This window comes from Zingiber officinale, chromosome 6B (genome assembly GCF_018446385.1).
Source record: "Zingiber officinale cultivar Zhangliang chromosome 6B, Zo_v1.1, whole genome shotgun sequence".
NCBI classification, from domain to species: domain Eukaryota; kingdom Viridiplantae; phylum Streptophyta; class Magnoliopsida; order Zingiberales; family Zingiberaceae; genus Zingiber; species Zingiber officinale.
The window spans coordinates 54,812,266-54,884,354 of NC_055996.1; the positions used below are offsets into that span (position 1 = coordinate 54,812,266).

Below are 72,089 nucleotides of genomic sequence, written 5' to 3' on the forward strand. Positions count from 1 at the left end.
CCTAGCATTCGATCAACCTTGACCTGTTGGGACTTCATCACCAAGTGTCCGGTCAATTTTTTCACTCACTTAGACTTTCCTTCTTGTGCAAGTGTCTAGTCAACCTTTACCCACTTGAACTTACCGTCTCATGTCATGTGTCCAGTCCTCCATGACCTACTTGGACTTCCAAATACTAGTTGTCCAATCAGCTTTGACCTGCTTGGATTTCCATATACCTGGCTTCACTCACTAGGGATTTTCACCACCTAACTTCACTCACCAAGATTTTCTTCTTTCTAGCTTCACTCACTAGGGATTTTCACCTGCCTTCACTTATTAGGACTTTTCCCACTGCCTAACTTCATTTGTTAGGGCTTTTCACCTAGCTTCACTCACTAGGACTTTTCTCACAGTCTAGCTTCATTCACTAGGACTTTCTAACTACCTGACTTCATTCACCAAGACTTTCTAGCTGCCTAGCTTCACTAACCAGAACTTTCCAATCTTCCTGGCTTCACTCACCAGGCCTTCCACACCAAATGTCCAATCAACACTAATCCACTTAGATTTTCTTCTTCTTCCAAACTTCCCGTTGGTTTTTTACTTGGTTAACCTCCAGTTAGGACTTCCCAGTCAAGTATCTAGTCAATTTTGACCTACCTGACTCTTCTGATCAAACTTTGACCGTCAATATCCCATATAGAAAATTGCACCTGTAATCTCCATACATTGTCCAACATCAAAACTCAAACATCAAGACTCAAGCTTGAGCCAACTCAAGCTTAGTCAACCTAGTTACTCTTGACCCAAGGGAATTTACACTAACAATCTCCCCCTTTTTGATGTTTGATAATACATTTAAATTAGGCTCACAGTAGCCTCAACTTCTTCTCCATGTCGAAGCATGAATGAGGGTTTTCTTCATTCTCCTCCGTAACAAGAGGGTAATCTCCCAATTTCGATAATGAGGGTTTCCTAGCTTAAACCCTACATTCTCCCCCTTTGGCACACATCAAAATTCTCCCCTGAAGAGTTATCCATATGTTATTTACAACCTCACTTGTTGTTCACAATATCACAATAAAGGTCTCATATGATTCATTGTCTCCAAATACTCACCATTGAGCATCAACTCATCATCCATGCTCATCCTAGAGCATTCTGTCATGCCGCGGGGAAGTCCCTACCAGAAGAAATTTCGACAGTAACTCCCCTGTACGGGTGACAATCTGAAACTTATCTACATAGTCCTCAGGGCTCACACTCATCAGCCAACACGGCTGGAATATATATGACATACAAAAACAAACAATCCACGTAGTTATAATATATCAGCCTTCGGCTGTCATCACAATATGAAAAGAGATCAAAAACAACATCCAAACTTACCTCTATTGTTGACCGGCAAGCACGTAGCTAAACATACCAAATGAAAAAAGCATCGAGCAAGCAAAAGTTCAACCATTACAATGCCTTAAGACAAAACACACAAAATCCAGAGTGCAAAACCAGTACAAGTCTGAAACATATCTCTAAGCAAATAAACAGAAAACCAAAAGACCAAAGCAAAAAATCCTTGTAGCAAGAGGACTAGCAGCTAGAACCTCCTGACGGCTTCAACCTAAAATAAGAATATTCAACGGGGTGAGTTCAAGAATTCAACGGATACCGGATAAACATGCATAATCAGATATAACTAATAGTAATAATTCTGCTGTACAGTTTTCTGAACAATAAAAGAAAATGCAAACTGAAAAGGCTGAAAAAAAAACTATACTCATCAGGACCTCCTATCTGAATATAAGAGTCGTAAGACCATATACAAAATGTCACCTGTATGCATGTCAAACATATGCAACCCAAATAAATGCAGCATCCAAAATGCAACAATCACAAACAATAAATGCAATCCATGCATATGATGCAAAAATGGCATGTGTCACCCTTGACGCCAGTCAACCATCTCACATGTGATGGTGAGACTGAGTGGGTAGGGCTATGACAAATGTGCACTCTGCCATTACTGCTCTTGAGTGACCGAGTGGACAGGATACTATCCGAGTACACCTATCCTCCTACACCAAACAGAGTGGGGGAGCCCAATGCTCTCATCTCCCTGTATCATAGTTAAGGGGAGGGATTCCAACCCGCTACACGTTGTAGTCACCGCTACCCATGAGCGGACCAGCGTAGTCCTGACAGAGCAAACTGCACACACCCTACTTGATGTATCACGAACCCATGAGTGGTTGTGTGTGCAGATCATGTAACTGGCAATGTGCTCAACAATATTGGAGCCGACAATCGCTCAGCATGCAATCATGCAAGATGGTGCATGACACTAAACATGTAGACACTGACAATATACACCTCCATATAAAATGCCCCAAAAAGGAAATAAATCATATAATGATCTAGGAATCATAAATCTATGTACACAAATCAGATATGACAAATAACAAGTCTACTACACAGTAGGTCAATGTATGTCACTATTTCAATGAACAGGAGTAAACATGGCAACAAATAAGAGAATATAAGTGTGACTGCATATCAGATAGGAATATAGGTAGACTACAAGAACCAAGAAATGGCATACCAAAGTAGAAGTAAACACAATCGTTACTATTTGCTATAAACTACTATGCATATTAAAAATGACCATATCAAGGAGATAAGTAAGAGGTACCCGACTCAAAAATAGAGATCGTATCCAAAATAGATCCCACGTCGAGACGCCGTCTCGAATCAAAGTCCTATAATACATGATATATAGATTTAGCTAATTATTTATAAATTAATTAGTTAAATCAAATCCCCAACTAAATCTAATCCATCGATCAACTAGGGTTAGCTCCATTAATGCTAATCATTCCTTCATTCGGATTAAACCCAACTATCCTTTAATCAATTAACATCGTTATGACAAAATGATGAATTGATCTTAAACAAACCATAAATTTCTGAAAGGTTACCTTCTTATTCATTGTCGGAGCGCGATCACTACCGATATGGTGGCCGAACTAGTGCGATATCCTTGTCCAGCATGAATAGATGCCTGAAACTTAGCAACCCATCATTGCATCTCCTAGATTAGAGACTAGGGTTTGCACTTACCTCAGATTTTGGCCAAAACCGACTGGTGTTGTTGTCCTCTAACCTAAAACACCTCAGTTCTGTACCGAGCAAAGGTCTGGCACATCCCCGAGTGTAGATCTATTACAACGGAAAGAATGATGGCACACAGTGAGGAGGTTCTGGTTGACACCAGTGAAAGGGATGAAGGGAGGTTGTGAGCAGTAGACCTAGGGTATGGTAGGACGCCAGCTTCGATGTCGCGGAAGCAAAAGGGGAAGAAGAAGTGCGAGGCGTCGAGAGGCAGCGCCGGTTGGGGAAGCCAAGAAGGTGGTCGGCGTCGGGTTGGGACGGCAGTGGCGAGCTCGGGAGAGAAGAAGAGGTGGCAGCTCGGGGAAGAGGAGAAAGCGTCGACGCTAGGGCAGAGGAGGAGGCGGAGACGGCGTCGGGTGAGGGACAGCGGTGGCTCCGGAAAAATTGAGAGAGAAGAAATAATTAGGGCATGGGCACAGTAATAGGTTTTATAACTTTAACTTAGGTTTAAGTAAATCAAAACCTAAGTTTATTCATCAATCAACTCCCACTTTAATTGGGATATTCAAACAGACTTTCCCTTGGCCCAATAATTGATCCCCTTAAACTCGTCATACGAGTTCCGAAAAAATCCCAGAAAAATTCTACAAATTCTGTTAAGGTTATTGCTCGAATAATCTTATTATTTTATTATTATTTGGGTGTCGTATTTTATACTCTCCTCCACTAATAAAAATTTGGTCCCCAAATTTTATTATTTACCATCAGCAAGTGTTAACAATAAATAGATAGTATAAATGCTGAACGGAAATTAACCCACATACCTCATGTAAAAAAGATGGGGGTATTGAGCTCGGATCGTATCCTTGAGCTCCCAAATAGCTTTCTCGTCAGAATGATACTGCCATCCGACTTTAACCAGCCGGATAGTCTTGTTCCTTAGCTGACGCTCTTTGTGGTCTAGAATTCGTACCGGAACCTCCTCGTAGGTAACATCAGGCTGAATGGGAACTGATATATCTGACAGAACAGGTGCGGGGTCGGATACATATCTCCTCAGCATAGACACATAGAACACATCATGCATGCCTGCCAGAGTCGGTGGTAGCGCCAGATGATAAGTTACAGCTCCAATCCTCTCCAAGATCTGAAAAGGTCCAATGTATCATGGAGCTAGCTTACCTCGGAAGCCAAATCTCTTCACCTCTTTCGTGGGTGAGACTCTCAAAAATACATGGTCGCTAGTCTTGAACTCCAAGGGTCTACGTCTCCGATCAATTAACTCTTCTGACAGTCCTGCACCTCCGACATCCTCCGTCTAATAGTGTGAATCAACTCTGCCCCCTGCTGAGCTCTCTGCGGTCCTAGCAACTGGGCCTCCCCGACCTCCTCCCAGAGGGTGGGTGTCCAACAAGGTCTACCATACAGCGCTTCAAACGGTACCATCTGAATAGCCGAATGATAGCTGTTGTTGTAGGTGAACTCTACTAATGGCAGGTGGTTCTCCCAGCTACCTACGAAATCCATAACACAAGACTTCGGCAAATCCTATAAAGTCTGGATGGTCCGCTCTAACTGTCCATCTATCTATGGATGGAATGCTGTATTGAATCGGAGTTGTGTGCCCAAGGCCTGCTACAGACTCTGCCAGAATCGGGATGTGAACCGTGGGTTTCTATCCGATATAATACTCAAAGGAACACCATGCAACCTGATGATTTCCCGACAATACAACTCTGCCAATCGATCCAGATAATAGGTCTTTCAGATCGCTAAGAAGTGTGCAGATTTGGTTAATCGGTCAACGATCACCCAAATCGCGTCATGGCCTAGTCGTGTCCTAGGCAATCCCACCACAAAATCCATAGTGATGTGCTCCCATTTCCACTCTGGAATTGGAATCCTCTGAAGTAATTCGGCAGGTCTCTGGTGCTCGACCTTCACCTGCTAATAGACTAGACATCTAGCTACAAACTCCGCAATGTCTTTCTTCATGTCGTTCCACCAATAGGAACGCTTCAAATCTCGATACATGCGTGTTCCGCTTCGGTGGATCGTAAATCGGGAGCGATGAGCCTCCTAAAGTAGCTCCTTCAAGACCGAGTGAGACTGATGTACGCATAACCTGCCTCGGAAATAAATGACACCCTCATCATCTCGGGTGAACTCCATCTGCTGCCCGAAAGCTATCTGGCTACCAATGGACTATAAGCGCTGATCACCGGCCTGGGCCTCTCAGATTCTCATCCTGATCGATGACTGAGCAACCATGGTAACCAGAATACCCTGCTCTGTCTGTCTCTGCTCCTGAAGGCCCAACTCAGAGAAACCCTGAATCAAGTTTGTGACTAACGCTCGGTGGCAAGCTAAAGTCCCTCTGGACTTCTGGCTAAGTGCATTGGCAACCACATTAGCTTTCCCCGGATAGTAGCTAATGGTACGATCATAATCCTTCAAGAACTTCATCCATCTCCTCTATCGAAGATTGAGTTCCTTCTGAGTGAAAAGATATTTGAGACTCTTATGATTAGTTAGAATCTCAAATGTAATATCATATAGATGATGTCGCCAAATCTTCAAAGCAAAGATAATAGCGACTAGCTCCAAATCATGTACTCGGTAGTTCTTCTCATGCTTCTTCAACTAACGAGAGGCATAAGAGACTACCCTACCGTGTTGCATCAAAATAGTACCCAAATATTGTAGAGAAGCGTCGGTGTAGAGCACGAATCCGTCCTCTCCGGAGGGTAAAACCAGAGCTGGTGTCGACACTAATCTCCTCTTCAGCTCCTGGAAGCTAGTCTCGCAGGCTTCTGACCATGTGAACTTCACGCCTTTTCTGGTCAGGCATGTCAGCAGCATAACAATGCGAGAGAAACCCTCAATGAACCGTCTGTAATATCTGACCAATCCCAAGAAACTACGGATCTCTTGAACTGATTTCGACTGCTCCCAACTGGTGATATCCTCGATCTTCTGAGGGTCTACAGAAATACCTCGGTTGGAAACCACGTGTCCCAGAAAATTGACTGAGGATAGCCAGAAAGTACACTTGCTGAACTTCGCATATAGACGATGTTGTCGAATAGTCTCCAAGACTATGTGAAGATGTTGTGCATGCTCCTCCTCAGAATATGAGTAGATCAAAATGTCATCGATGAAAATGATAACAAACTGATCTAGATATTCCAAAAAGATATAGTTCATCAAATCCATAAACACCGCTAGAGCATTGGTAAGCCCAAATGGCATTACCAAGAACTCATAATGTCCATATCTGGTGTGGAATGTTGTCTTTTGAATATAAGAATCTTTGACTCTCAACTGATGATATCCGGGCCGCAGATCAATCTTAGAATACATTGATGTACCTTTGAGTTGATCAAACAAATCTTTGATCTGTGGTAAGGGATACTTATTTCGGACGGTCACGACATTCAGCTGTCTATAATCGATGCACAACCTCAAAGTACCATCCTTTTTCTTGACGAACAATACCGAAGAACCCCATGGAGATACTCTAGGGAGAATAAATCCCCTGTCCAATAACTCCTGGAATTGGACCTTTAGCTCATCCAACTCTTTCGGTGCCATACGGTAAGCTACTTTCGATGCCGGCGCGGTCCCCAAAATTAGCTCAATAGCAAACTCCACTTGCATTCAAGGAGGCAAGCCTGGTAGCTCATCTGGAAATACATCCGAATACTCTCGAACCATTAGAATGTCTAAGAGCTGAGATCTACTACTGTCGTGAGCATTAATTAACGATAATAGAAATCCCTGATAGCCATGTGACAGCAGCCTCTAAGCCTGAATCACAGAAATGGTCGATATACCGTCATCCCTGATGCTAGTGAAATCCCACGAGGGTTGGTTCGGAGGTCGGAATGTGACCACCCTCGTTTGGCAATCAACTGTGACATGGTATGCTGATAGCCAATCCATGCCAAGAATAATGTTGAACTCGACCATTTCCATACCAATAAGTCTACAGTGAGTATATGGTTGCCGAAATCCAATGGGCATCCTCTGACCTCTTGAGTGACGTTCAATGTATTACCATATGGTAGGGAGATGGTCAGTCGTTGCAGTCTAAGAATAGGTAGTCTATCAATCTCCCTCATAAATACTCGAGAAATAAAGGAATACGAACTACCAATATCAATTAACATATCAACAGAAAATGCATAAAGAAAAATCGTACCACGAAAAATGGATATGTTGGCCCGCTGTGCATCCTCTTTGGTAACCACGTGAATTCGTCCAGTCTCTGGCGATGGTGGAGGTGGCAGCACTGCCAGAGGTTGTTGCGCATGTGCCAGAGTCTGAGCCTACCACTGAGGCGGTGCTGGATACTGACCCAGAACTGAATATGAGGGCTGCGACTAATACTGGACAGGTGGCTGGGGTTGCGACTGGTACTGAACTGGTGGCTGGGGCTACGACTGGTACTGAACTGGTGGCTGGGGCTACAACTGGTACTGAACTAGTGATTGTGGCTGGAGCTAATACTGGACTAGTGGTTGAGACTGCGACTGGTATTAGACTAATGGTTGGGGATGCAGCTGATACTGTACCAATGGCTGAGGCTACGACTGATACTGAGGTCCCGAACAGAACCCTGTGATACCGTGTGATCACTAGAAGGCTCCTGTCTGTGCATGTCATATGCAGCTACTGCCGGAGGGGTTGTCCTCTACGGACGATGCGAAAATTGGGCTTTCTACCCCCCTCGCTGAGTCTTGATCTGACAGAACTGTCCTCCTTGAACAGAAATTCCGGAAGTCACATGCTGAGCCTTCAGTGAGCAATCTCGGCTCATGTGCCCAGGCAGTTTGCAATAATAGCAAACTGACTGTCCCAGGGAGCAGGCTGATGTGATGTGATCTCTGGATCCACATCGGGTGCAGTGCATGTCACTGGAGAACTTTTTCTGGTTCTGATGAGAAGACCGGAAACGTCCTGAGGAAGTCCGCCTTGATTTCTAAGGCCTACCAGATGCCCCAGAAGTACCCTGACCCGACTGATTGTGACCACTCTGCTGCTGTCTGGTAGCCTGTGGCTGCTGGGTATGTCCTAAAGTCCGATCTGTCTGCTTCCTTTTCTTGTCCGCATTCGCTCTCTGCTGAGCCACCTCAATCATAAGGGCTCTATCCAATGCCTCTATATACGATGAATTACCAAAACCTGCAATCTTTACTTGAATATGTCCATCCAGCCCCTGGACAAATTGAAGCATACGAGACTTGTCCTCAGCAACTAACTCTAGACAAAATCTGGCAAACCGATTAAATTTGACATTATATTCTGTCACCGTGCGGTTGTTCTGCTGAAGACTCAGAAAATCTTGTCGGCATGTCATCTGATATGACCGTGGAAAGTACTAGCTCTCAAAAGCCTCTCTAAATTTTGTCCAAGTGATGTGTTTCTCACCTATAATCGAGCGTTGTGTATCCCACCAGATGTTAGCCTCATCTCGTAAATGATAAGCAGCCAGCTCTGCCTTCTCCCACTCGGAGCAAGTCATATAGAAGAAATTCTGCTCCAAAGTCTCTATCCAAGACTGAGCTACGCTCGGATCAGTCTTCCCGTGAAATAGTGTGAATCTGCTCTTCATCGACTCTGCCAAAGCTGGGATCCGAACTCATACTGCAACCATATCAATAGGGTGAGTAGGGATCATCATGGGGAACTGGCTGAACCACTGGAGCTGATAATACAAGTGATACCGCTGGATAGGCTGGAGGAGGTACCCCTGGTGCTACTTCATAAGCCGGAGCAGGTACCACTGGTGGCACTACAAGATCAATATATGCAAGAGCGGCTGGGGGAACGGTAGGTGGTGGTACCGGATAAGGAGCAACTGGTACTACTGGTGTGGGTGCCGAGTATGCAGTAGGCATAGGTGTAACTGGTGCTTCTGGTGACGGATACGCCGTAGCAGGCACAAGTCACGGTGGTGTCGGGTATATAGTAGCAGGCACTGCTGGTGGAGGGGCCGAGTATGTTGCAGATGGTACTACTGGTGGTACATTGGATACTGTAGGTGTGGGCAACTCTGGAGAAAGAACCATCGGGATCCGAGAGCCTGACGTGCCCACAGTACCATGAGGAGTTTGTCCCTGATTGACAGGCTCAATCCCATCAAACCTCTCTGGTGACTCCGTCGCCGAAGATTCTAACGCCCTCTTACGTGGCCGTCCTGCACCATGTCTCGACACGGGAACACGTGTACCTCGCCACATATCTATTTAAATTTATTCCCCCGATATTAATACAAGTACCAAAATATAAAATTAATTATCATACCTATTTATCATCTGGAGATGTTCCGTCGCTACCAAGTCCCCAAATATAACCTTGTCTAAAAATACCTCGGAATTCCGAAACATAAAAATCGATGAAAATCCGTATAAATAAAAAAAAATACCCAGATTGACTCGTAAAACCGGGCTCTGATAACAAATAAATTGGTATCATATTAACTCGAAAATCTAGAATACGAAAAATAGGCATCGTAAACTCGACTTTGAAACCAAATAAATTGTCATGCCCCGGGGAAATCCTTGCTAGAAGAAATTTCGGTAACATCTCTCTTGTACGAGTGACAATCTAAAACTTATCTACATAACCCTCAGGGCTCACACTCATCAGCCAACACGGTTGGAATATATATAACATACAAAAATAAACAATCCACACAGTTATAATATATCAGCCTCCGACTGTCATCACAATATGAAAAGAAATCGAAAACAACATTCAAACTTACCTCTTCTGCCGATCGGCAGGCACGTAGCTAAACATACCAAATGGAAAATCCACTGAGCAAGCAAAAGTTCAACCATTACAATGCCTTAAGACAAAACACACAAAATCCAGAGTGCAAAACCAGTACAAGTTTGAAACATAGCTCTAAGCAAATAAATAGAAAACCAAAAGACCAAAGCAAAAAATCCTTATGGCAAGAGGACTAGCAACTGTAACCTCCTAACGGCTTCAACCTGAAATAAGAATATTCAATGGGGTGAGTTCAAGAACTCAGCGAATACTGGATAGACATGCATAATAAGATATAACTAATAGTAATAATCATGTGGTACAGTTTTCTGAAAAATAAAAGGAAATGCAAACTGATAAGGCTGGAAAAAACTATACTAACCAGGACCTCCTATCTGAATATAAGGGTCGTAAGACCAGATACAAAATGTCACCTGTATGCATGTCAAACATATGCAACCCAAACAAATGCAGCATCCAAAATGTAGCAATCACAAACAATAAATGCAATCCATGCATATGATGCAAAAATGACATATGTCACCCCTAATGCCAGTCAGCCATCTCACACGCGATGGTGAGACCGAGTGGATAGGGCTATGATAACTGTGCACTCTGTCATCACTGCTCCTGAGTGACCGAGTAGACAGGATGCTATCAGAGTACACCGATCCTCCTACCCCAAACAGAGTGGGGGAGCCTAATGCTCTCATCTCCCTGTATCATAGTCAAGGGGAGGGTCTCTACCCGCAACATGCTACAGTCATTACTACCCATGAGCGGACCATCGAAGCCTTGACAGAGCAAACTGCACACACCCTACCTGATGTACCAGTAACTCATGAATGGTTGTGTGTGCAGATCATGTAACTGGTGATGTGCTCAACAATACTGGAGCCGATAATCGCTCAGCATGCAATCATGCAAGATGGTGCATGACACTAAACATGTATACACTGACAATATACACCCCTATATAAAATGCACCAAAAAGGAAATAAATCATACAATGATTTAGGAATCATAAATCTATGTACACAAATAAGATATGACAAATAACAAGTTTACTACACAGTAGGTCAATGTATGTCACTATTTCTATGAACAAGAGTAAACATGGCAACAAACAAGAGAATATAAGTGTGACTGCATAACAGATAGGAATATAGGCAGACTACAAGAACCAAGAAGTGACATACCAAAGCAGAAGTAAAAACAATCATTACTACTAGCTATAAACTACTATAAATATCAAAAATGGCCATATCAAGGAGATAAGTTAGAGGTACCCGTCTCAAAAATGGAGATCGTATCTAAAATAGATCCCATGTCGAGACACCGTCTCAAATCAAAGTCCTGTAATACATGATATATAGATTTAGCTAATTACTTATAAATTAATTAGTTAAATCAAATCCCTAACTAAATCTAATTCATTGATTAACTAGGATTAGCTCCATTAACGCTAATCATTCCTTCATTCGGATTAAACCCAACTATCCTTTAATCAATTAACATCGTTACTACAAAACGATGAATTGATCTCTAACAAACCATAAATTTCTGAAAGGTTACCATCTTATTCACTGTCAGAGCGCGATCACTGCCGATATGGTGGCTGAACTAGTGTGATATCCCTGTCCAGCATGAATAGATGCCTGAAACTTAGCAATCCATCATTGCATCTCCTAGATTAGAGACTAGGGTTAGCACTTACCTCAGATTTTGGCTGAAATAGACTGGTGTTGTTGTCCTCCAACCTAAAACACCTCAGTTTTGTATCGAGCAAAGGTCTGGCACATCCCTGAGTGTAAATCTAGCACAAGGGAAAGAATGATGACACACGGTGAGGAGGTTCTGGTTGACACAACTGAAAGGGATGAAGGGAGGTTGTGAGCAGTAGACCTAGGGCACGAGAGGACACCGACTTTGGCGTCGTGGAAGCAAAAGGGGAAGAAGAAGCATGAAACGTCGGGAGGCGGTGCCGGTTGGGGAAGCCAAGAAGGTGGTCGACGTCAGGTTGGGACGACGGTGGCGAGCTTGGGAGAGAAGAAGAAGCAGCGGCTCCGCGAAGCGGAGAAAGCATCGACGCTAGGGCAGAGGAGGAGGTGGAGACGATGACAGGTGAGGGACGGCGGTGGCTCGGGAAAAATTGGGAGAGAAGAAATAATTAGGGCACGGGCACAGTAATAGGTTTTATAACTTGAACTTAGGTTTAAGTAAATCAAAACCTAAGTTTATTCGTCAATCAACTCCCACTTTAATTGGGATATTCAAATAGGTTTTTCCTTGGCCCAATAATTGATCCCCTTAAACTTGGCATACGAGTTCCGAAAAATTTCTACAAATTCCGTTAAGGTTATTGCTCGAATAACCTTATTAATTTATTATTATTTGGGTGTCATATTGTATTTTATAGATTCACACACCACAATGAAGATTTCTAATTTTTCATTGTTCTCCAATGCTCAACCTTGAGCATTCACTACAATGAAAGTTTATAACCTTCTATTGTTTCATTGTCAAATAAATCTAATACATGTTTTTAAGGATTAGCTCCCCCTCAAAACATGCTCCAATCTTCTGCTATTGCACCAACAATGGCTTAGAATTTCTAAACTTTTAGGAAATCCAAAATTTAAAATTTTGAGGTTCAAAATTAAACTTTGAAACTAAACCTCATCCTAAACTTCAACTTAGTCTTCTTTAACCATTCCATTCTTGTTTTCATCAAGAAAAATTACCCTTAAATGTTCATAAATGAATTTATTAGGGTTAGGGATGGTTAGCATGACTAAATGTGGCCTAATGGACTGAAATCATAATATTTCAGCCAAAAGAAGCTTTTTCAATTAATTGAAGTTGAGATTCAATCAATTGAAGTCGGGATTCAATCGATTAACTGATCGATTCTGTGAGCTTCTGTTCACAGAAAAAACACTTGAATCAATCAACTTATTGGGATTCAATCAAAGTCTCACATTGGAAAGATATAGAAAATATCATGGGTTTAAAAAGATATATGATATCTCCATTGGCATGAGGTCTTTTGGATAGAGCCTAAAAGTAAAACCATGAGAGCTTAGGCCTAAAGTGGATAATATCATGTCATTGTAGAGATGTGTGAGCATCCTTTAGATACAATAAATGGTAAAGAGCTATAGTACAGACCAGATGCCATGTGGGTGCCTTAAATGAAGTTACGGGGAGGCCCAAAATAGGTCAAGGTGATCGAATACTCACAGAAAGGCCGTGAAGTAGGTCAGGGTGATCAAATACTTATGGGGAGGCTAAGAGAAGGTCGGGGTAATCAGATACTTATGGGAAAGCTCGAAACATGTTAGGGTGATCAAATTCTTACAGGGAGACCTGTAGTAAGGTCAAGATGACTAGATACTTGTGGGTAAGACCCGAAGTAGGTTAAGATGACCAGATACTCGTGGAGAGGCCCGGAGTAGTTCAAGATGATCGAATGCTCTGAGGAGACCCGAAGTAGGTTAGGGTGACTGAGTGTTCGTGGGGAGGCCCGAAGTAGATCAGGATTATCGAATGCTCATGGAGAGGCCCGGAGCAGGTCAAGAGTGACCGGATGCTCACGGAGAGGCTCAGACCATAAGAGTAATGATGGTCTTTTATTTGAGGGGAGTATTATTGGGATTCAATTAAAGTCTGACATTGGAAAGATATAGAAAAAATCATGTGTTTAAAAGGATGTATGATATCTTCATTGGTATGAGGTTATTTGGGTAGAACCTAAAAGAAAATTCATGAGGGTTTATACCCAAAGTGAACAATATCATGTCACTGTGGAGATATGTGAACATGCTTTAGACACAACACTTTTCCCATGATTAGACTTCACATAATCTGTAGTTTTGATTAGTGTTCAAAAAATCCCTGCCGGCCTAGGCGGTCGGTGGCAGGCCACTGCCCCGCCTTTTGTCAAGGTGGCAATGTAAGCGGTGAGGCATTAATAGGCCACCTAGGCAGCGCATGCCATTGGGCACCGCCTCCTTGATGGTGCCTGATTTTTTTTATCATGAAAAACTAGTCGAATCGATCAAATGATTGATTCAGTCAATTTTTTGCAACAAACTTCTCCCCCTTGAATCGATCAACTGATCGATTCAACACTACCAATCAATTAGATGATCTATTCAAGGGGAAGAAAAAAAAGCAGAAAACATGGATTTATAAATTATAGGGTTATGTTTTAAACTTTTAATCAGGATTTTCAACAGCCTTAAACCCTAAACCTCATCATCTTCTCCCTCCCCTTCTTCTTCATCCCATTTTCTTCTCTAACCTGCCCTAGTTGCTGCTTCTTCTCCCTCCCCTTCTTCTGAAAAATCAACGAGCAACAAGGAGCTTGCTGCCCTAGCCTCTTCCTCCTTCAGTCTTAATCAAGGAGCTTGCTATCGCCGAGGTTGCTAAGTGCCAACAACGAAAGGAAAGCAACACTTATTCCTTTATTTCTACCATGTTAGTAAAATTGTATGTTTGATAAATGATAACCATCGCTTGTATGTTCTTCATTTCCAGCTGTTGGTTAATACTTAATAAAATTCAATTGTATGTTATTATTTAAATCTTGTATGTTATTGCTTGCATTGAATTGAGAATTGTCATCTATGGGTTTTTTGAATACTTGATAACCATTGCTTGTATATTCTTTATCAATAATTTTTTAAATGCTTGACTTGTAGTAAAATGTTAGGTACTATTTCTTCTCAAGCATCTAATTCAATGTCGTCAATTGCTACCCCTTTGAGGCGTAATTTAAATGATGTTGGATAGGAATTTATTGAGATGGGGATTCTACAAATTTGGATAAGTTGAAATATAATTTGTGTCAAAAAAATACTAGTGGTAGAATTTATAGGCTCAAACAACATGTTGTCAAAATTAAAGGAAATGTTGCCCCGTAAATTGAAGTGTAAGAATGCAATTGGAGAAGTAAGGAAAAAAATAAAAGAATATCAATGAAATGGAGGTGAGAGAAGAAGTTGTTCTTGAAAAACATGAGAAAAATGAAGGGACTTTAGGGACAAGCAGGAACCCGCTTACTCTTGGCCCTATGGACAGATTTATATCCGTTATTAATACTGAATCTTCATTGAATGGAAGTAAGAAGATAAAACAACAAAAAAAATATTATTGATACACTTTGGAAGCAAAGGGCACATAGTGTGCACCAATATTTAGCTTGATGGGTGCATGAGTCTGGTATTCCTTTTCATGCCATTGACAATGGTAACTTCAAGAGATTTGTGGAAGTGGTTTGTCAATTTGGCACGAGTTGTCATCCTCCAACTCAATACTTATTAAGGGAGCCCTTGTTGAAGGAAGAGGTAGATAGAACTAAAAGCCTATTAAAAATCAAGAAGAAGAATGGTCTTTGAATGGTTGCTCAATTTTGACCGATGCTTGGACTAGCTGGAAAAGAAGAAGTATCATGAATTTGTGTGTCAATTGTAAAGAAGGCACAACTTTCCTTTCTTCTAGGGAAGCATCAAATGAAACACACATCAGAAATTATATATTTGAATATGTGGATAAGTGCATTGAAGAAGTTGGGCCCTAAAGCGGCAAAAGATTTGTTGAAGGAGAAGAGGCCACATATATTTTGGACTTCATGTGCAACTCACACCGTGAATCTATACTTCAAGGAATTGGGAACCAACCAAAATTAAAAGGGGTGATTGACAAGGCAAATAACTTGGCAATCTTTATTTATGCACATCACAAGACAATGTCAATGATGAGAAAGTTTACCAAAAAAGGGACATAGTGAGACCGAGAGTAATACGATTTGCAACTACTTTTCTAAGTTTGCAAAGCTTGATGGAGAAGAAAAGTGAACTAAGATCTATGGTTGCTAGTGAAGAATGGAATGCATGCAAACATTCAAAAAGTGTAAAGGGGAAGATGACACATAATACCGCTATGACTACATATTTTTGGAATGGAGTAAATTTTTGCTTGAAGGTCTTTATGTTGGTTAGTCCTAGGAAAACGTACCAGTTCTACTGTACAAAAATTTTTGTACAAGTGTCGAACCTTTCCTTAAATAACCTATTGTGTTCTTTAGAAGTTAAATTAGGAATCGCAGACAGAACTTAACATCATTGATTCCAAATTTAACTTATCTGTTCTTAATGGTTTAGATTTGAATCACAAGCGGAACTTAACACTATTGATTCAAATCCACCTATGTTATTAATTCCATTAAATATTAATTTCTAAAATTAGCTTCTAGGACTGCATGGCGAGGCATATGACCTTCTTGGATATGGGAGCAACCACCACCGCCTAGACAAAGCCTTTTAAGGAAAGCTAATATTTAATTTCCTTAAATAACTCTAGGTTAACCAAAAAGAAACAATCGAATCACAAATTCAAAAAAGAAGAAAACACAAACTCGGAAAACTAATTCGAAAAACTAGATCTAATGCCTCTTGTGTTTGGAATTCTTACAAAAAGAAATAACTAGCATGATGCAGAAAATAATTGCTAATTATACCTTCTCTTTGTAAACTAATGACCTCGAGATCTTCTGCCGTATTCCTTGCCTCGCCTTGGATGTCGTGTGGGTGACGATCCTCCAAGATGGACACCACCCAAAAGCTATCTTCCTCTTCCTCTAAAATCCGGCCACTGCCACCACCAAGGAGAAGAGAGCAAAGGGAAAGGGAGAAGAGAGAGGGCTGGCCACCTAGAGAGACTCCACCAAGAGAATAAGAATTGTTGTGTCTTATGAAGCCTCCTCACCCCTTCTTTTATAATACTTGCCCAAGGCAAATAAGGGAAGAATTTTTACAAAAATTAAAATCTTCCAAGAGTTTTTCCTTTTCCCTTTTAATTTTTCCTTTTCTTTCCTCTTGATTGAATCAAACACCAAAAATAAATTTGATGATTTTATTTTTTTAAACATGGTCGGCCACCTTGCTTGGGCACCAAGCAAGGATGGTCGACCCCCATAAGAGGAAAGGAATTTTAATTTTTATAAAATTTTACAAGGAGAAAAACTCTTATAAAAGTTTACAAGCTCTCTTTCCTAAAGTAGGAGTTAAAAAGGGAAAGTTCTAAAAATTAAAATCATGTTTTAAAATTTAAAACTTCTCTTATAAAATTTTCTTTTTTAACATGCTGATAGAAAATTTAAATTTTAAAACTTATCTTCCTTTTTTTTCTTAACCCATGAGAATGGTTAAAAAAGGAAAGTTTTAAAACTTTTAAAACTCTCTATTAAAACATGTGGCCTAATTCAAATAAGGAAAGTTTTAAAAATTAAAATCTCTCTTTTAAAACTTATAGTTTTCTACAAAGAGAAGATTTTAAAAATTCAAAACAACCCTCATTGTTTGAATTATTGTGGACGACCCCTACTAGCTTGGTCACCAAGCAATAGGGTCGGCTCCTATAGAAGAGGATGTGGCCGGCCCTTGCTTGGTCACCAAGCATTGGACCGGCCCCCTTCTTGGACACCAAGATGTGTTTATATTTGGATGGACTTGAGGCTATAATGAAGCTATGACAGGGACCTAGAGGAGAAATTGATTTTGACCTTCCGATGAGCTTGAGTATCTCGTGTTCGCCCCGAACACACAACTCAAGTTCATCGATAATAACTCATTCCACTAGAGAGTTATTACCGCACTACCGCACCAATCCCAAATTACATTATGGGCTCCTTCTTATCATGAGTGTGTTAGTCTCCCTGTGTTTAAGATAACGAATGTCCACTAATTAAGTAAGTTACTGACAACTCACTTAATTAATATCTAGCTCCAAGAGTAGTACCACTCAACTTTATTGTCATGTCGGACTAAGTCCACCTGCAGGGTTTAACATAGCAATCCTTATGAGCTCCTCTTGGGGGCATTCTCAACCTAGATAACTAGGACACAGATTCCTTCTATAATCAACAACACACACTATAAGTAATATCATTTCCCAACTTATCAGGCATATTGATTTATCGAGCTAAAACCTCATCCTTTGATAAGTCAAAGAAATAAATATTAAACATATATGCTTGTTATTATATTAGGATTAAGAGCACACACTTCCATAATAACTAAGGTCTAGTTCTTTTATTAAGTCAGTACAAAAAGAACTTACCTAAATGGTCCTACTCAATACACTTAGAGTGTATTAGTGTAATTTATTAATCAAGATAAACTAATACTTAATTACACTACGACTATTCCGATGGTTTGTTCCTTTCCATCTTAATCGTGAGCAACTATTTATAATTTATAAAGAACCGACAACATAATCTTTTGACTGTGACACCACACTCCATGTTATCTACTATATAAATTAATTGAACAATTACATTTAACAAATAAATGCAGATATTGACCAATGTGATTCTTTTATTTCAAAAATAAATGTTTACAAAAGCTAGGCTTTTAGTATACACTCCAACACTTTTTCCCTTTAGTTAAGTTGCTTCATCTTGTTGATGGAGATAAGAAGCCATCTATGGGTTTTGTATATGGAGAATTACTTAGAGTGAGAGAGGAGATTAAAGTGACATTCAAAAATCAAGAGCTTCACTATTGTCCGATTATTGATATTATTGATGAGAAAAGTAATCGTCTTGATAGTCCACTACATTTGGTGGCTTACCTCTTGAATCCTTATTACTCCTTCAATGACCAAAGCATAGAAAGTGAAGAAGTTGTCACGAATGACTTATTCACTTGTGTTGAAACATTATTTCCCAATGATATTGATAACCACAGTGAGGTAGTAAATGTGGAGTTGCTAAAGTACATGAACAAAGCGGGGGGATTTGAAAGATCATTGGCTATAATTGGATGCACAAAAAATAATGAGAAATACAATCCAGGTAAGAATTAAGTACTTACTTTATTTTTGTTATTTTTTTTGCTTTTTGTTGTTTCTTGATTTTGCTTATTGTTATTATTTGATTTGTTTTTATTTAGTTGGATGGTGGCATCTTTTTGGATATGGTGCACCTAAATTATAAAAGATGGCTAAAAGAATCCTTTCATTAACTACAAGTTCTTTTGGTTGTGAGAGAAATTAGAGTATTTTTTAGGGGGTAAGTACTTAATTAGTAATTGCTTGTTGGCTTATTGCTTATTGACTTAATAATTAATATATTTAATTAATGTAGATACATACAAAGAAAAGAAGTAGACTAGATACCGGAAGGTTGAATAATTTAGTCTATGATCAATTTAATGCCAAGATCATAATCAAAAAGAGAAGACAAGAAGAAAAAGGAGTAGATGTGCTACTTTCTAGTAATGCAACTATGGCACAAGGATGGATTGTTGATGGTGGAGATGAAGATGTTGAGATAAATATTGAAGATGTCATAGAACTTTACGAAGAAGAATTTGTATCAAATAAAGAAGAGAAAGATGTCATGGATTTTGAGCTTGAATTTGATATAAAGGAAATGTTCAAGAAATATGGAGATGAACTAGAAGAAGAATTAGGGATATAGGAGATTATATGAGTTATTTTTGACTTGTGAGAAAACTTTTGTTATTTTGTATGTCTTGTCAGTTTGAGACTTTCAGTTTGAAGTTTGTACTTTGGTCTTTTAGTTTGTATACTTTTGCTATTTCGGTATTTATATTTCAATTTATCTACTGGGATCAAATTATGTATTTCATTATTAATATTTCGGTATTTCTATTTTGTATGCTATCCCTTGTCAATTTTAGGATTCTTCCTTGTCATAGAATCCTGCTGAATCAATCAACTGATCGATTCAGTAGGATTCTATGATAAACAAAACCCTACTGAATCGATCAATTGATCGATTCGGTGTATTGAATCGATTAATTGATCGCTTCAGAAGGATTCTATGACAAACAGAACCCTGCCGAATCGATTAGTTGATCGATTCAATGTGTGGAATCGATCAACTGATCGATTCAACATGATTTTGGATCGATTAGCTTATTGATCCGGTAGGATTTTCTTGAAAATAAATTCTACCTAGGCGGCCGCTTAGGCGCCCAAACTCTAGGCAGTGGGCAACCATTCGCCTACCACCTAGCACCTTTTTTAACACTGATTTTGATGATACTAAAACTCCAAAAAGATGTACTAACTCAACATCTTAAGTTTTTTCCATCTTCCTAACATCTTACTTGTATCACATGTGTCTTAAAAACACACACAAGTCAAACCTATGGTCTTGTGAGATGTAAATAGGTTTTCTCCAAATCTAAGGGACCATGCATATCTAATTATGCATTTAAACTTTGATCATCTAACTTATGATGTCAATTGATGTCATTTTTCTTAATTTTAAGAAATTAAAATAATGCATGAAAATGATTATGACATACATCAAAATGAATATTTTTAAAAGGAAAAAATTATTATAAATAATGATGCATGTATGACATGACATATGATATTTTTCATAACAAATATGAATGTAAAATATGATGTCATTGCATATAATAGGGCATGTAGAATATGGTAATTTTAGCATAAATTCACATTTGTCTCCTCAAGGTCAACTCTAGGAATAACTTCTCTTATGACCTTGGCTTGACTTCTAGACCTAGGCTTAGTTCCATAATCATGCACATTCTTCTTGGCTTTTGATTTGTATCTCAAACTTCTCTTGCCATTGAATGACTCTTGTTCTTCTAAACCAAGGTTTTTCTTCTTTGACCCTAAGATTTCATTTGTCATTTTCTTAAGGATCTTCTCTAATTTATCAAGTCTTGACCTCAAGACTTGATTTTCTATCATTAAATCCTTAAATTTAGATTTTCTATTATTTCCTTGGACATTTTCTTTTTAGGCACATATTTAACTTGTTTCGGTTTCTTGCCTAAACCGCTATATACCTTCCTAATCTTAAGAACGGTAGTTCAAGCATTAAATGATTTGTAATTATCCTTAGGTTTTTCATGCTTTCTATTTTCATAATAAATAGCATTAAAATGATAGAAACTATTTCTAGTATGCTTTTTATCATTATTTAGATAAGTATCATTAACTGATAGTACCTTAGTTTTATCCTTGGAAGTTCCCCTATGACTTGAGCTTCCTCCTATCTTTTTGGTCAGATTTCTCCCCTTTGGACATTGACTTCGATAATGTCTTCTTTGATTGCAAGAAAAATACACAATGTGTTCCTTGTCTTTTCATATTACTGGGTCGACCTCCTTTGACTTCTCTTTCATCTTGGGTGTCACTTGAGTCTTCTTCTTCCTCAATTTAGGGCGCTTGCTCTTATAGTGTCATTTTTCTCTATACTCAATGCAAATAATGTGATTTTATTTTTGCAACTTGAAATTGATATACCATCACAATTTATGCCTTGTTGACTTATGGTGGTGACACCATCTTCTTTCTCATTGACCCCTGATGATGAGACTTCTTGTTGTCCCGATGTTAATGATCTCTTCGCCTCAATCCGTGAGGTGGATGTCTCTTCAACTTCATCCTCCGATGTTGAGCACCTCTCAACCTCTGAATTCTCATACACATGAAACAAAGAGTTTCTGTATTTCCCTTTGTCATTGTGTTCGGTTTAGGATGGATCTTCATGAAGTTTTGCCAGTTTACTTCATAGTTCCTTGGCATCTTGATATTCTCCAATCTTACACAAGATGGTGTTCGACAATAAATTAACCAATAATTTGATTACTTTCTCATTTTCCTCGTATATCTTGATTTGCTCCTCATTCCATTTCTTCTACTTGAGGAGTTTTCCCTTTGAATCCCTCGGAGCTTCAAACCCTCTATTAGAGCAAACCATTACAAAAAAATTTGACCTTTGATTTCTAAAGATCGAAGCTTCCAATTCTGAATGATGGAGGTGCTCGAATATCATATCTGAATCCATCTTAATGCTCCATTTTTGAACTTGATCTCTTGAATAATAATTTCTGGACTTGTTGAAATTAGGGCTTCAAATTTCATCTTCTTCCTCTAGAGTGTTACTCTCTCAACGATTAGTCCAATAAAGAGTGACCTCACTTTGATACCACTTGTTAGGACACTCCGGGAGCTAGAAGGGGTGATTAGCTCCAATAGCTTCATCTTCTTGATTTGTTAAAGTGGAAAAACTTGAAGCAATACTAACACCCAGATTTACTTGGTATCCACCTCCTTGAGGTGACTAATCTAAGGATCCACACAGTGCACACACTTCACTATGAAAATCACTCATTCTCGGAAATAATCTGGAGGTGGAGAAACCTCATACAAGATCGCAGCAAGAAAAAGACAACAAGAATAAGGAAATGAATACACAAATGCAATGAGAACCTTGCTTATTTTCTTCTTGCTTGCTTTTTTCTTGCTTGGAAACACCTCTTGTAGACTTGGAAGTGCAGCAACACTACATCCTGAATCGTCCAAGAATCAGCGGTGAAGAGTGGAAAAGAAGAAGAGATCATGATTTGAATCTTTGAACGCCTTTATATCTCATGGATTAGGGTTCCCAATCGACTATCACATTAGATCCAAGCAAATTTTGTCATCAAAACCTCACAATGGCTATTTTCTTCTTCTCTCAATCGATTAACTAATTGATTATGAGACTTCTTAATCGATCACCCAATCGATTTAGAAGCACACTATTCTCGCTTGCAAACTTCTTCCAATCGATCACCTGATTGATTATGCTCTCATGAGGAAGCTACTGTGCTTCGTAAAAAAAACCCCTTAATCTATCAGCTGATCGATCAAGAACCCACTATTTATCGCGAGCTTATTCTCCCAATCGATTACCTAATCAATTGGGGTTGGCCTTGGTCGATTGCCCAATCAATCCAACCTCTTTCTGTTTTGCAAAGAAAAGCTCTCAATCGATCACCTGATCGATTGGTGCAACTTTTGATCGATTACCCAATCGATCTGACACCTTCTGCTTCATGAAGAAAGGCTCCCAATCGAGCACCGATCGATTGGCTTTAGCCCAATCGATTACCCAATCAATTGCCCAATCCTAATTTGCTTAACACAAGTATAGGATTCCCTTGCCCAACTTTTGATCAACCGTAACCTATTGGAACTTTCCTACCAAGTGTTCGGTCGATCTTTGACGTACTTGGACTTTGCTAACTTTCCGTTGGACTTTCGATCACCAAGTGCAGTCCTCCTTGACCCACTTGGATTTTTCTCTGTCTAACCACAGTTAGCACTTTCCTTTGCCAATGTGTGGTCCTCCTTGACCCACTTGGACTTTCTTTTGCCTAACGCTCGAGTTAGGACTTGCTTTACTATCGTGTGGTCCTTCTTGACCGACTTGGAATTCCTTTTGTCTAACCACAATTAGGACTTCTCTTTACCAATGTGCGGTCCTCCTTAACTCACTTGGACTTTTCCTTACCTAACCTCCGGTTAGGATTTTGTCTAACCCTAGAGTTAAGACTTTGCTAATCAAATATCCGGTTCTCTACGATCTACTAGACTTTCCTTTCGTATATTGTCAAGTATCCGATCAACCTTAACCTACTTGACCTCTTTCAAATATTTTCTAAATATATTATTCAAATATCAAAATTCAAACTTTAATTCACTCGAGATTAATTAAACTTATTAATCTTGACCAAGGAATGATTACATCAACCATCGCCCAACAAATTTCTCATCACATCCAATGACATGCATTCAAGCCATGCATTTATTTGACTATACTGTGAGAGAGATTGATTATAATGCTTGTTCATTAAATTTTCTAACTTATTCAAACCCAAGTTCACGTTTAAAATTAGAGGATATGTCAATTTACTAGGAGAAGTTTGAGCATTTATCTCCATATATTGATTTTGTTACATATTTTGTGGAATCATCATTATTATTGTTGTCTTCATGCCATATGATTTCAATGAAGATGTGAATCTTACTTTTGTCATATAACAAACTTAGATATTTTCTTATTCGTTGATCAAAAAGGAATATTTCAAGAGTCGAATCTTCCTCAATGTGGAGAATAATATCAATAAGGAAACAAATATCACAGGAAAGTAATTGAAGAAAAAATTTCAGATTAGTTCATTCGTAATAAAATGAAAGAAATTGAAAGTTTTCAAGCTTAAAAAATATTAAAAATTTACACATCTATAATAAAAGAAATGAAATTAAAAAAATATTTAAGATTAGTGCATTTATAATAAATGAAATGAAATTATAAAACATTCAAGATTAACACATCTACAATATAAATTAGATATTTAATTTTTATTATTTGATAATTAATATTTTTTTATTTCATAATAAATAGAGAATAATTCATCTCTCTTTGATTTTTTATTTAAAATATTTATGTCTATATTTAGTGTTGAGTTGAAGTTATGAAACGAGTCTAGATTTATGTATTCTAATAATCTTTATATTAAATAATTTTAAATTTTATTTTTTTGTGTGAGTTTTTTCTGTGTGATTATTTCCTTTTTCACTTCATCCATTTCTTTCCTAGTTATTAGGTGGTTCGACGGTTTGAATTTGGTTCTACATCATTTCATTATAACAATTATATCACAATCTAATTAATCATCAGTCTTAGAGTAAACGGCCATTGAGATCTTCAACGGCCTGAACTCCCCGACAAGAGAAAGCAAGGGATCAAGCAGTTAGCCACGGTGATGATGGTTGAGCTCTCTAGCGGCTACGCCTATGTCGTTATCGTCCAGAAGTACTGCTATTGCAGTTATACTACTGCTAATTTGAATTGTCGACCTTGTTCACTTTTAGTTTGTTAGTCATCCTGTGGAATATTGTGTCAAGTACAATGTCGTCTTCCTGACGATTTGCATCAGGTACGTGAGTTGCATTTGCTCTTATTCCAGAATTGGCATGCGATTTCACATACTGTCCTGTGGCAAAATGGCATAGAGGAGGCCCCTTGTAAAAATTCGAACAAACTAATTGGATATGCCGATTGGGCTGAACAAATAAGGTGAGTGAGTCAGATACACCAATTGAACAAACCAATCGGGTAAACGGGCTGAACGACCCAGTCAAATCAAATTAGCCAATCGAGCTGATTGAACAAGTCAAGCTGCGCAACAAACCGTCCCTAGAGGCCACACCAGCAGCTTATGCTGCTAGGAATCGTGGATCAAGAGAAATGTATGGTGAGCCAATGTTGCTATTGAGCCAAAATGCCTCACCAATTTTGATCTGCATCATTTTCTTGATGAGTAGAGACCCCGTGAAGGGTATGAGCAAATGCAAGATGAAACAAATGTTTGACAAATCCCTGAGCCTTAAAATGGGCCACAATTTAACATATCAGCATCCTATCACTCGAAGGTAGATGTGTTGAATATGAATTGAACAGAATGAACCAAAAAAAAACGAACATAACATTCTTTACCTAGTTAGGCATATTATGATCAGGGTGGCCAGGAGGGGCAATGACTTGGCGCCTCTGTCGTTCTCGGAGATAAAGAACGGCCAACAAGCAAGCAAACAGAGTTAATATGGTAGCATTCCCTTCATCTAACAATATCTCATTTACCCATGCCTCTATCCTTGGATACAGTTCCGGGAATGAATCGATCATCTTAATCTGAAACAACAGAATAATTCATCATAGAGCATAGCAACTAGTGAAATCGATAGTCAATCTGTAAACCTTATATCATTGCTTGATGCGAAATCAACATTTGGTGAGTTTTTATGATGGGAATCTTACCAAGAAACCGTCGGCATAGTGCTTCCGCATCCACAAGCTCACAAGTGCCAGCTTAACTGGTAACTTTGCTGCAGGATCAACCTCAATTGCCTGATCATAGTATCTTTTAGCTAAATGAAGATCTAATGGAAGTCCCTGACCATGCTCGTGCATGTACCCTAGGTTGAACATGGCTTGGGCATTTGACTCGGACTGAGCATGCATATATGCCTCTGCAGCGCGTTCATAATCTCTGTCAGTTCCCTGCAAAGAAACATTCAGTGACATAACCGAGAATCTATCTTGTCAGAACATTCAGCGACAATAACTGAGAATCTATCTTGTCAAATGGTATGTAATTATGTATGATCATGTTGAACAAAACTATATTGCAATAACTTGATACAAGTGGCAAAAGGCGAAATCGCTCGCCCCCAGCGTCCCCGCCGCACCTGACCCCAGGCCATCACGAGGGAGGTAAATCACAACAGCCGAGAGGGCAAGTGGTGGTTGGATGAGTTGCACAGGGTCCGGGGATTTACACCCCGACAGCCCTGCGGTTCGACCCCGTGACCTCATGTGGCAAGCATACCATCACTTACCATCTTGGATGACCAGTGGGGTCGCAATAACTTGATACAAGTTGCAATTAGCAGACGATGTTTCACCACACAATTTTTGACACTGTCACTGGCTGTAGCAGAATTTTGATCTTCCATAAATTTTTTTAATATGTTTTAACCTTTCTATATCGAATTATATTTTTTTACTTCAATTTTAGCTACATCCTATTCACATTTACTTCATTCTTCCAATTCTATCAAGTTTAAATCATGACTTAGTGTTTAGATCAATAATTGTGCACTTCACATCACCACCAACTCTATGTTAAACTATGAATCTCCAAGAACTGACCCAACCACATTACTAATATTTTTGTCATTATAGTTCACATGATGTCAATATTATCAATCCCTTCGTCCAAACTTCTAGTTTCTTTGACCAACCTTCAAAACCAGTCTTATCCTTAAAATATAACTATTTAGTAATTGAAACAATTTTTCCCCTTAAAACCTTTGAATTTAAGGGATGATTTCATTATTTTTTTTTAAAAGTATTTGATGTCTTAGCATGTAAAATAATCGTTTGACTATTATGGCTTCTTAAATTAGGAACGATAAAACAAGATACAAATTATTTAAATATAGATAACAATATAGTAAAGGATAGAGTCTAATGGTGTAGAAGGATGCATATAGTTGACCCACCTAGTGGGATAAAACTTGATTGTTGTTGTTGTTAACTATTATGGTTTCTTAAAAGCAATCAATACTTATAAAGTGCAGTAAAAACCAAAGTTAAAACAACGCATTTTGTTTGTTTCTCATGTCCAAACTTCGAGTCTACATCTCTGTAGTCTGCATATGCTCTCCCTATGTGTTAGTATCACATACCCAAAGTGTACTTTAGTACTATAGTTTTATTTCTAATTCTCTTAACTTTGACAAATTATCCTTAAATATATTGAATTTGAAACATATGCCAACTATTTATCTAGTCTTTTTATTGATTCATTTTGTTTCCAGAAAGCATAATATGTTTATTCTTCTGACGTCTACCTATTCTAATCACTTACCTGAAAATGTTTTTTTTTATAGTTGGAGTTGTTAGGCTAATCCTATAAGTGCAGACAACCTTCTTTACCTGGTATGGTCTACAAGAATATGAAAATATTTTGCTAGTTTTCATTACATAAGATGGTTTCTATCATTCTCTTTTGTTGGCTGCTGAGGCCTAAACCTTCTGCTTCATTTGAGTGCCGCACTGACATTGGAGATTTTCCTAGTTTATATTTCATCAGGGGCAACACCAACACTAAAAAGAAGATTAGGTAGAGCGACAAATGTTAATCTGTCCCAAGTTCAATCATAGCCCTTTTTCATGACTTCAATTTTAATCTTTTAATCCCACTCTCAGCCTTTGAACCTAACTATCAGCATGGAAAAGAGTAAAAATCCAACACCTGACTAGTGAAAGGGAGAGAAGCTACAACATTGTGGATGTGATTGGCAAGGAAAAGATTAACGATGAAGGGACACCCTTGCACTCTAACAGTGAAATTCATAGCGAGGTCCAACATGACTTGAGTGATGTAACATCCACTGACCCAACTGCACATAAAGGAATATGGCAAGCTTACTAAGGCCAAGTTAAATTCTAGCCGTTACTAGTCACAATTGAACCACCATATAACTACGGATCCAGTGCATTGACAAAGATTCACACATTTTATACAGTTTTAGCAAACACAAGTGCAAATTGTTAGTTCCTTTTCTTTTGAAAAGATTAATCTTAGTTAATTTGTTTGTTGTTTTTAACATGACAAACTTTTGAGGTGCAGCTGCAAAATTGAACCACAAAATAGGTCTTCAAGTGCAGATGATTATCCAGAATTCACAGCTTGAGGATACAGCAATATATCACTCTTAGATAACCAACTTCTAACTCTCTAATTTATACTAGTTATCATATCACCTATTTTCTTTGGACAAAGGTAATTAGCCAACTCGAAAGGGCCCCTTTTTTTTTTTGGAAATGAAAATCTTGACAGGTTTTGAGGCAGTTGAGGTCTACCCTTACAGCAAATAAAGAGACACCACAGGACATAGTACATCACATCAGCCCATTTCCCTTACTATGCCAAAGCTCATGATGTACGAATAGGTGAAATAATGGAGGTTTACCGCTCCTTAACATGGTCTGAGGGTTCACTTGGTTTTTATATTTCTTTAATCTATGGCCCGACAGTGTCAGTGTCTCAAGTGTCAATAGTATCTAGAAGTATTCCCCTTGTTAGGTGAATCAGAAGGGATCTAGAAGTATAACTTATCAATCAGACATCAAATATTCTAGGTCTAATGAGCTCAACGTGTCCTACAGGACATCCAGTGAAGCTCAATCTCTTACACTAATGTGCATGATGACATTAATCAAGTTCCCACTACTTGAGTCAGCCATATTAATTGTACTCTCGATATTAATGTACATACAAATCTATAACACTAGTAATACAATATTTTTCATTAGTTTCAATGATAATTGATTTACCATGTCTATCTATTTAGTATACTGATCATCTTTTACCATATTGATATTACCAACTTATTTTCTCTCATTTTATTATCAACTGAAACTACAGATAAGTGATTCTAGATAGCGCTATTTTCATTCTATCTTTTCTAGTAACCCCACATATTCAACTTAACATTTTCATTTACTTTGTCACAACTTTTTGTACCTATTGCCATAGTGTAAAGTAGGTTATAAGTGTGATCTTAAACATCATAATAATTATTGTAATGAGCACCCTCAGCAACATACAATCCTTTTTAAAGCTGACTAAAATCATAAGTAAAATTGAATGAAAGGCCTTCAAAATTAAAATAGAAACCATTAATATTGGCCAAGCCAAAGATTCTTTCCAGAGGTAAGGCAGAATCTCAACAAAATTGTGAAGAATAAATAGATATGATATTTCCACTTGGATTGGACACGTCAATTCATGATTTGAAATCTCGTACTATGCTGGATGAAAAGGTCAAAATGTATTGTTCTAGTAAATCACTGAAACTTGACACCAAGGTTCAAAATCTCAAGCCGTGTCGTGCCATAGTTTTAGTTTTTGATGGGAAAGATATTGTTCCAGTATCATGCCAATGCTCCGATGCATGCTTCTGGCGACGATTAGAGGTTGAAGGAAGTGAAACAAAGGAATGAGACATTTGATGACGACAAAGATAGTGATGATGACAAAGAAAGTGGTCGAGGATATTAATAAGAATTAGTTTCAATTACTGATAACTTACCATGTTTGGATTGCAATCACAGTCATATTTATCATTATTTTTATAATTATTATTACCATATTTATCATAATATATTACCATATTTGTAATTATATTTTTCATATATTATCTTGGCAATATGTATAAATAGGCTTGTTAGCTATAACAATCATCAATAATAAGCAATTGTCTTCGCTTTAGTTGTTTCTCTATTCTTTCTTTTCTATGTCTATGTGCTCTGGTTCTGTATTTCAACATGGTATCCACCTTCCTCTTTCCTCTCTTTTCTCCTTTTCTATTCCACCTACATAGCACAGAAGCCCCACGGCCATTTGCACGCCGATCTCCTCTTTTAGCAATAGCAAATCCAACATCCTCCCCTGCAACCTTCACTCTTTCTTTTTAGCAAGCAAGCAACAACAAACCTTCCTCTTCTCCATCCTAGTAGGTCTTCTCTTTTCTATCGCGTTTTGTTCTTCTATCTTCTTTCCTATTCTTTTAATGTTATTTCTCTTTATTTTTCTATAGTGCACTGTCATTTTTTTTTCCTTCGGGAGATTTAGGATTTCTCTCCTCTCTTTTCCCTTTCTTATGTGTTTTTTTTCCTTAAAAAATCAAAATAGTTTCTATCATCTCCTCTTTCCTCACCGTTCTCTTACTTCCCCTCCTTAATTTCTTCTTTCTTCGTTTTTCTTTTCCCAAGAGTAATACGAATTGATTTTTTTTCTTCCCTTCTTCTCTCACCCACAAGAGTAGTCCCCCCCCCCCTTTATCTTCTCCCTCTCGCCATGAGCCTTCATCATGGTTGGCACAAACAAGTTTGTCTGTGCTTTCCTTGTTGCAACCATCTCCATCATCAAAACCCTAGATCATGAAGGCCACGATCACAGTGCCCTAACCCCATTGTCACCAGAGCCGGTCCACCAACATCAGTCGCAATGTTCACAATCATGCCCAACCCACTGCCTCTCTCTCTTTTTTTCCCCGTGAGCCACCTCTTCCTCTTCCCTATTTCTTCCCGTTTCATTTTCTTCTTCCACTCCAAATCAGCCCAGCTTCCAGCAATCCTCTCCTCTTCCTGTTTTCTAGCAATATGAGTGGTAAGCCTCTTCTCCTTCCTCTTTTTCCAACAAGCAACAGGAATAGCAATTCTCCATTTCCTTCTTCTTCATGGCAGCATCGACAATTTAATTTCCTTCTCTTTTTGCCAGCAAGCAATAGGACCAACAGTTCCCGTCTCTTTCTTTTTCTACTTTTAATTCTTCTCTACTACTATTTCTTTTACCTATTTAATTGAGCTTCTCAAATCCTCCATATTGCCACTCTTCCCTTCTTTCTAAGATCCTCAACACCTTTGACATCGTTTGTCTTCCTTCAAATCAATTGTGAAGCTATTCAACCACTACATCTAAGCCAAAGAAGCACAGTTGAAATTTGCTCCTTCATCAATAGTAGCAAGCTTGAATCCCTCCTCATAGCAACAATTCTTCTTTTGTCACTTCCTCCCCATTCTTTCAACATCAATCCAGAAAACTTCTCTTATCAATAGCAGTAGCACATTTCACTTCTTCTTCTTCTTCTTCTTCTTCTTCCCGTTTTTCCAGTAGCAAGAGCAACACCTCTTTCCTTCTCCTTAATTTTGAGCACAACAAGAGTCTTCCCTGTCTTTATCTTCCTCACCCTTTCTTCTCCTTCTCCCTCTTCTTGTTCTTCCAGCAATGTCAAAGCCAGCAAACCTTCTCCTTCTCTGTCTCCTCTCCTCCTTTACAACAGCAGCCGCGTTATAGCTGCCTTTCCTCCATCAGGTGTTGTCTCTTTTTAACCATCTTCTAATCAGCCAAATAGCAAGTTTTTTTTCCAAGTTTTGCTCAGCACGCAGCAGCAGATTTCCAGGAACGGATGCTCCAACAAATTCCAGCCACTAGAATTGCTGCTGTGACTCTTCTTCTTCTTCCAAAGTCACCAAGTTCACTGCCCTCTTCCAGAAATTCAGCAGCAGCAAATCTATAGCTTTCTGCTGCTCTTTCTCTACTGGTGGTCATTGTTTTAGAAGATTTTCTTGATCCTATAATTGGAGAAGGCAACCAAACTCAACGTTCGATATCTCCCAATTGAGTTTGTCGGGAGTGACGACGACAAAGATAGTGATGATGACAAAAATAACAGTCGAGGATCTTAATCCGAAATTGGTTTCAATTATCGATGACTTACCATGTTTGGATTGCAATCACAACTATATTTATCATTATTTCTATCTGACTTATTACCATATTTATCATAATATATTACTCATTATATTTTCCATATATTATCTTAGCAATATGTAAATAGGCTTGTTAGCTATAATCATTATCAATAATGAAGCAATTATCTACCCTTTCGTTGTATCTCTATTCTTTCTTTTCTGTCTTTGTGCTCCGGTTCTTTATTTCAATAACATTGTCTATACTGAGTGGTATCATATCGAGTTTCGATAATTTACCAAAATGATATGTTTCGATCATTTCATCCTGCAAGACAATCTCTCATTCCTATGCTTCATCTCCTTCTTTCTTCAACTCCAATTCATTATTGACACCATGTATCGAAACATTGATACTATACTAAAGACTAAAACTTTGGCACAGCTTGAGATTTTGAACTTTAGTCCAGTTAACCAACAATAACAAAATACATTTTCATAAATAGTATCTCACAATCACTAAACTATAATTAAGCTAAAAAATGGAAACAAAGTAGCAGCCAAGCTAATTCATGCAAGAATGTAGTTTTTCAGAGAAATAAATAGGCAGAGATCTCTAGTAAGTTTAAAGCATTTAGCATGAATGAATCTATACTAAATGAATCTATGTGACTTCAACAAAAACAATATGTTCAATGCATTTGAAGAAAGATGATTGATATCAGAGTCAAGAAACTTAATATTCTTCAAAATTTCATTAAAGTATACTTACCCTGCCATAGTAGTATGCATCACCAATCAACAAAGCGGCATGTTCATTACCCTGCTCTGATGCTTGCCACCACAAAGTGTGTGCACGGAGATGTCTTTCTGTGTCTGTGCAAAAGTCAGATTCTCCCATGCAAATATTTTGTTCTCCATACTTATCAAGGATCCAAGCCGCATTGCTTTGGCCCACCTCATATCCAAGCTCCGCCATTCTATAATATAACAGAAGTGACTTTCCCACATCTCCCTTGAGATAGGACTCTAGAGCCCATCTTGATAAGGAACTCCAAGGTCCTCTCTCTGCCACTGTTTTGTACAACTCCGTAGCCTAGATAAAGAGAAGAAAAATCTTATGGATACACCGGCACAGACCAGGATCACTTAATACAGAATACATGCAAACTGCATATGGAATTAAAGCTGCATATGGAAGTTCAGATATTTGTCCTCAAGGAATGTGATTTTCAGATTAACTCAATCTTGGTGGAGTTGCATCGTCACAATATGAATTGTTATTACTTAAACCTTAATAAAACAAAAATACTAGTAAATTTCCAATGATGGGGGAAAGAGACATATTCCATTAAAATAGTCAATGACGAGCCTAATAGACAAGCAATAGAAATAAAATGAAGTCGAGGTTGTAGAATCAACTTGAATGCATTGATGCAGCAAGATAGACAACCATGTCTAGACTTGCAATCCCTGATATTGTTGGTTGAATAATAAACCATAAAATCATGAAACTATGGTAGTCAAAATTGCAATTAGAAACTTGGGATCTTACAATCTTATAATCCAAACTAACTTAAACAATCTAAATCCCAAGTAAAATCTGAATTGGGCTAGGATCTTAGGAACTTACAATCCAATCCTATGTTTGCTTAGGATCTCAGTCTCAAAAACCATGACTAGATATCTAGATAAAACATATGCCAATTTAATTAGTTTTAAAGCTTGACATTTATATACCAATTTTTTTTGTCATGTCATAATTTGAGATACATTTCAATTATATATGTTTATTTTTAATTGCTCAGTTAAAGAATCATTTTTAATTATTGTTATTATTATCCATCGTATAACTATCAGTTATTTAGTAGAAGTTGTTGCTTGTTGTATAAATGCGGGGACATCAAGAACTCTATTGTATCTATCATATATTAATTATTCACTATCTAGATAGTTTTATTTATGCTTAGTGATATTAGAAAAATAGTGTTTTAAATGTCTATATTTATATTTATATTTAATGCATAAGATAAATTATCATAAAGTCAAATATAGTTCTAAAAGACTTAAACTAAATTATATGATCTTATGATCATAATCCAAAACTATGAAACTCTTAGTGTTCCTAGGTAGAATCTCGATCTTGCCATTCTTGCATGCAACATCACCATGAAAACTCGATTTAGTATGAATCTATAGAAGAATTAATCACCAGCAATTTTTCCCAAATGCTCATCAAGGAAATGCACGAAACTTTTACAAAACATTTCATAAGCAAGTGATTCATGAGACATCAACTTTAGTTTCTGTAGAAATTTAATATGCATAAGATAATAAATAAAATTTTATGAGTACCAAACTTTTGTACTCTGGAAGAAATCATCATAATAATAATAATGATTCATAAACCAACTTTAGGAAAGACAATATATTGAAGAAATACCACTTGAAGATTTTTCTTGAAACCTATGCCTTTCTGGAACAACCTTGCAAGTTGGTATAGGGCCTTTGGCTGACCAGCATTAGCTGCCATAAGGAAAAAATTGCGGGCTGCTGCTATATCTCTTTTAACTCCAATACCCTTAAGATACAATACGCCAAGATTATAATGCCCACCAGGCTCTTTATTAGCAGCAGCTTTCTCAAAGTATTCTCTTGCCTGCATGATAAGTTAATAACATGGATGATTACTAAAATCAATAAATATTTAGACATCATACATTTTAATAGAAAGCTTGAAACAGGCAAACAAAATCAAATTATAAATTCAAGCACAGCCATACTACAGCCAAGAATAGTGAAGGCACAATTGGACCAGGAGCAAGTTGTCCCTTCCAGTTCAAATCTGATAGCATATTACCCTTGTAAAGAAACATGGAAAACTAACTCATAAAAGAAAAAAGAACCAAAGTGTTCTCCATTGCCGGAATAAGTTTATCAGCTGCTATTCTTATTCTATGAGGGTATCAAGAGAGATTAATTTCAGCACAATATTTGAAGAAACTAAGTTGCCACTTAATGTATGCTCTAACATAAATCTTTCCGTAGAGGAAGACCAAGAAGACAAATGGGATTAACACAGAGAAACAACAATTCAATTCTGCGATCTTTGCTGACCTTCATCTATCCCCATTTATAAACTTCGGCTGCTGATTTTTGCACGGTAAATACCATGAAAATCAAAATGGGTAGAGATTCCTATCCTGCTGAACTCTCTCTTTCTCATTAATATTGTCTCTGTAGAAAATGAGAATTCTGAATTCTGCATTATATTGCTAGCTTTTAGAATAGTAAAGTCATACATATCCTGAACTGCTCCTGCAGCAAATACTACATTCCAAAACTAGAAGGCTTCAGTCGGTAAGTATTCCTAAAGGACTTTAAGAACAGGTGTTGACTATATAAGACACTGCCTCAAGGAAAGGGCGGCAGAGTCAATTCTAAAAAGTAACAAAAGCTTTCTATGAGAACAACAGTATGATTTCCAAGTTGCAAAATAAATGTAAATCTGCAACTTTCAATTCAACACATAAGTAGCTGGATTCGAACAAATCAATTCCAACAAGTCAAATCATGGTATCAGAATAGTCGAACTCTTGGGTTTGAAGAATTTCAAACCCAAGATAGGAAAAAAAAAAGAAACATAGAAGAGAAGGATTTATAAGAAATTCAAGTTTGATTCACCTTAGTGTAGTTCAAACCCAAGAAAGGAAAAAAAAAAGAAACATAGAAGAGAAGGATTTATAAGAAATTCAAGTTTGATTCACCTTAGTGTAGTTCTTTGTCGCAACTCCATAACCTTTAACATAGAGGTAACCCAAACCATTATAAGCCGAATAATACTTATGTCTGGATGCAAGAGTAAAGCATTCAAAAGCCTTGGTGTAGTTCTTTTCAATTCCAGCTCCCCTGGCGTACATCTCTCCTAGCAATTCCATCGCTCTCGGATCCCCTTTCTCCGCAGACTTTGAGAACCAAAGCAGTGCTTTAGCATGGTCCCTCCGTACTCCCCTTAATCCATAGTAGTACAGAATACCGATCCGAAACATAGCGCCTGAATTACCTTTCAGCGCCTGGTACTCTGTGATCTGGAAACCCTCATCTGCCTCTCCTCGTGACTTCCTCAGCGCCTCCTTGTTTTCTTCCGTACCGCTATGAATCCGAACTGGCTCAATTACTGGAGGTTCCTTTGATATCAGGAAGGAAGCAACGGCCGCTTCTGCCAGTTCTGCATAGAGCTTCACAGCATTTTCATACATCTGCAAGCAAAATAGGTCACTTCTCGTCATCATAGATTCAAGGAATGGCGAATGAAAGAGAGCGAATAAAAAAAAGGGTTTACATCTTGACGGAAATAGGTGTAGGCAAGGACCATCTTCGACTGCATGTTGCCACCCTCCGCGGCGAAGTGGTGATACAGGAAGGACTTGGGGCGGCTCTGGGAACGCACGAGGCCTGTGCCGTACAGGAATCCGAGAGCGGACTGAGCGTGGGGGAAGCCAGCAGAGGCCGCGGCTTCAATCTCGGAGGCGGCGATCAACATATCGGAGGGGTCAGAGGAGGCGGCGGCGGCGATCATGCGGCGGATGCCGGAGGAGTACAGCGCCTCGCTGGAGTCAGAAGAGGAGTTGGCGACGAAGGGGGAGTCGATGATGGGCAGCCACGAGCCGCCGTCGTAGTCATCATTAGCTTCGGAGGATGGATCCGGATCTCCCAGATCATCCCAGTCATCGGCGCCTTCGGAGGCATCAGAGTCATCGGAGGCGGAAGAGGAGGAAAGGGAGTTGGCGAAATCTTCGTCGGTGAGGACTAGGAGGACAGGGCGCCGGGACGAGGCGAGGAGGCAGAAGGAGAGGAGGAGGAGGAAGGCGATGTGGAGGATCGCACGGCGTCGCATCGCCAAACGTGAAGCCTCCGACCGAGATCGCCGTTAAAGACGAGGAAGAATGTGAAAGCGTGAATTGAACCAACCAAACGTTTTCAAGAGGTGTGTGACAATCCGATTGAAATGGAGTTGAATTGGCAATTTTCAAGACAGCCCTTATAATTTAATAATATCAGGACGTTTTATGTACGGTAATTTAGAAAAAAAAAATTAATCATAATGTCAATTTTGCATGTAATCCCATGTTCAACAAATTTTATTTATTTTGCCTGTAATTTCATATTTAAAAAATTTTATTTTTATAATTTTACATGTAATTCCATATTCAAAAAATTTTGTTTTTATTCTCTATATGTGAAGTTTTATTTATTTCAACTTTCTCATATAAATATATTATCTAATTATTTATTGATTTTTTTTAGTATAAAAAATCTAAAAATAAGTATAATTCCTCTTAAATTTAGCATTTTAAACGTATATTTTCTATTAAAATTGTTCCTCATTTTTTAGGTACAAAAAGTCTTAAAATGAGTATAATTCCTATTAAATTCAACACTTTAAATTAGAATTAAGTATATTTTCTATCAAATTGAGCACGACTTTCTAATTACCCCTCGTATTTTTTAGGTACAAAAAATCTATAAATGAGTATAATTACTCTTAAATTCAGCACTTTAAACTAGACTCGAGTATATTTTTTATCAAAATTACTCATATTTTTTAAGCACAAAAAGTCTAAAAATGAGTATAATTCCTGTTAAATTCAGCACTTTAAAATAGAATCGAGTATATTTTCTATGAGCATGATTTTTTTCTACTTAATATAATTTTTCCTAAATTCAACATCATTTAAAGAAAATCTAATATATTTTTCATCTAATTGAGTGTCATTTAAAGAGTCATACTCAATTTAATAGAAAATATACTAGATTCTATTTTAATGTGCTGAATTTAAGAAGAATTATACTTATTTTTGGACTTTTTATACCTAAAATTATCAAGAGTAATTAGATAAATCAGTATCCATTATAATTGACTAGGGAGTGAAAATAAAAAATTTTATCAATGGACTACATACAAATTTTCCCTTTTATTTATTTAGGCCTTCAGATGCGAAGATGATAAGTTCAGTATAAATTTTCATCTACTATCAAAATAAATAGATAAATTTTGACAGACGATTTAGTATCATAAATTTTTTAACTCTTCGAATATAAAAAAATTAACTGCATTAAGCTATCCCATATTTATTTATTTTCTTTTGGTAGTAAATTGTAAAAATAAAAGTTAGCCTAAGTGAGGAGAATGGGACTCCTAGAGATAGAAAAATAATAAAATTTAGTTAGCCTCATTGACGGGTCTTGTGGTGACTGATCTAGTTCCATAAAAAATTTTCATCGGTCATTAGGATAAATCGAGAAGTGCACAACATTCTTTGATTATAGCCCTATTTGATATAGACAAAATTTGATATAAAGGTGTAAATTAAGTCGATCACTGAAGAAATGGACGATGTTGCATCAAGCATAAGCCAACTAGCATATAGAGTTCGAGTTCATGTTGGGTGACCAATGATAACGTTATGTGTCATGCTAGAGTTAATTGAGCCTATGTTCTCTATGTGATATAAATTTATTATTCGAGTATCAACTCAATTATTATACTCATGAAAGTCCTCTAGCTTGAGATAGTGGGCCTATGTCCTCTAGAGAGGAGAGGTTTGATGAGGAATTTGTGGATGAAATTAAAATTTTATGGGCGATCAATACATATACCATTTTTTATTTTTTTTAAAAAAAGAAAACAAATAGTTGGTTAGATTATCATTACAATTTGATGTGAGAAAAATGAATATTATATATAAGGTATTGTCTTAGTTGACATGATATATTTAGGCCATAGTGGCAATTGGGTCTTATTTGAGGCATTTGAATGTTGTATAAAAAGAAACCAAATGCATAAGTTGGTCATCTAGAATTAGTTGACATAAGTTAAATACCTAATTTCAATTAAATAAATAAAAAAAACCAACACAATCAAAGTTTAAACATGTGTATCTTTCAGAAGGATTAACTAAACATAAATAGCATTTATAAGACAAATAAGGTCGTTTGGTATCAAACTCCAACAAGGAATACAATATCAAAATTAAACTTGCTTGGTTTAGTAGTAATTAACCAGATTTGGAGGGCTTTCGATGAAAGATTAGTAAGTTTGAATCCATGGATGCTAAAAATTAAATTTAGCAGAATTGGAACATTGATCATTAGACAAAATGGCCAAGAGGAGGGAAGAAGAATGACAAAGGGGAGAGCAAAACACTTGTGCATTACTTGATTGAGAACGAATATGATCATAAAAGAGAAAGTGAGTTATGTACTAAACACATCAACATATATATCAATCCATAGATCATGCCATATAATTAATTGATATAAATAATACATCAATATATCAATCTATAGTTTTGGTTACATAATTGTGACAAACTATATCAGCCACTTTATTAATTTTTATTTATATAAATATGGCATCCATCTAGCCGATTTGAGGAACTTGTCCGACGATGTCGTACTTGTCAACCCAAACTCGTACCCTATCACAACGGAAGTCTGGGGTGACAATGCTTCCGATCAACACTATAATAGCATCTACGTTCGGATTCTCCTTCTCAATAATAGTCACTGCCTTGTTTCCATTTACTCCTACCAATTCCGGCCATGAATTTTTCCCTACATATATCATTCATCTCCTCATTAAAATCACTATTATTGTAAAAATATTAAAGTAAATAAAAATGATAAAACAAAACATACCGATGCACTCTTCCATAACTTCGAGTAATAGTTTAATTGATGCATCTGTTGTAAATTTTGGTGATATTTATAGACCTTTAGGGGTGCATTTCTTTCTTTGATTTGTACAAGTTGAGAGAGCCCTAGTGGTTTACCTTTCTTTATGAACTTTCAAACTTCATCCCCTCAAAATTTTGAAAAAAAATCTCGTTGGTCAAGGGTTAGCTACATCATCAATATTATCTAAACTCGATTTGTCAAAGTTAAAGTTGGAGAAGAAATAGAATAGAAACTTGTAATTCACACTTGAGGTTGTTAAATTCCTGATCTTTATAATTTTTTACATACTTGTGTCTTATGATCATAAGTTTAAATTGCAAAGGCTATTTTATAGATAATTTATAATTTTTTACACCAAATATTTTATTAAAAATGACATCTATGTTAGTCGTATTTTTAGATTCACATTTTAAATTAAATTTATATCAAATACTTACAAAATGTTTATGTATACTGAAATAAAAATAAATTTATATCTTAATCCCAAGTGACTTCCATTGATGGGAATTATTGGAATGTCGTACAAGATGATTATTCCTTCACAGAATTTTCAAACTTCAACAATTCAATTTTCTGAAATTTCATTGCTGAAGCGTGGAGAACATTAATAGCAACCACATCATCAATATCATCTGAATCTCAAATTTTCTCAAAACCCTTTTTTTTTGGTCAATTTTTTTTTTTTGTCAAACCTAATTAATCTAAACCTAAAATACTAAAGTAGGAAAAAAAAAGTTCTTTTTAATTAACACTTTTTGTTATCTAGTCAGCCTCGTGCAGTCACACCCATCATGGGATATACCCAGATAGACCACACCAACCCCAAGGTCAGCTTGTAGACCAACCTCAACCGAGGTTCCTCCCCATGTGGAGCAGACGACTGTTGAGGAGTTATCGGACAGCAATAGATGGAGCTTCCTGCAATTGACACCACTGCTTGCGATCCTCTTCCTCGCCATCGAAACAAGGTATGACAGGCCCATTTGTTCCAACTTACGATGGGTCATAACATCGTTCCAAACTGTGTTTATCCTCCATTGTGGCTGCGGTTTCTTTCCTCTCTAATAGAAGTGTCTTCATTTTGCATCAGTGACGCGTTACTGAATTATTAGTTTATTATGGTCGGAAATATAACTCAAGTGTCTTCATTTTACTGAAAGGAAAAAATAGAACTTCCAATGAGTTTCAATGCTAAAAACCTTGATAAAACATCTCATCTTGGATAGTCATACATGCAAATCAACTGTAAAGATGGCATTCATACTGCATGAATTGAAAGGTGAAAAGAAAATTAGTAGCTCAATGTATACTCTTCCGATGAGAAATAGTGGATGATCGAGCCATCAAAAGATGTACCAAGATCCAGGGAGGAGAGAGTCAATTGCCTAACCTAAAGAATTCAACATGAGAGATTATAATGGGGACCAAGGTGTTAGAGTGTATACTAAAAGTCTAATTTTTTGTATAAATATATAAAAATCACATTGGTCAAATGCCTACATTTATATACTAAGTGTAGTTGTTCAATTAATTTATATTGTAAATAACATGGTGTGTGGTATCACACACAGAACACTATGTTATCAATTCCTTATTGATCCGGATATAGTTGAGTGGCAGAGAGGAAATTAGGAGGAAAAGACAGGGGCACTTAGGTCTTTTTACAAGCTAGGGCTTTAAAGGGAGAGGCGGCTCGTGTTTTAGAAGGGGGATCGGGTTTTGGGGGAACGCCGCCAGCCGAGGAGGATGGTTCTCCTTTTGGTGCTCGTCGCGGGCGACGATGGAGACGCCGACGCTTTCTTTCCTTTCTCCTCTATCCTCTTCCCTTTATCTTCGTCATTCTAGTGTCGCTGCAAAGAAGAGGAGGACGTCTTTTGGCCGCCGTCAGCTTTGTAGACGGGAGATCTCCCCCTCCACGCCCACGGTCGCCGCTTTCTCTTCTCGCCGGCAGATACCTCCAGTTGACATCTCTGCCGGTCGTCGCCTGCCGGAACTGAGATGGTACCTTCGATACTGCCGACGCTTGCCATGTCTGCTGCCTCAGCATGTGTTGCCTCAGGCAACCGCAGTCGTCTTCCCCAGCTGCCAGCGACATCTTTCACCATCACTATCGCCTCCGGCGGCTTTGGGTGACGCCGCTGCTTCTCGTAGCCGCCTCTGTCACCCACGGGACAGCCGCCATCCGGCGGACTCAGGTTTGCTTCTTCCGGCCATCGCACCGAGATTATGTCCGGCCATCGAGTCGTGGTATTTCATTCGTCACACCATTATCATGCTTGTGAGTCATCTGCACTATCCGACTTGCGTGCTGTACACCGGCCTATGAGCCGTTGTGATATTCCCGCCGAGGTGCTGTTATCATATCCGGCCTACGAGCCGTCTCTTGGGACCCTTGCTGCATTAGATCCCATGTCGCCACACGATGATTCGATCAGCACCACGACCAGCTCACCGATCCATCCGAGGGCGCCCCCCTGGGCCAGGGTATGTCATTGCACTCGTTTCATGCTTATTTCATTATCATGTTATTATGCGGCTTCTTATGCATTTGTGGGATCCGCCTCGAGCACCGAGGTACCAGAGACCGGGGCAACCCGGTCACTGGCTGCAGGTACAGTTGCCCGGAGGACTTTAGACGACTTGGTCAACGCAGCGGACAGATCATCAACCGGGTCATGGGGATGCGGTCAACCTTCCAGACACGTCATCCCGGCAAGTTCATCTTCTCAGCTTCCCGACAGGATCAATTTGGCGCCGTCTGTGGGAACGCGCCTGATCTGGAACGTGAAGATGGACGATGCCGGAGAGTTCTGCCATTCTCATGACCCCAGTCAGTTTTCCCGTTATTTATTCGGTCAGTTATATGATTTGCATTAGTTCCTCGGGCGAAGACCCCCGAGCCGATCGGCCAGGCGGATTATATACGAGCCACAGGCTCGATGGCAAAGACCCCCGAGCCGATCGGCCGGGCGGATTATATACGAGCCACAGGCTCGATGGCGAAGACCCCTGAGCCGATCGGCCGGGCGGATTATATACGAGCCACAAGCTCGATGGCGAAGACCCCCGAGCCGATCGGCCGGGCGGATTATATACGAGCCACAGGCTCGAGGGCGAAGACCCCCGAGCCGATCGGCCGGGCGGATTATATACGAGCCGCAGGCTCGATGGCGAAGACCCCCGAGCCGATCGGCCGGGCGGATTATATACGAGCCGCAGGCTCGATGGCGAAGACCCCCGAGCCGATCGGCCGGGCGGATTATATACGAGCCACAGGCTCGATGGCGAAGACCACCGAGCCGATCGGCCGGGCGGATTATATACGAGCCACAGGCTCGATGGCGAAGACCCCCGAGCCGATCGACCGGGTTTGAATTAGCCCTCAAGACCGTCTAGCCCAGACGTTAAACCGTAGAGTCGAACCGGTGACTATAAAAACCCCGGCTTGAAGACCGTCTAGCCCAGACGTTAAACCGTAGAGTCGAACCGGCGACTATAAAAACCCTGGCTTAAAGACCGTCTAGCCCAGACGTTAAACCGTAGAGTCGAACCGGCGACTATAAAAACTCCGGCTTGAAGACCGTCTAGCCCAGACGTTAAACCGTAGAGTCGAACCGGCGACTATAAAAACCCCGGCTTGAAGACCGTCTAGCCCAGACGTTAAACCGTAGAGTCGAACCGGCGACTATAAAAACCCCGGCTTGAAGACCGTCTAGCCCAGACGTTAAACCGTAGAGTCGAACCGGCGACTATAAAAACCCCGGCTTGAAGACCGTCTAGCCCAGACGTTAAACCGTAGAGTCGAACCGGCGACTATAAAAACCTCGGCTTGAAGACCGTCTAGCCCAGACGTTAAACCGTAGAGTCGAACCGGCGACTATAAAAACCCTGGCTTGAAGACCGTCGAGCTCCGACGTTAAATATCGAGAGTCGAACCGGCGACTATAAAACCCCGGCTTGAAGACCGCTGCATGGACTAGTTATCAGATATTCTATCTCCCCCGTTCGGGGTCGAGCGGTCGCCACTGGTCTCGGACCAGCTTCAGATATTCTATCTCCCCCGTTCGAGGTCGAGCGATTATCACTGGCCTCGAGCCAGCTTATCAACATATCGTATTTCTTATCTCCCCCGTTCGGGGTCGAGCGCTTCTCGCTGGTCACAGATCATATTATAAGAGCATCTTATCTCCCCCGATCGGGGTCGAGCTATCTCCTATGGTCGCGAACAAAGAGTATCTCTACTGGTTTCAAACCAGAATATAGGCTATGCGCCCGTTCGGCTCGTGACTATCGCCTCCACGAGCCTTCGATTCACGGGCTACACTTCCGATGGACTCACGAGTGATGCGGTCACTCGGCATCATTCCATTTAGTTCACTCGATTGCTGGGTGGCACCTTACGATCGCCCGTTGACTATTCTTGAGGCTGCGTAGTCAGCACTTTCATAGCCATCCGATCGGCATCATTTCGATCGCTCGCACGACAACGTCCGTCTAGCATCTATCCATCCGATCGGCATCATTTCTATCGCTCGCACGACAGCGTCCGTCTAGCATCTATCCATCCGATCGGCATCATTTCTATCGCTCTCACGACAGCGTCCGTCTAGCATCTATCCATCCGATCGGCATCATTTCGATCGTTCGCACGACAGCGTTCATCTAGCATCTATCCATCCGATCGACAACACTTCGATCGTCCGGTCAGTATCTTCGCGGCTGCGCACTCGACATTGGTCCGATTACAGACTTGGTCCGCTCGGTATCGTTATCATCTCCTACGACACCACTATTATAGCGACCGCTCGAGTGACATTATATTATTGGTTCAGCGATTTGGCTTTGACATCGAGAGCGGTTCAATTCTTTGCAATAGACTATCCAGTCAGTCGGACTCATGCCTCCTTCGACTAGACTTGAAGAGGAGGCTTGTGATTTGGATATAGTTGAGTGGCAGAGAGGAAATTAGGAGGAAAAGACAGGGGCACTTAGGTCTTTTTACAAGCTAGGGCTTTAAAGGGAGAGGCGGCTCGTGTTTTAGAAGGGGGATCGGGTTTTGGGGGAACGCCGCCAGCCGAGGAGGATGGTTCTCCTTTTGGTGCCCGTCGCGGGCGACGATGGAGACGCCGACGCTTTCTTTCCTTTCTCCTCTATCCTCTTCCCTTTATCTTTGTCATTCTAGTGTCGCTGCAAAGAAGAGGAGGACGTCTTTTGGCCGCCGTCAGCTTTGTAGACGGGAGATCTCCCCCTCCACGCCCACGGTCGCCGCTTTCTCTTCTCGCCGGCAGATACCTCCAGTTGACATCTCTGCCGGTCGTCGCCTGCCGGAACTGAGATGGTACCTTCGTTACTGCCGACGCCGGCCATGTCTGCTGCCTCAGCATGTGTTGCCTCAGGCAACCGCAGTCGCCTTCCCCAGCTGCCAGCGGCATCTTTCACCATCACTACCGCCTTCGGCGGCTGTGGGTGACGCCGCTGCTTCTCGTAGCCGCCTCTGTCACCCACGGGACAGCCGCCATCAGGCGGACTCAGGTTTGCTTCTTCCGGCCATCGCGCCGAGATTATGTCCGGCCATCGAGCCGTGGTATTTCATTCGTCACACCATTATCATGCTTGTGAGTCATCTGCACTATCCGACCTGCGTGCTGTACGCCGGCCTATGAGCCGTTGTGATATTCCCGCCGAGGCGCTGTTACCATGTCGCCACACGATGATTCGATCAGCACCACAACCAGCTCACCGATCCATTCCGAGGGTGCCCCCCTGGGCCAGGGTATGTCATTACACTCGTTTCATGCTTATTTCATTATCATGTTATTATGCGGCTGCTTATGCATTTGTGGGATCCGCCTCGAGCACCGAGGTACCAGAGACCGGGGCAACCCGGTCACTGGCTGCAGGTACAGTTGCCCGGAGGACTTCAGACGACTTGGTCAACGCAGTGGACAGATCATCAACCGGGTCATGGGGATGCGGTCAACCTTCCAGACACGTCATCCCGGCAGGTTCGTCTTCTCAGCTTCCCGACAGGATCACTTATAAATTATAAACAGTAGCTCACGACTAAAATGGAAAGGAACAAACCATTGGAATAGTCGTAGTGTAATTAGGTATTAGTTTATATTGACTGATAAATTACACTAGTACACTATGAGTGTATTGAGCAAGACCTTTTAAGGTAAGTTCTTTTTATACTGACTTAATAAAAGAATAAGACCTTTGTTATTATGGAAGTGTGTGCTCTTAATCATGATATAATAACAAGCACATATACTTAATATTCATTTCTTTAATTTATCAAAGGGTGCGATTTAGTTCGATAAATCAATAGGCCCGATAAGTTGAGAAATTGTATTATTTATATGGTATGTTGTTGATTATAGAATAAAACTGTGTCCTAGTAATCTAGGTTGAGAATGACCCCAAAGGAGCTCATAAGGATTGTCATCTAAACCCTGCATGTGGACTTAGTCCGACACGACAATGAGGTTGAGTGGTACTACTCTTGGACTAAGATATTGATTAAAGTGAGTTGTCAGTAACTCATTTAATTAGAGGATATTCGACATCTTAAACATAGGGAGATTAACACACTCATGATAAAAAGGAGCCCAAAATGTAATTTGGGATTGGTGCGGTAGTTCAATAATAATTCTTTAGTGGAATGAATTATTATTAATGAAATTAAGTTGGGTGTTCGGGGCAAACACGGGAAGCTTAATTTCATCGGGAGACCAAAACTAATTCCTCCTCTCGATCCCTATCATAGTCTCTTATTTATAAAATATTATACCCACATATACCCACCTTTATACTCATCCTAAGGTGGTCGGCCAAGCAAGCTTGGGTCGGCCAAGCAAATAAGATGAGCCAAGTTGTGTGGTCGACCCTAGTTGAATCCAAGCTTAGTGTGACCGACCACATTAAATTTAAAAGGATTTTATTTTTTAAATCATTCTTATGTGAATACCATGGTTTTAAAAGAGAATTTAAAATTTAAATCTTTCCTTTTATAGATTTCTACAAAAGATTAAGTGAAAGGTTTGATATCTTTCCTTATTTGTATTTAAAAGGAAGATTTTAATTTTTGATAAAACTTTCCTTTTATGAAACCATCCTCATGATTTTAAAAGAGAGTTTTAAAATTAAATCTTTCCTTTTATAGTTTCTACAAAAGATTAAGAAAAGATTTGATATCTTTCCTTTTATGAAACCATGTTCATGATTTTAAAAGAGAGTTTTAAAATTAAATTTTTCTTATTATAGTTTTTACAAAAGATTAAGAAAAGATTGAGAGGAAGATTTTAATTTTAAAAGATAACTTTCCTTATTTGTAGATTGAGAGGAATATTTTAATTTTAAAGATAACTTTCCTTTTTGGAAATCATCCACATGTTTTAATAGAGAGATTTTAATTTATAAAATTTCCTTTTATAAATAACCATGAAGGGAAAAATTAATAGAGAAATTTTTATTAAAAATTTTCGGAAACAAATTAGGAAGTTTTAATTCTTGTGATTAAAATTTTCCTTGCTTGGAGAATTAGAGGAGGCCGACCACTTTAATAAAAGAAAAGTAAATTATTTTTTATCAATTAAATTTTCCTTTTCATGGCAAAGAAAATAAGGGATTTTTATTAAAACTTTCCTTATTTGCCAGACCAAGGATTATAAAAGAGAGGGAGGGTGTGCCTTCACAAGGAAAACTCTCTTCTATTTTCCTCCCCCTTTTCCTTGGTGTGGTCGACCCTCTTATTCTCTCTTCTCCTTTTTCTTTCTTCTCCTTGGCCGAACCTCATCATCTCTTGGAGCTTGGAAGGTGGCCGGATCTTGCTTGGAGAAGAAGGAGAAAATGGTGGCTTTGTTTCTAGCATCCCTTGGAGCTTGGTGGAGGTAGCCGGGACTTGCTTTCTCTTGGAGAAATTTGCTTGGCCGAAACTTGGAAGAAGGAAGAAGGAAGAAGGAAGAAGGAAGAAGGAAGAAGGAGGCTTGGTGGATTCTCATCTCGGTAGATCGTTGCCCACACAACGTCCGAGATAAGAAGAGGAATACGGTAGAAGATCAAGAGGTTGTTGTTTACAAAGAAAGATATAACTAGTAATTCTTTTCCGCATCATACTAGTTTTTCTTTGTATGAATTCCAAACACAAGAGGCTAGAGATTCTAGATTTTCAGATTTGTAATTCAAAGTTATGTTTCTTTTATTTTATTTGTCGATCTTTGATTCGATTGTTCCTTTTGGTTAAACCTAAAGTTATATAAGGAAATTAAATATTGAATTTCGTTAAGAGCCTTTGTCGAGGCAGTGGTGGATGTTCTCATACCCAAGAAGGCCAAGTGTCTCGCCATGTTTGACTTGGGAGCCAATTTCTGAAATAAATATTTAATTAAATTTGTAATTTAGGTGGATTTGGATCTATAATGTTAAGTATCGTTTGCGATCCATGTCTAAACCACTAAGAACAGATAAGTTAAATTTGAAATCAATAATGTTAAGTTCCGTTTGCGATTCCAGATTTAATTTCTAAAGAACACAATAGGTTGTTAGGAAAGGTTTGACACTTGTACAAAATTTTTGTACAGTGGAACCGGTACGATCTTCCTAGGACCAACCAACAATTGGTATCAGATCTAGGGTTTGCCTCTATGTGTTTTGTTTTTAGTTTAATTAAGCACATGTCATACATAATTTAGGCAGGATAATAGTAGGATGTGCTAACCTTGTGATTGCAGGTTTCAACTATTATGGCTTATAGATATTGTGTGTGATTGGACCCTTGGACATGTCAAGGGCATTTTATTATGTGTGCATAATTGTATTTAACTAATATAGCAGGAGTTGTATTAGCCCTAGGATTTTACATTTATGTTTGATCTAGACATGATGTACATTCTCTTGTGGAATATAGGATCAATGTATGTAAAATTTTATTTTTCTATCGCAGATCGTATCCTTGCGAGGTGTGGTGTTATTGGAGGACCAGAGACACAGCGGAAAAGGAAGCTCGATGGACCCGACAGCATGAACTCTAGGGTTGGCAGCACGCGAAGGACAGTGATGGAAAATGCCATAATAGTTGAAAATTTAATTTTCATATTTATTGCTTTTATTTACTGTGATGTGTGTGTGTGTGCATGTGATGTATGCTAACATAGTAAAAAATCCTCACTTTTAAAAACTAAGTGGGAGAGAGATTAGTAAAATCTCACAGTCTATATTACTGGTTTATAAGTGATGCAACAAGCTTGTGTGTTGGCTCTGAGTGCCTCCCTCCACAACGGATGGGTTTGTTGCGGATCACTAGATCAAACTTTCTTTATGGATGGTTATATAAAATTATTTAGGAGCGTGTGATCTTCTCCAACTAAAGGGGCACAATCCTATTTAATGGACTAAGTATCAAGTAATGGTATACACTTAGACACATTCAATAGTATCCTCCCCAACGGAGTCACTGCTATTGTTTTGTGTGACCAAAGGAAAACCAACTATTAATTTGTCATAAAGCTAGGTGAAACCCCCTCTTATAAATGTTTGAATTTGTATACGTCCACACTAATGTGGCATACAAAATTCATGGTGTTTGAGGAAATATAAGGTTGACAAGATAATCAATGGGTAAGACCCTCCTCTTACAAATGTTTGAATTTATATACGTCCACACTAACGTAGCATACAAAATTCACGGTGTTTGAGGTGCTGGTGAATTTAAAAGATATTATTTTGAGAAATCAATATTATTTTAAATTCAAAGTTTTGACTAAATATTTGATCAAAGAAAGATCAACTATTAATTTTATTTGTCAGATAATAAAATTAATGAATAAAATCTCCTCTTAAAGTTTGAATTTGTATACGTCCACACTAACGTGACATACAAAATTCACGGGGATTTTAAGGTGTTGGTCTTGACCGAATATTTTGTGATTCTTAGGATTTCAAATGTTTGTCAATCCCCTAGGTGTTATACTATAGACTTAGTATTCCCAGTTATGATTGGAAACAAAACTTGGACTCTAAGGTGGACTGTCCTCTCAGAAATGAGAACAATAAAAGTGTATTTTATTTATTAGTTGTTAAAACATGTTTAGTGGAGTTATCTACCAGTACCTGGTGTGTAGATACGAGAGTCACTGATCATGTCTGGAATCCATTGCAGAGGTTTCAGGAAACCTGACAACTATATGAAAGGGAAAACACTATCTACATGGGCACTACTACAAAAGTAGCAGCTGTTGCAGTGGGAGATGTTTATCCTCTGATAGGAATAAAATATGAATTTTGAGAAATTGTCTTTACATACCAAGTTTAGAAAGAACTTTAGTTCGATTTCTAAACTATCAAAGAACTTGATATTTGGTCTCTTTTGACAACAAAGTTGTTATCAAGAATAATAGGGAAGTTATCTGTTCTAGTACGTTGGTTGACAATTTATAATCCAATAACTCCCACGATGCAACAAATGGAAATTAATAACACATCTCCTAACTCTAATAAGAGAAAGTAACCTTCAAAAATGAACTAATCATATCTTTGGCATCTAAGGCTAGGTCATATTGACTTGAGTAGGATTCAAAAGATAATAGCCAATAAACTTTTGTGTTCATTGGTGGTGGAAAACTTTCCAACCTGCGAGTCTTACTTGGAAGGAAAAATGACTACGAGGCTTTTTAAGTCTAAGGGGTATAGAGCCAAAGAAGTGTTGGAATTGGTTCATTCTGATTTGTGTGGACCTATGACTATCTAGGCAAGAGGTGGTTTCGAATATTTCATCTCTTTTATAAACAACTATTCGAGATACGAGTATATTTACTTGATGCATCGCAAGTCTAAGTGCTTTGATAAGTTCAAAGACACTACGGTGAGATCATAGTGGCGAGTACCTCTTAGGAGAGTTTAGGAGTCACTTATCAGAAGTCTGGATTCAATCCCAATTGACTGCACCTGGTACACCCCAATAGAATGGTGTAGTAGAACGAAGAAATATGACTCTTATGGATATAGTTAGATCAATGATGAGTTATTTAGAACTACCAAATTCGTTTTGAGGATATACTCTGGAAACGGAAGTGAACATAGTACTTTCTAAAGTCAGAACCCTCTACTCCCGTAGAATTGTAGAATGGACGTAAGTCTAGTCTGAAGCATATTCGGATTTGGGATAGTCCAGCACATGTGCTGAAGGGAGATACTGATAAATTGGACAGGAGTTTACTTGTTTGTGGGTTATCCTAGAGAAACGAAAGGAGGCTTATAATCCTAAAAATCAGAAGGTCATTGTAAGCAACAATGACCATTTTTTAAAAGAGGACTATGTAATGAACCACAAGCCCATAATTAAATTTATTCTTAAGGAAATAATAAAGACACGTCTAATCTAGTACCAACAGTACAAGATGAGATACCATAAGAAACTACAACACGTGTCACAAATAATGTACAATTACAGATAGTATCTCGTCGTAGTGGGAGGGTTATTAGGCAACCTGAAAGATTCATGTTTTGGGAGAGTCTTTGGACTTGATCCCTGGTGAACATGAACTTGATCCCCGCGCATATAACGAAGCACTCCAAAGATAAAGATGCAGCATCTTGGCTAAGAGCAATGAATACTGAAATAGAATCTACGTACTCTAATAAAGTCTGGGAGCTTGTAGAACCACCAAATGGTGTAAAAGTCATTGGGTGTAAATTGGTCTACAATAGGAAAAGAGGGATAGACAGGAAGGTGGAAACTTTTAAAACAAGGCTTGTTGAAAAAGGAAACTTTTTCATCGGTAGTCATGCTTAAGTCTATCTGGATTTTTTTTTATCTATTGCTGCTCATATGGATTATGAGATTTGGCAAATGGATGTCAAGACAGCTTTCCTTATTGGAAGTCTTGAAGAAAGCATCCATATGAAGCAACCAGAGGGGTTCATTGCAAAGGGCTTAGAGCATCTAGTATGTAAGCTCAATCGGTCTATTTATGGACTAAAGCAAAGCTTCAAGTTCTTGGAACATCCGGTTTAATGAAGTAATCCAGACCTATGGATTTATTTAGTGTTTGGATAAGTCTTGTGTATACAAGAAATGTGATGGAAACGTGATGGTATTTCTTGTACTATACGTAGATGACATTTTTGGTAGTTGGAAACAATATCAAAGTGTTGTCAGAAGTAAGGGTATGATTGTCCATGCAATTCGATATGAAGGACTTGGGAGAATACACACATATTCTCACGATCAAAGTAATAAGGGATCACAAGAAAAGTATGTTGTGCTTATCTTGAGCTTCATACTATCCTAGCTCGTTTTAGCATGCAAGACTTCATGAAAACTTTTTCTACCTTTTGGGCATGGGAATCTTTATCTAAAGAGATGTCTTCAAAGACATCAAAATAGATAGAGAACATGAAGGTAATTCCTTATGCTTCGGCTATCGGAAGCCTAATGTATGCAATGCTGTGTACGAGACCGGATATCTGTTTTGCCGTGGACATGGTTAGCAGATATCAAAGTAATCCATGACAAGGACATTGGATTGCCGTAAAACATATAGGCTGCGTTTGGTTGGACGTAATGTAATATAGCTTGTAATGTAATCAAATTTGTAATGTAATGTAATGTAATCAGGATTACATTACTATGTTTGGTGAAACAATTATATACTATGCATGTAATCTTTGATTACATATATGATTACATTCTTTTGTTTGGTGTATATTAATTTTGTCAAGGAATGTAACACATATTATTGTAAAATTACAAAAATACCCTTATAATAGAATTTAATGCGTCTTTCAAAAATACCCTTATAAAATTACAAAAATTCTCTTATTGCGCTCACGTATGAACAGACCACTACTGTACTTGACTTCACTAGGATAATTTGAGCCATAAACATCAACATGGCGTCGTGGCATTGATTGGAGGATTTGCCAACTGTGTATTCACTTGATCAACATTCTCAGTATTCGGCTAAAATCCAGATTCATTCAAACCATATGAGGTATCCATGGTTTCCTTGCTAGGCACACCTACAGATCCCTCATCTGGAACCAATTCTTTTGGTGCATATCTGTCTTCATTTAAATTGTCTAAGGCAGATTCAAATACCTCTTCCAATCTTTTCTCTTTCTTCCTGGACTTGCAGAAGGGTTCAAAAAGATATTAGTCAACTTGCAGAAGGGTTTAATAGCACAAAAACAATATAACCATAAGAAATTACCTCTATGAAGAAAGGTTCTTCAGTCCTATTCCAACGACATATTGAACGATCATGTGATCCTGTGACAGTTAAATCACCATGACTGCTAACAACAAGGCACCAAACTTCAGCATGATGGCCCTCGAGAGTTAGGAGCAACTCAAATTTGTCAGCATCCCAATATTTCACAAGTCGATCTTTGCCCACACTAAACATATAATGAGTATTTCTAACAAACTTAACATCCATAACCCTATTGCAAAAGAATATGGAACTGTATCAGCTATACTATATTTATTAACATACTTAACCAAATCATGTGAATGACATTCATGAAGACCTGTCAGCATGTGCAAAAATAGATTCTGCAAAATGCTCACAATCCATTGGAACAAGTACATTTTTATTAACTAACACTATGACATGATATTGGCTAATTAGATAAGTTACATATGATGTCCAGATCATGACCAAGCAGGGAAGGCTATGAAAATGAATAGAACCACTCTCGAGCAATGGACCAAGCAGGGAAGGCTCTGGAAAATCCCATTAGAAGATCAAATAACATCTATTAAGTAGTAATTAATAGCCCCTATTAGTTTTGTTTGCATCTGGATATACAGAACTCTTCAATAGAATTATAATCCAAGCATAAAGAAAATCACATGAATAAAACCAAACTAAATTAAATCAAATCAAATTTTACTAAACTGAACAAAATTAACCACCAAGTTTGCATAAAAGACAAAGTTTAACCACCAAGTTTAGTATGTCTAGGAAATTACAAGCACGAAATTTTCTCCAAATAAATGACAATAAAACCTAAAGGTCTACGCCTCAAATATCTCCACTCAATAATGCTTTCACAAAAACTTCTTTCTCATCATCTGGTATGGTGAAGAAAATATCTGTAGTTTCACGATCACAACCAATTTTTCTTGTCGCTTTGTGTCGCTCCAACATGCTAAGCCCAGGTAACTTTGTTAAAACCTCATTGATTTTCATTCTTTTTTCAGTGCCTTCATCATATTCCAATGCTTTACTTAATCGATTACTTGCATTGTTAAGTTCTTCCCCAAGAATAGTTGTCGCCTCTCTGATAACTCGAGACAAATCTTTAGTGCTCTCGGTCTTTCTCCTTTTTGGCTTAGAATTCTCTTCACTTGATCCAAATATGAAATCTTGGGCATATGAAGCATAATCCCCATCAACACCTATACTTTCATCATTTTCAACTGCAACTTTGTCTAATTCTTCCACAATATCAGCAGGAACTTGAGCATCTTTCCCAGATGCACGGTCTCCACCAAAGATGATAGAAAGTTCCTCATAGTAAGCCAATGATTTGTATCTAAATTGTTCTGCATCTCCATGAGTCTATAAAATAAAATTTATATGACTAACTAAACAAAATAAAAATAAAAATAAACCATTGTTAACAATAAAATAAATTACCTTAATATATTCATCCCACACAGAATTCTCAGCCGTAACAATTTTTTTTTCTGAGTCCCAACCAAAACCGCTGCTACCTACTCCATATAACATGTCATGGACAACATTGTGGAGCTTCTGGAAAGTTCTTAACCTCGATTCAATGTGTGGTTTTGCCTTAATTCCATATCCAGGCAAGCTAACCTCAAGCATTTGTTGTAGCTTTAGTCCATGTCCTGGCCTAAAACCTTTCTCATTCTTATTTCTAAGATCTCCGGCATTATTTAATTGCATCAATGCTTCAATAAGTGCAGCATCTTCTATAGCAGACCATTGATGTTTATTTTTCACAGGTCTTTTTGGGTTGTAAGATTCTCCTGAAGGATTAGAAGCCATGTTCACCTATAGCACAAAAAATTAATAGCACAAATAAAGAGAAATAGCAACCAACTAAACATTGTAAGCTTGAAACATTGTAAGCTAAACATTGTAATTCAACATACTCAATGGAAAATAGACATTGGGTTTCTACTACTGAATGGAAAATAAAAAGTATTAACCAAATTACAAAGAAACATTGTAAGCTTGAAACATTGTAAGCTAAACATTGTAATTCAACTACTCAAAATAAGCTAAACACAAAATCTCATCTAGATCTTTTCCATTCATTAAACATGTCATTGGCCAAATTATCACGCCAATTGCTAAATTCACTGGAGGTCTCAATGGTTAACACCATGTTTTCACCAATGTCATCAACTTCATTTGGTTGACTATCCAGCCTTCTCTCCAACCTTCTTTCTGCAAGATCCCCAGCCATTTCTCTCCTTATAAAATTGTGAAGAAGGCAACATGCCATAATAATTCGATTTTGAGTTTGGATCGGATAATAAGCTGGACTTCTAAGTATTGCCCAACGTATTTTAAGTAGCCCAAAGCATCTCTCTATCACATTTCTGGCAGCCGAATGCTTCATATTGAAAAACTCTTGAGGACTTCTAGGTACTCGACCTTCTTTCCACTCATTTAAATGATATCTTTGGCCTCTATATGGTGCTAAAAAGCCTTCACAATTTGTGTAACCGGCATCGACAAGGTAATAATATCCTATAAATTGAATAAATGTATTAAAATAGATCACAAACTCAAAACACAGTAAAGTATTTAGGATATTTTGAAAAATTAATTAGCAAACCATGTGGGACTTTTAATCCATTTTTCCTTATGATTGCATCTCGTAACACTCTACTATCTGCAGCTGAACCTTCCCATCCAGACAATACATATGTAAATTGCATATCTTGGGAGCAAGCAGCAAGCACATTAGTAGCAATTTCACCCTTTCTTGTCCGATATCTAGGTTTATCCTCTGCTGGTACTCTAACTTTAATGTGTGTCCCATCTAAAGCTCCCAAACAATTCTAGAAGGAACAACAAAAAGAAAATAAGAAGAAATAAAAATCATAAATCATAAGTTTAAAAACAAATATAATAATTACCTTAAACCATTTCCATCTCCAATCTATTGAGTCTGCTGCAATTGGCTCTGGATTTTTGAAAAACACATTTTGTAGACGAATAACAGCATTCAAAAATCGGAGAAAATGCCTACTTATTGTTTCACCAGACCTTTTAAATCGAAATTGTATAGTTCTATTCTTGACATGATGAGCTAGCAAATGTAATGATATTGCTACTTGCTCGTCTACCTCCATATATCTTGTTCCTTTCAGGCCCCCTTCACTTTCAAGCATACAACACAATTTTGTAAAACTGCTCCTATTCATTCTTAGCTGTGATATGCAAGTAGTGTCACTCTCATATGCTAAATTATATATCATCCATCTCCTAGCAAAAACGTCATTCACATATTGCCTTTTCAAGCAATACGATCTATTATGCCATTCCACTAAAATACAACACATTTGAAAAAACCAATTCACTATATTCAAAATATCCAACCAATGCATTAACACAACAACTAATTTCCTTTTTCTCATTATGTTCCTGGTCTTTAAACTAAGACGAGTCATGGCTGCAAAATAAATAAAACCAATAAATGAAAAGGTGTTGATTTTGATGAAAACAAGATGCTGATTTTGATGAAAACATATAACAATGTTTGAAAGTAACATTACTTATAGCTAATGCAAAAAAAATACATGCATTGAAATTGTTGATGGTATACACAGAATGACCATTGCAACTTTTGTTGCTCTTTATTGTGATTGACATTGGTGTTAGCGGTATCAAATGTGGTAAACAATTCATTGTTAGCGGATCTGAGTCGTTAGAGGTATCTTCTGCTTTCCTATCCTTATTATATTTCCGTAACCCCCCATGTTTGATTTGCTCCAGAGATAATTAAATTATAATCTATTATCTTCTTGGCCCACGTTGCAGAATTCTTCTTCATCTTTGGTAAGAATTATCTATGGACTTGAAAGTATTTTTTCATGTTGCCATTTTGGTTTCTCATCGAAACAGAAGGATTTTGTTACCATGTTGTGTTGACACCGAGCACTCTTCAAAGCATCCCTAGATCACCTAAAATGAGTTTTAGTTCTATAACCTCCTTTCACTTAGCATGTTTACCTCCAAATAAATGTCTATAAAAATATAAATAGTTGAACTAAAAGATTTATATTAACACGTAACAAAAATATAACAAGCATCAAATGTTCTGTTACCATGCTGTGTTGACACCGAGCACTCTTCAAAGCATCCCTAGATCACCTAAAATGAGTTTTAGTTCTATAACCTCCTTTCACTTAGCATGTTTACCTCCAAATAAATGTCTATAAAAATATAAAAAGTTGAACTAAAAGATTTATATTAACACGTAACAAAAATATAACAAGCATCAAATGTTCTGTTCATAGTCTACTATATGAAATAAACGAGGTTTACCGTCTTTAAGCAGAATAATGATTCCGATGCTGATGGAGGTGGTGGATCAAAGCCTTGGCGAGATTTTATGGGGAACGGAGGTGAGGGAGGTGGTGTCGGCGTCGATACTGATGGAGAAAATTGTGGATCAAAGCCTTGGCGAGGGTGGTGCCGGCGTTGATGTTGGTGTCGACGCTGATGCTATTGTCGGCGCCGATGTTGTTGTCAATGCCGATGCTGATGGAGGGGTTGGATGAAGGTGGTGTCGGCGCCGATGCTGGTGTCGTCGCTGGATGGGCTCCGGGATGAGTGGGTGAGGAGAGGGAGAGGTGGTGTCGGCGCCCTAAATCGCTGGGATGAGTCGCGAGGAGGGATGTGCGACGGGATGTGTCAAGCGACGGGATGGAGAGGATTAGAGGAATGTCGGGAAAGGTTAGGGTTATATTTGGTATAAAAATATTTAGGGTTGTAATGTAATCGGATTACATGCTATTTGGCTTGTAATCATGGATTACAAAAGATTATTATCTTTTGTAATCCAGATTACATTACATTACAAAGTTAGAGTGGTGCCAAACAAAATAATCAACTTTGTAATGTAATCTGGATTACATTACAAGGCAGATTACAGGCTACCAAACGCAGCCATAAGGACTCGAGATTATATGCTAGTTTACCAAGCAGATGATTTGATTCTTGTGGGTTACATGGATTTTGACTTCCAATCAGATAGGGATAATAGTAAGTCAACCTCGGAGTTTTGAGTTTACTTTAGGAGGTAAAGCCATAACAATGGAGGAGTGTTAAGCATAGATGTTTTTGGACTCCACCGTAGAAGCTGAGTATGTGGCAGCCTATGAGACAGCCATAGAAGCTGAATGGCTCTGAAGCTTCATGATGGACTTAGACATGATTTCTGGTTTGCCCAAAAATTATTACAATTTATTGTAATAATAGTTGTCCAGTAGCAAACTCGAAGAAACCATAAGTCCATAAGGCAAGTAAACACAATAGAGCACAAGTACCACCCAATACGAGACATCGTCTAACGAGGAGAAGTTATTGCCGCCTAGATTGCATCAAGTGATAACCTGGAAGATCCTTTCACTAAGGCCCTTAAAGCAAGAGCTTTTGATGGACATGTTGAAGGGTTGGGAATCTGATGTATGACAGGATATATGGCAGCATAGTCTTTTAGTATAAGTGGGAGATTGTTAGATTGTATACTAAAAGTCTAGCTTTTTGTATAAACATTTAAGAATCATATTGGTCAAATGCTTACATTTATATACTAAGTGTAGTTGTTCAATTAATTTATATTATAAATAACATGGTGTGTGGTGTCACACACAGAACATCATGTTATCAATTCCTTATAAATTATAAACAGTAGCTCACGACTAAAATGGAAAGGAACAAATCATTGGAATAGTCGTAGTATAATTAGGTATTAGTTTATATTGACTGATAAATTACACTAGTACACTATGAGTGTATTGAGCAAGACCTTTTAAGGTAAGTTCTTTTTATACTGACTTAATAAAAGAACAAGACCTTTGTTATTATGGAAGTGTGTGCTCTTAATCATGATATAATAACAAGCACATATACTTAATATTCATTTCTTTGATTTATCAAAGGGTGCGATTTAGTTCAATAAATCAAGAGGGCCAATAAGTTGGGAAATTATATTATTTATATGGTGTGTTGTTGATTATAGAATGAAACTGTGTCTTAGTAATCTAGGTTGAGAATGATCACAATAGGAGCTCATAAGGATTGTCATGTTAAACCCTGCAGGTGGACTTAATCCGACACGACAATGAGGTTGAGTGGTACTACTCTTGGACTAAGATATTGATAAAAGTGAGTTGTCAGTAACTCATTTAATTAGTGGATATTCGACATCTTAAACACAGGGAGATTACCACACTCATGGTAAGAAGAAGCCCAAAATGTAATTTGGGATTGGTGCGGTAGTTCAATAATAATTCTTTAGTGGAATGAATTATTATTGATGAAATTAAGTTGGGTGTTCGGGGCGAACACGGGAAGCTTAATTTCATCGGGAGACCAAAACCAATTCCTCCTCTCGGTCCCTATCGTAGCCTCTTATTTATAAAGTATTATACTCACCTATACCCACCTTTATACCCATCCTAAGGTGGCCGGCCAAGCAAATAGGATGAGCCAAGTTGTGCGGCCGACCCTAGCTTGAATCCAAACTTGGTGTGGCCGACCACATTAAATTAAAAAGAATTTTATTTTTTAAATCTTTCTTATGTGGATACCATGGTTTTAAAAGAGAGTTTAAAATTTAAAATTTTCCTTTTATAGATTTCTACAAAAGATTAAGTGAAAGGTTTGATATCTTTCCTTATTTGTAGTTAAAAAGAAGATTTTAATTTTTGATAAAACTTTCCTTTTATGAAACCATCCTCATGATTTTAAAAGAGGGTTTTAAAATTAAATCTTTCCTTTTATAGTTTCTACAAAAGATTAAGAGAAATTTGATATCTTTCCTTATTTGTAGATTGAAAGGAAGATTTTAATTTTTGATAAAACTTTCATTTTATGAAACCATGTTCATGATTTTAAAGGAGAGTTTTAAAATTAAAATTTTCCTATTATAGATTTTACAAAAGATTAAGAAAAGATTTGATATCTTTCCTTATTTATATATTGAGAGGAAGATTTTAATTTTAAAGATAACTTTTCTCTTTGGAAATCATCCACATGTTTTAATAGAGAGATTTTATTTAATAAAATTTCCTTTTATAAATAACCATGAAGGGAAAAATTAATAGAGAAATTTTTATTAAAAATTTTCGAAAACAAATTAGGAAGTTTTAATTCTTGTGATTAAAATTTTCCTTGCTTGGAGAATTAGAGGTGGCCGACCACTTTAATAAAAGAAAAGGAAATTGTTTTTTATCAATTAAATTTTCCTTTTCATGGCAAAGAAAATAAGGAAGTTTTTATTAAAACTTTCCTTATTTGCCAAGACCAAGGATTATAAAAGAGAGGGAGGGGATGCCTTTACAAGGAAAACTCTCTTCTATGTTCCTCCCCGTCTTCCTTGGTGTGGCTGACCCTCTTATTCTCTCTTCTCCTTTTTCTTTCTTCTCCTTGGTCGAACCTCATCATCTCTTGGAGCTTGGAAGGTTGCCGGATCTTGCTTGGAGAAGAAGGAGAAAATGGTGGCTTTGTTTCTAGCATCTCTTGGAGCTTGGTGGAGGTGCCCGGGACTTGCTTTCTCTTGGAGAAATTTGCTTGGCCGAAACTTGCAAGAAGGAAGAAGGAGGCTTGGTGGATTCTCATCTCGGTAGATCGTTGCCCACACAATGTCCGAGATAAGAAGAGGAATACGGTAGAAGATCAAAAGGTTGTTGTTTATAAAGAAAAGGTATAACTAGTAATTCTTTTCCGCATCATACTAGTTTTTTTTTGTATGAATTCCAAACACAAGAGGCTAGAGATTCTAGATTTTCAGATTTGTAATTCAAAGTTATGTTTCTTTTATTTTATTTGTCGATCTTTGATTTGATTGTTCCTTTTGGTTAAACCTAAAGTTATATAAGGAAATTAAATATTGAATTTCGTTAAGAGCCTTTGTCGAGGCAGTGGTAGATGTTCCCATACCCAAGAAGGCCAAGTGTCTTGACATGTTAGACCTGGGAGCCAATTTCTGAAATAAATATTTAATTAAATTTGTAACCTAGGTGGATTTGGATCTATACTGTTAAGTATCGTTTGCAATCCAAGTCTAAACCACTAAAAACAGATAAGTTAAATTTGGAATCAATAATGTTAAATTCCGTTTGTGATTCCAGATTTAATTTCTAAAGAACACAATAGGTTGTTAGGAAAGGTTTGACACTTGTACAAAATTTTTGTACAGTGGAACCGGTACGATCTTCCTAGGACCAACCAACAATTGGTATCAGAGCTAGGGTTTGCCTTTATGTGTTTGGTTTTCAGTTTAATTATGCACATGTCATACATAATTTAGGTAGGATAATAGTAGGATGTGCTAATTTTGTGATTGCAGGCTCCAACTATTATGGCTTATAGATATTGTGTGTGATTAGACACTTGGACATGTCAAGGGCATTTTTTTACGTGTGCATAATTGTATTTAACTAATACAGCAGGAGTTGTATTAGCCCTAGGATTTTACATTTATGTTTGATCTAGACATGATGTACATTCTCTTGTGGAATATAGGATCGATGTATGTAAAATTTTATTTTTTCTATCGCAGATCATATACTTGCGAGGCGTGGTGCTATTGGAGGACCAGAGTCGTGGCGGAAAAAGAAGCTTGATGGACCTGACAGCATGAACTCTAGGGTTGGCAGCACGCGAAGGACAGTGGTGGAAAATGTCATAATAGTTTGAAAATTAATTTTCATATTTATTGGTTTTATTTACTGTGATGTGTGTGTGTGCATGTGATGTATGCTAACATAGTAAAAAATCCTCACTTTTAAAAACTAAGTGGAAGAGGGATTAATAAAATCTCACGGTCTACATTACTGGTTTATAAGTGATGCAACAAGCTTGCATGTTGGCTCTGAGTGCCTCCCTCCACAACGGATGAGTTTGTTGCAGATCACTAGATCAAACTTCCTTTATGGATGAGTATATGAAATTATTTAGGAGTGTGTGATCTTCTCCAACTGAAGGGGCACAATCCTATTTAATGGACTAAGTATCGAGTACTGGTATACACTTAGACACATTCAATAGTATCCTCCCCAACGGAGTCCCTGCTATTGTTTTGTGTGACCAAAGGAAAACCAACTATTAATTTGTCATAAAGCTAGGTGAAATCCCCTCTTACAAATATTTAAATTTGTATACGTCCACACTAACGTGACATACAAAATTCATGATATTTGAGGAAATATAAGGTTAACAAGATAATTAATGGGTAAGACCCTTCTCTTACAAATGTTTGAATTTGTATACGTCCACACTAACGTGGCATACAAAATTTATGGTTTTTGAGGTGCTGGTGAATTTAAAAGATATTATTTTGAGAAATCAATATTATTTTAAATTCAAAGTTTTGACTAAATATTTGATCAAAGAAAGATCAACTATTAATTTTATTTGTCAGATAATAAAATTAATGAATAAAATCTCCTCTTAAAGTTTGAATTTGTATACGTCCACACTAACGTGACATACAAAATTCACGGGGATTTTAAGGTGTTGGTCTTGACCGAATATTTTGTGATTCTTAGGATTTCAAATGTTTGTCAATCCCCTAGGTGTTATACTATAGACTTAGTATTCCCAGTTATGATTGGAAACAAAATTTGGACTCTAAGGTGGACTGTCCTCTCAGAAATGAGAAAAATAAAAGTGTATTTTATTCATTAGTTGTTTAAACATATTTAGTGGAGTTATCTACCAGTACCTGGTGTGTAGATACGAGAGCCACTGATCATGTCTACAATCCATTGCAGAGGTTTCAGGAAACTTGATAACTATATGAAAGGGAAAACACTATCTACGTGGGCACTACTGCAAAAGTAGCAGCTGTTGCAGTGGGAGATGTTTATCCTCTGATAGGAATAAAATATGGATTTTGAGAAATTATCTTTACGTACCAAATTTAGAAAGAACTTTATTTCGATTTCTAAACTATCAAAGAACTTGATATTTTGTCTCTTTTGATAACAAAGTTGTTATCAAGAATAATAGGGAAGTTATCTGTTCTGGTACGTTGGTTGACAATTTATAATCCAATAACTCCCACGATGCAACAAATGAAAATTAATAACACATCTTCTAACTCTAATAAGAGAAAGCAACCTTCGAAAATGAACCAATCATATCTTTGGCATCTAAGGCTAGGTCATATTGACTTGAGTAGGATTCAAAGGATAATAGCCAATAAACTTTTGTGTTCATTGGTGGTGGAAAACTTTCCAACCTATGAGTCTTACTTGGAAGGAAAAATGACCAAGAGGCTTTTTAAGTCTAAGAGGTATAGAGCCAAAGAAGTGTTGGAATTGGTTCATTCTGATTTGTGTGGACCTATAACTATCTAGGCAAGAGGTGGTTTCGAAGATTTCATCTCTTTTATAGACAACTATTCGAGATATGGGTATATTTACTTGATGCACCGCAAGTCTAAGTGCTTTGATAAGTTCAAAGAGTACAAGGTTGATGTGGAGAAACATCAAGGTAAAAATATCAAGACACTACGGTGAGATCGTAGTGGCGAGTACCTCTTAGGAGAGTTTAGGAGTCACTTATCAGAAGTCGGGATTCAATCCCAACTGACTGCACCTGGTACACTCCAACAGAATAATGTAGTAGAACGAAGGAATATGACTAGTTAGATCAATGATGAGTTATTTAGAACTACCAAATTCGTTTTGAAGATATACTCTGGAAACGGAAGTGAACATAGTACTTTCTAAAGTCAGAACCCTCTACTCCCATAGAATTGTAGAATGGGCATAAGTCTAGTCTGAAGCATATTCGGATTTGGGATAGTCCAGCACATGTGCTGAAGGGAGACACTGATAAATTGGACAGGAGTTCACTTGTTTGTGGGTTATCCTAGAGAAACGAAAGGAGACTTATAGTCCTAAAAATCAGAAGGTCATTGTAAGCAACAATGACCAATTTTTAGAAGAGGATTATGTAATGAACCACAAGCCCATAAGTAAATTTATTCTTAAGGAAATAATAAAGGACACGTCTAATCTAGTATCAACAGTACAAGATGAGATAATATAAGAAACTGCAACACGTGTCACAAATAATGCACAATTACAGACAGTGTCTCATCGTAGTGGGAGGGTTGTTAGGCAACCTGAAAGATTCATGTTTTGGGAGTCTTTGGACTTGATCCCTGGTGAACATGAACCTGATCCTCAGGCATATGACGAAGCACTCCAAAGATAAAGATGCAGTATCTTGGCAAAGAGCAATGAATACTAAAATAGAATCTATGTACTCTAATAAAGTCTGGGAGCTTGTAGAATCACCAAATGGTGTAAAAGCCATTGGGTGTAAATTGGTCTACAATAGGAAAAGAAGGATTGACGGAAAGGTGGAAACTTTTAAAACAAGGCTTGTTGAAAAAGGAAACTTTTTCACCGGTAGCCATGCTTAAGTCTACCGGATTTTTTTATCTATTGCTGCTCGTATGGATTATGAGATTTGGCAAGTGGATGTCAAGACAGCTTTCCTTACTGGAAGTCTTGAAGAAAGCATCCATATAAAGCAACCAGAGGGGTTCATTGCAAAGGGCTTAGAGCATCTAGTATGTAAGCTCAATCGGTCTATTTATGGACTAAAGCAAAGCTTCAAGTTCTTGGAACATCCGGTTTAATGAAGTAATCCAGACCTATGGATTTATTCAGTGTCCGGATAAGTCTTGTGTATACAAGAAATGTGATGAAAATGTGGTGGTATTTCTTGTACTATATGTAGATGACATTTTTGGTAGTTGGAAATAATATCAAAGTGTTATCGGAAGTAAGGGTATGATTGTCCAAGCAATTCGATATGAAGGACTTGGGAGAATGCGCACATATTCTTGCGATCAAAGTAATAAGGGATCACAAGAAAAGTATGTTGTGCTTATCCCGAGCTTCATACTATCATAGCTCGTTTTAGCATGCAAGACTTCATGAAAAGTTTTTCTACCTTTTGGGCATGGAGAATCTTTATCTAAAGAGATGTCTTCAAAGGCATGAAAATAGATAGAGAACATGAAGGCAGTTCCTTATGCTTCGGCTATCGGAAGCCTAATGTATGCAATGTTGTGTACGAGACCGGATATCTATTTTGCCGTGGGCATGGTTAGCAAATATCAAAGTAATCCATGACAAGGACATTGGATTGCCGTAAAACATATAAGGACTTGAGATTATATGCCAGTTTACCAAGCAGATGATTTGATCCTTGTGGGTTACATGAATTTTGACTTCCAATCAGATAGGGATAATAGTAAGTCAACCTCAGAGTTTTGAGTTTACTTTAGGAGGTAAAGCCATAACAATGGAGGAGTGTTAAGCATAGATGTTTTTGGACTCCACCGTAGAAGCTGAGTATGTGGCAGCCTATGAGACAGCCATAGAAGCTGAATGGCTCTGAAGCTTCATGATGGACTTAGACATGATTTCTGGTTTGCCCAAAAATTATTACAATTTATTGTAATAATAGTTGTCCAGTAGCAAACTCGAAGAAACCATAAGTCCATAAGGCAAGTAAACACAATAGAGCACAAGTACCACCCAATACGAGACATCGTCTAACGAGGAGAAGTTATTGCCGCCTAGATTGCATCAAGTGATAACCTGGAATATCCTTTCACTAAGGCCCTTAAAGCAAGAGCTTTTGATGGACATGTTGAAGGGTTGGGAATCTGATGTATGACAGGATATATGGCAGCATAGTCTTTTAGTATAAGTGGGAGATTGTTAGATTGTATACTAAAAGTCTAGCTTTTTGTATAAACATTTAAGAATCACATTGGTCAAATGCTTACATTTATATACTAAGTGTAGTTGTTCAATTAATTTATATTATAAATAACATGGTGTGTGGTGTCACACACAGAACATCATGTTATCAATTCCTTATAAATTATAAACAGTAGCTCACGACTAAAATGGAAAGGAACAAATCATTGGAATAGTCGTAGTATAATTAGGTATTAGTTTATATTGACTGATAAATTACACTAGTACACTATGAGTGTATTGAGCAAGACCTTTTAAGGTAAGTTCTTTTTATACTGACTTAATAAAAGAACAAGACCTTTGTTATTATAGAAGTGTGTGCTCTTAATCATGATATAATAACAAGAACATATATTTAATATTCATTTCTTTGATTTATCAAAGGGTGCGATTTAGTTCGATAAATCAAGAGACCCAATAAGTTAGAAAATTATATTATTTATATGGTCTGTTGTTAATTATAGAATGAAAGTGTATCCTAGTAATCTAGGTTGAGAATGATCCCAAGAGAAGCTCATAAGGATTGTCATATTAAACCCTGCAGGAGAACTTAGTCCGACACGACAATGAGGTTGAGTGGTACTACTCTTGGACTAAGATATTGATTAAAGTGAGTTGTCAGTAACTCATTTAATTAGTGGATATTCGACATCTTAAACATAGGGAGATTAACACACTCATGATAAGAAAGAGCCCAAAATGTAATTTGGGATTAGTGCGGTAGTTCAATAATAATTCTTTAGTGGAATGAATTATTATTGATGAAATTAAGTTGGGTGTTCGCGGCGAACACAGGAAGCTTAATTTCATCGGGAGACCAAAACCAATTTCTCCTCTCGGTCCCTATCATAGCCTCTTATTTATAAAGTATTATACCCACCTTTATACCCATTCTAAGGTGGCCGGCCAAGCAAGCTTGGAACCCAAGCTTGGGCCTGCCAAGCAAGCTTGGAACCCAAGCTTGGGCCGGCCAAGTAAATAGGATGAGCCAAGTTGTGCGGCCGGCCCTAGCTTGAATCCAAGCTTGGTGTGGCCGGCCACATTAAATTAAAAAGAAATTTATTTTTTAAATCTTTCTTATGTGGATACCATGGTTTTAAAAGAGAGTTTAAAATTTAAAATTTTCCTTTTATAGATTTCTACAAAAGATTAAGTGAAAGGTTTGATATCTTTCCTTATTTGTAGTTAAAAGGAAGATTTTAATTTTTGATAAAACTTACCTTTTATGAAACCATCCTCATGATTTTAAAAAAGAGTTTTAAAATTAAATCTTTCCTTTTATAGTTTCTACAAAAGATTAAGAGAAATTTGATATCTTTCCTTATTTGTAGATTGAAAGGAAGATTTTAATTTTTGATAAAACTTTCCTTTTATGAAACCATGTTCATGATTTTAAAGGAGAGTTTTAAAAATAAAATTTTCCTATTATAGTTTTTACAAAAGATTAAGAAAAAATTTGATATCTTTCCTTATTTGTATATTGAGAGGAAGATTTTAATTTTAAAGATAACTTTTCTTTTTGGAAATCATCCACATGTTTTAATAGAGAGATTTTATTTTATAAAATTTCCTTTTATAAATAACCATGAAGGGAAAAATTAATAGAGAAATTTTTATTAAAAATTTTCGGAAACAAATTAGGAAGTTTTAATTCTTGTGATTAAAATATTCCTTGCTTGGAGAATTAGAGGTGGCCGACCACTTTAATAAAAGAAAAGGAAATTATTTTTTATCAATTAAATTTTCCTTTTCATGGCAAAGAAAATAAGAAAGTTTTTATTTAATCTTTCCTTATTTGCCATGACCAAGGATTATAAAAGAGAGGGAGGGGGTGCCTTCACAAGGAAAACTCTCTTCTATTTTCCACCCCCTCTTCCTTGGTGTGGCCGACCCTCTTATTCTCTCTTCTCCTTTTTCTTTCTTCTCCTTGGCCGAACCTCATCATCTCTTGGAGCTTGGAAGGTCGCCGGATCTTGCTTGTAGAAAAGGAGAAAAAGGTGACTTTGTTTCTAGCATCCCTTGGAGCTTGGTGGAGGTGGTCGGGACTTGCTTTCTCTTGGAGAAATTTGCTTGGCCGAAACTTGGAAGAAGGAAGAAGGAGGCTTGGTGGATTCTCATCTCGGTAGATCGTTGCCCACACAACGTCCGAGATAAGAAGAGGAATACGGTAGAAGATCAAGAGGTTGTTGTTTACAAAGAAAGGCATAACTAGTAATTCTTTTCCGCATCATACTAGTTTTTTTTTGTATGAATTCCAAACACAAGAGGCTAGAGATTCTAGATTTTCGGATTTGTAATTCAAAGTTGTGTTTCTTTTATTTTATTTGTCAATCTTGTGATTCGATTGTTCCTTTTTGGTTAAACCTAAGGTTATATAAGGAAATTAAATATTGAATTTTGTTAAGAGCCTTTGTCGAGGCAGTGGTGGATGTTCCCATACCCAAGAAGGCCAAGTGCCTCGCCATGTTTGACCTGAGAGTCAATTTTTGAAATAAATATTTTATTAAATTTGTAACCTAAGTGGATTTGGATCTATAATGTTAAGTATCGTTTGCGATCCAAGTCTAAACCACTAAGAACAGATAAGTTAAATTTGGAATCAATAATGTTAAGTTCCGTTTGCGATTCCGGATTTAATTTCTAAAGAACACAATAGGTTGTTAGGAAAGATTCGACACTTGTACAACAGTTTTATACAGTGAAACCGGTACGATCTTCCTAGGACCAACCAACACAAGGTAGACCGTTGCTGAACCACTCTGACTCTCAAGTTAGTACAGAGATAGTTGGAGAAAAATAAAAGTGAATATATTTTGGAAAACTTTGGGGAAGTCTTTTTGTTGATAGAAATCACCATTGAGTGGTTAGACACAAAATTAGAGTGAAACATTGAAGTTTTCAATGATTTTCAATTTTATGTCATTCTTTAAAAATGGAATGTATTTTCATAGAAACTATTTTTTCCTAGAAGTATATGAATTAAGTAATGTCTATGTAAAGTTTCGTGATTTTTCATGTAGCGTAGAATTACTTGTGAATTTCTAAATTTCGGATAGAAATCAAATTTAAGATATCAAAAACCCCAATCAATTATACATTATTGTCAATCAATTAGGGCATTGGGTAATTGATTGGTAGTGGGTGTCGATTCGAATGAGCTGTAATCGATTGGTAGCTGTAACCGATTGGTAGCTGAAACCAATCGATTAGTAGAGCAATTTTGGTTGAAAAATATGATTTAAGTCATTAAGCCATGTTTCGGTCATTTAATTGTTCCTAACTCTATGAAGTGTTTATGTAAGCATTTAACGGTAAATTTTCTCGATAAAAATGAGAAAGGAATGGTTAAAGGGAATTAATTTGGAGTTAAGGAGAAGGTTTAGATTCAATGTTGAAGTTTTTAACCTCATAACTTCAAATTTTGAGATTTTCAAAAGGTTTAGGAACTCTAAATCATTGTTAGTACAATGATTAAAATTGAAGTATGTTTTGAGGGGAGGACTACCTTAAAGACATGATTTGTGTATGGAAGGAGAATTTTTGAAAAATATTGGATGGATGCTCAAGGTTGAGCATTAGAAACAATGAAAGGGTATGAGACCTATATTGTAAAGTTTGAATGACAAGAGAATGAATCTTTGGGAGAAATTTTTTAATGTGTATCAAAGGAGGAGAAAAATTTAGGGCTCAAGTTTGGAAACCCTCATTTATGATTTGCCATGGGATGAAAAAAGAAGTTGGGCTAATATGGGTTAGCCTAACTTAAACATTTTGTCAAACATCAAAAAGGATGAGATTATTAGTGTAATCATCCTTGGGTCAAGGTTGATCAGTTTGATTAAGCTCGAGTTGGCTCGAGTTTGAGTTTTGATGTTTGACAATATGTGAGAGATAAGTCAAGTATGTCAAGAGAGAGCTGGATACTTATCTAAGAAAGTCTTAACTAGAGATTAAGCAATGAGAAATTCTAACTAGAGGTTAGTCAATGATCCTAACTAGAGGTTACACAATAGCAAATTCTTAGTGAGTGAAGTTAGGCAGTAGAAGTTCTAACTAGAAGTTAGGCAATAGAAAAGCCCTAGTGAGTAAAGCTAGGCAGTAGAAGTCCTAATTGGAGGTCAGGTAACAGAAAAATCCTAATGAGTGAATCTAGGTAGTAGAAGTTCTAGTGGAGTTAGGTAGTGAAGCCTTAGTTGGGAACTAGGTAGTGGAGGTCCTAGTGGGGATAGGAAAGGGAAAAGTCCAAGTAGGTTAAAGGTTGATTAGACACTTAGTGATTGGAAGTCTAACGGAAGTTGGCATAAGATGAAAAGTCCAAGTGAGTCAAAGGTTGACTGAACACTTGGTGAAGAAGCCTTGGCAAATCAAGAGTGATAAGATGCTAGGTAACAAAAAGTCCTAACGAGTCATGGATGACGACAGAGTTGGGCAAAGGAATCCTAAACTCGAGTTCAGAGTTTAGGGTTGACAATCGATTAGCTCGATCAATTAGTCCAAGGTCAATCAATTGGTAGATTGCCTAATCAATTGGGACATGTTCCAATCGATTAGGATGATAGTCTAATCAATTGGGAAATTTTCATGAAGCATAGTAAGACTCTGAATCGATTGGCTAATCGATTAGGTCTTATGTTAATCGATTAAAGGTATTTTCGCATGAGAATAAAAGAGATTGAAATTTATTGAGTCAATCTACTTGGGCTTCACCAATCGAGTAGGGTAATCAGTTGAAGCCTATTTGTAAGTGTTGGAATTGATTGGGAAATCAATTGAGAGATTCTCGTAAGAATAGAAAGCTTTGAATCGATTGGGCAATCGATTAAAAGCTGATGAATCTATTGGTATGGATTACCAATAGATTAGTCATGCAAACAAGAGTTGTTCTGCAGATTTTAAATGGTGGAACTGACGTGACAATTGATTAGAGGTAAGTGTAATTGATTAGGAGGAGTCAAAGTAACCCTAGAAAAGGAATTTGCACGAGATTTGAAGGGCAATTGTTTATGCTAATTCTTGGGGATTCTAAGGCGATGTGCTATTGTATTTCTGAGTCAACAAGATGAATTTTTTAGCAACAAGAGATCAAGCAAGTAAGATTTTTATTGTATTGTATATTTACTTCCTTATTCTTATTGTATTTTTGTTTTTGCCTCTAGAAAGTTTCCAAAGGAGTGATTTCACAGTGGATGGAATCATGAGAGTTGGACACTTGGATAGTCACCTTAAGGAGGTGAAGACCAAGTAAAAACGAAGGTATTAGCATTGCTTTAAATTTTTTGCTGCAAATCAAGTTCAAAGAAGTGATCAAAGTTATTCACCCCTCTAGCTCTCTACATGTCCTAACAGAAATTAATCGAACAAATATAAAAAAAAAGCTAAGCTAATATAAAAGGAGAAAGTTAGCCATTGTAGGATTACTGTTCATGCTCAAGGCTCGAAGTTTTCATGCTCAAGTGTTCAAAAGCTCTCTGGTGTTCTACTACTCAACTTGGAGTAATCTTTTGAAGAAAAGGAAGCAAAACTCTCAATATCATTGTAAAAGCACTATTCTTCTTTGTTTTTCTGCTATACTGGTGTAATACTATTGTAAGAAGATTTCTCCACCTTCAGATTTGATCTGAGAAGGAGAAAGTTTAGTGGAAGTAGACAGCTCAGAGTGGACCTTTAGATTAGCTGCCTCAAGGAGGCCAAGACCAAGTAAGTCAAAGGTGTAGTCTTGTGTGTGTTTTGCTTTAATTTTCCACTAAACTTCCAAATCTAAGAAGTGAAGTGAGTTATTCGCGCCCCCCCTAGCTCTCACGACCCTACTAGTACCAAGATTTGGGAAAGAGAGAGCCAATTTCCTAACATGAAGAACTCAACAGGAGAGATTAGAATGGGAGACAAGGCAAACCTTGGCACGACCACTGTGATGCTCAAGTTATCATAGGGCTAATTGGAGAAAAATGGTGTAGAGATGAAGTTTAATGCATATGTCCATGTACATGCGTTCAAGGAAACAAGCTCTCTTTTATACCATCTCCTCTAAGGGAGGCATGAATCCCACATTCAAGTCGTGGTGTTGCCCTCTCCCCTAGTCGTCCACATTTTTTTTTACTTATTATGGTACCCACGTTCTCCATGATTAAACATAGGGAGTTGGTGATCACCTCTGGAGGTATCCAGAATGAGTCACGTAGAAGGGGTCAGACGTAACTGATCTAGAGAGGTCTAACATATTCAAGGTGTAAAGGTTGGATGCAGCCGAGATGTCGAGGTCGGATGTAGCCAAGCTGAAGAGGTCGAATGTGGCCTAGCTGAGGAGGTTGGGGGTGGTTGAGCTGAGTAGGTCGAGGGTGGCTAGATAGAGAAAGTCGGGTGTGGAAAAATTGAAGAGGTTGGACGTGGTTGAGCTGAAGAGGTCGAGGTAGTTGAACTAAGGAAGTTGGGTGTGGCTGAGCTCTGTTAGGGGTTGATCTGACTCACTTGGGTCTGAGCTTCTTGGGTTCAGCTGGCTAAGTGAACCTAACTTACCTCGGGCTCACCTTTGACCGAGGTTGATTATGGCTCTAGTAGATTTGACTGCTTGACTTAGACTAAGACTTACAACTCAGCACAACTCTTGACTACACTGGTACACATGGAAGCTGATAATACCCACCACATTACAAGTCTCCCTTTCAAGTCTAATTAAAGGAGGCTTTGGCCCGATTGACTGGGTTGTCATGTTGCATCACAAAGTCAGGCACCAGGTTGGTGTGAGACCGAGTGCTGAGTTTGTGTATCAACTGTTCTTGCTCCACTTGTCAATCTCCACATCATCAG

General features: G+C 37.9%; 1 protein-coding gene across 2 annotated transcripts; it reads right to left on the bottom strand.

Moving 5' to 3' along the window:
* Positions 1-9,921: 9,921 nt before the first annotated feature.
* LOC121992454 (ERAD-associated E3 ubiquitin-protein ligase component HRD3-like) lies at positions 9,922-36,533 on the bottom strand. Of its 2 annotated transcripts, none has more exons than XM_042546839.1 (7): positions 35,880-36,533; positions 35,305-35,796; positions 33,981-34,196; positions 32,310-32,633; positions 25,532-25,774; positions 25,211-25,405; positions 9,922-10,094 (listed from the first exon to the last, which is right to left on the bottom strand). In XM_042546839.1, exons 1-6 carry the CDS (start codon positions 36,432-36,434, stop codon positions 25,211-25,213), a joined length of 2,025 nt encoding a protein of 674 aa, XP_042402773.1. In that variant the 5' UTR covers positions 36,435-36,533; the 3' UTR covers positions 9,922-10,094. The 2 variants fall into 2 exon arrangements, with proteins under 2 accessions (XP_042402773.1, XP_042402774.1); XM_042546840.1 differs by lacking the exon at positions 9,922-10,094 and adding an exon at positions 25,054-25,099.
* Positions 36,534-72,089: the final 35,556 nt, after the last annotated feature.

What these genes read in the sequence shown, in the direction of transcription:
- LOC121992454 (XM_042546839.1), bottom strand. Translation starts at nt 36,434, where the DNA reads ATGCGACGCCGTGCGATCCTCCACATCGCCTTCCTCCTCCTCCTCTCC. An exon ending in ACACCTATTTCCGTCAAGAT is followed by an intron (nt 35,797 to 35,879) that starts GTAAACCCTTTT and finishes TTTTGCTTGCAG; the next exon opens with ATGTATGAAAATGCTGTGAA. An exon ending in ACTATGCCGACGGTTTCTTG is followed by an intron (nt 25,406 to 25,531) that starts GTAAGATTCCCA and finishes CTGTTGTTTCAG; the next exon opens with ATTAAGATGATCGATTCATT.